Source organism: Ornithodoros turicata, chromosome 2 (genome assembly GCF_037126465.1).
Source record: "Ornithodoros turicata isolate Travis chromosome 2, ASM3712646v1, whole genome shotgun sequence".
Taxonomy (NCBI): domain Eukaryota; kingdom Metazoa; phylum Arthropoda; class Arachnida; order Ixodida; family Argasidae; genus Ornithodoros; species Ornithodoros turicata.
Window position 1 is genome coordinate 69,573,567 of NC_088202.1, and position 71,590 is coordinate 69,645,156.

Here is a 71,590-nt window from a genome sequence, read left to right on the forward strand (position 1 = left end):
GGGTCCAGACCATCGTTTTTTTTTTGGGGGGGGGGGGGGTTCCTTTGTTGGAGAGTGTAGTGGGGGAGGGGAGAGAGGAAAATCCAATGTATAAACTGACGTTTGCGGGGAGCAATCGCCCAACTGCAACCCCTTGGATCCGCCACTGCTTCGGTGCAATTACTGTAATCCATGGAAAGCCCAGTGTGTGCCATCACTGGGTGGTGCTGGTGCTGGTGAAAGGGCTTGCCATTGTTTGTTTGTTTGGTATGGGGTATGGAAGGTCAGCCTTCCTCGCTGTCGGCCTCGCATGGGTGGGCAACGTCACTGACGCCCTGGGGGAATGTGCGTCCTAGGCCGACTTCTAAGGGAACTGTGCCGACGTATGTCTGAAAGCGTCTGAGGAAAACCCAGGAAAAAACCCCAGACATCACAGCCGCACAGCTTGCACGAAACTCAACGAGGGAAATACTCAACGAGTTTTTCACAGGCACAGTGATTTATCCAGACCCCCCCCCCCCCCCCCCCCAAATGTTCAGTGACACCCCCCGAACTTTTTCACCTGTGTACCCCCTACAAGGGGTGCCCTTGCGATCACAGCGTGAGATACATGTCCGTAACGATATGTTAACTATAATAATGACAATCCCCCCCCCCCCCCCCCATTTTTTCCAACACCCCTCCGGCCACCAGGCAGGCAGACAGATCGCCCGGCAACAGCACGCGATCAACTAACCGAATGTGGTTATCGTTTTTTGTTTTTTTTTACGTCAGAGCTAGCTTGCTCCGTTTGCTCTGGTTCGCTCAGCCCAGCTGTCCCAGCACCGCCGTTTTTTGTGTGCAGATAAGAAATTTTACAATAACCTCACACCCCGTGAATTTCGCGTTTGTCCAATAATCCAGCCCAGCCAGCCACGAACTAGGAACAGAAACTCGTAAGGATGGCAGCAGCCGCATCGAAGACGCTATCAGGAATATGAAGTTGCTTTTGGTGTACTTTCTGGTCACTGCAGTTTTAATCATTTCTTACGCATCGTTGAGAGCCAGTGCAACTTGTGACGATCTAAATACTAACGATGGGCCAAAAAGTGTATGCTACACAAGCACAAGTTCTTCGAGGACAGCACGAACTACAAGGACTAGGTGTGTATCAGAATGATCCCGAATGCCTTTTTGCATACAGCTGACGTAAGTGAAATAGGAGGCAAGAAAAAAAGAAAAGAAAACACAAACAAACAAAGGAATAAAAAAGGCTTACACTCACACGTGTTACAAGACGCTATATTTGTCTACAGATAATTACATTTTCGCCTATTGGCCTAGCAGTGAGAAGTCTCCTGACTTGCTAACCCATCGCTCAGGCTTGCCTAACATGGAGTTTATCCACCAGCTAACCTGCATCTACGCCTAGTTGATATTACTTCGCGAAACATGTTGCAACTCTACTTTCTCATACTCTGTTCATTACAGGAAGTTTCTGTTGTATGACGTGAACCCAGGTGAAGGATTTAACTTACGAAGGGATGTTTACATGAGGATGGCACGTTTGGTGTCAGGCTTGAACAATGCACAAGACACAGCTACTTGGACATTAGTGCTTCCACCCTGGGGGCCCCTGTATCATTGGCGTAGCAGAGACGTTGGTTTCCAAGGGAAAATTAAGTGGCAAGAATTTTTCGACGTCGACAGTCTCGCATCCTACGTGCCTGTCATGGAATTTGTGGAATATCGAGAAGGTTAGTACTTATTTCCTGCTGACATGTGTTGATGCATAATATTCATCTGTTACAGAATCTGGGCCATGGATTGACAGAGTATATTACTTACAACATCATAATGATACTTTCATTTCATCTGACTGGAATGAAAAATATGAAGAACAGCAATGTATGGAAGACACACCGTACATAGAAGAGGGCCCAAAGGAATTTAGTGGTTGGTTCTGGGGGTACTCGGATGTGTCTGCGAGACATTTCAGCTGCCTCTCAGTGCAAGGATATACTTCAACATTGAAGCCACTTATCCTAGGCCTGACGAATACAAGGTAAAAATCACCACTTATAATTGCTATGTCACTAGCCTTCACTGCCAAATCCCAGCTTTTCCCATCAGCTATAGGAGTCCACGTGGATGAATAATGAGACATAACAGGAAAGCCTACAGAACAGAGCACTACATTCGTAATTCTGAAAGGAAATGAAAAAAAGCTAGAAAAAAAAAATTACGTCAGAAATCGCTGCGCAGATTGTCGTTGAAATGCAATAGCATTTCTTAGTGCATTGTGGGCATGTTCCTTCACCACTGTTTTCATCTCCGCAATTAACTCATAAATGGTATCGCATTTCAATTACAGTTTCTGACGTAATTTTGTCATGCTGACATTAAACACTGTTTTGTACTTCATATTTTTGGTAAGTTGACTAAAAGTATGTTGAGACCCTGTAACGCCTGTGGAACTTCGGCGACGTACATGAAGTCCCCGTGGCTACTTCCTAAGCAGCTTGTGAGAGTGGACATGTGTAGAACTCTGTAGGAAATAACGTGTGGTCTCACATGGAACCACATCTGTTCATCAATCAACCAATCAATGAATGTTCTAACTTCATACGTACTATCGCGTTATGTGGTTACATGCCCCGCCTCACCTAAACTCTGTAAGGTTCGCTCAGAAATGCTATCACAGTTAAAATTTTAACAGCCCTTATCACGTTTAATACTTCGAAGGGCAAAGTGCACAGAGGACCCACCCACATACCCACAGAGTATGCCCTTGGTGATGAAACTCCCCATTCATCATCGTAAAAATAAAGTTGTTTTGCGTTGAACCGGTTCGGGGCTTTGAACCGGTTTGCGCGTCTTGCATCTTTGGCGCGGCGGAACCGAAACGAAATCCAAGTGATGCAAACCCAAACCGCACCCGTATTTTTTGCGGTTCGACACCCTGGTCAGCAGACACGTTTGCGGAGTGGGCACATCATATACTTATTTATCACCATTTATGTCATGATGTCATACTTCTCAAGACTAGAAATAAATTTTATGATACTTCCACATCACATAGAGAAACAATATTTTGGAAAAATACAGTGTGAGAAACGAAGATTACAGTGACATAAATTCGGTAGGGCTCTGAAGGAGCGAGATTTCGTCCATAGTGGCACTTTAAGGCAGCGTGATCAAGACGAACAAGGCACATTCACCACATATCAAAAAGGATGTAGTTATGTAATCAACGAACCAACTTTTTGGTTAGCTGAACTGCAAAAAGCTTACATAAAATAAAAATTGTTGCCCAAGTCTTGCTTTTTGGGATTTTTAAAATGTTTTCTTTTGAGTGACATCATCTTCTGTGCCTTAAAGGGATGGTCGCATCCGTTCTGGTTGATTTCAAAACTATAGTGTCATTTTATTTCTCGTGTACCATTGATCGCGGTATCAAAAGTCCCGCTCGAAAAAGTGGCGTAGTTTGACTGTTATTCGACGGAATACATGACAAGAGCAGACACCGGATGTTGAGAGCATGCCAGAATTCCTTCTCTGTAAAAATGAGAAAACGTCACTCCCTAAGAACCAACAAGGGCGTAACCTTGAGAAAAGGAATGCCGCAGCCGTGTGGGCGTCTGGACAGCGCCTTTCCTCCTTTGAGTGCCACCCTCTTACTCCTACGCTTAGGGAGTGACGTCAACACCGCCGGAGCCTCTGCAGCTGTGGAAGCAGCCCTAATCCTTTAAAAATTTTTTATTTATTATCGAAGCTTTTTTTGGACGAAAAAACTAGCCAAGTAGATTGTCAGCCAATGCCGAACATAGTGGTATCAGTTTCATAGATGGGTTTTCGGATACGACTGTCCCTTTAAATAACTCAACTTTCTCCAAGGAAGGTAATCTCAAATTCAAATTTTTCAAATAATAGCCGCGTACTAAGACTTCTTAAGTAGTAATTGTTAGAAGATTTTAGTTTTAAAGCAGTACAGAGGGCCATCCAAAAAAATTTCAGGTTAAGACGTCTGATGAATGTGTGTGTGCAATGTTTCCTAGAAAAAAACTCGCATAAACATAGCTCCGCGCGTTCACCCTTTACTCGCCACTCCTGGTATAACGAGGAGGAGGAGGTATGATGCCACATCACCGATGACATTACAGGGAGAACTTGTTCTGGTTCACCAGTAAGTGGGGGTCAGCGCCTTGTCCCTTTGCTGCCGTAAACCAGTTTTGCCGGTTCTCCTGGGGAATTGGGGATAGAAGGAGCAGCCGAATCATGACCGAGCCGATAGCAATGCTTTTTCAGAACCCCGAAGAGCCGAGTAGCAGACATTTCTGTGGACCAATCAGCGAGCGTGATCCTTGTAGAGTCAGCGCGAGGTCCCAGGCAGATCACAGGCTGGTACTGCTCTCCACCGCCGTTGCGCACGGTCGCTTTTTGCGGGGTACTTTAAAATCGATTTCTGCGATAATTATGACTCTGCCGTGTGAATTACTTTGCATGGTGCATCTTACTGGCCTCCTTAACAGTTTTATAGGAAGAAAACAGGGTGTTAAAAATGACTTCTGTGCTACTTTAAGGTTTCTTGAATAATTGTGATGTTTCATGTTTTTTTTTTTTTTCCTACCACGTTCTCTTGCTAAACCCCTCAGCACCATTTTGAAATGGGAGCCTTGAATTTGGTTTTGAAATCATGACTCTTTCTTGTGACTAAAAGCAAAGAGGAATTGTGTGACACCTAAGCCTCACGCCTCCACATGTGATAATGTGCAAAGCAACATTCTGTTGTAAGCTCCATAAAGCATGTCGTACATTTTCACAGGTCTGTTATGATAGATCGTGCTGAGGTTGTTCTTCACGATGTTTTTGGAGATGCTGTCTATTGGAGGGTAAGAATGAGAATGCTTTCTCACATTAAGGGTCGTGACAGCTAAGAACATGCTTTTTATTAAAATGGCTATGCTGGGATAGTTCTGTCTTCAGTGCTGCGTGCATAGCATACTGTATGCAGTGACAGCGGAGACAAATTGAAGGCCTGCCTTGCCAACTATGATGGTAGTAATAGCATGTTACAGCAGTACAAGAACAGATAAAGTAGATAAGCTAGACAATAGATAATTTTTTTTGCACGTGTGGACAATAAAAAAATAACAGAATAAAAACCACAGTATGTCCTGGAAATTATATCACTGTATAGACCCAGCTGTCCAGATCTAGAGCGTTAGTTTTTGCCAATCCCTCTATGTACAGGATGACATGAAAGAAATACACTATTTTGCGATTTGTAGGTGACAGCAGTACTGCTCACAAAACAATTTGTTGATGAATATTCAAAATCTGAACGATTGAGTCTGAGTTTGAGTATGTTGGGAAACATTTCATGGTAGCACCACTCTCAAACAGTATACTTATTGCTTGTAAATCAAATAGTATTTAGATTGCTATCTGTGTGTCCCAGTATGCAGGATAATGCACTTAAGTTATTAATAGTACATGCTGGGGCACTATACGAGGTGCTTTCTTGTTTTTTGTTTTTTTATTTGGCCGATTTTTTATTAAAAGGCTGTTAGAGTAACGTGAATTTACTTTTTGCAGTTCAGTTCTATGGCCAGGCTGATATCCTCCTGAAGAAAGTATGCAATTACAACATGACTAATTACCTAAAAATAATTAATTAACTCTTTAATTAGGAAATTTCGGGCAAAGGCGAGATAGCAGAATGGGAGACAATCCTTGTTGGAAATTCCTCGTTCAATCAAAATTTGGGGATGAATGCTTTAATGCACGTGAGTGTTTCGGGATTTTGTAATCATGGTATGGCTTTCAGCTAGGATAGCGTCTCATTCTGCAATCTCGCTTTTGGATGAAATGCCCTAATTAAAGAGTTATTTAATGAATTTGAGGTAATTAGTCATCTTGTAGTTGCATACTTTCTTCGAGAGGGTGTCAGCCTGGCCATAGAACTCAACCTTAAAAAACGAAATTCACGTTGCTCGAATAGCCTTTCTATAAAGAATATGCCCTTATTGAAAAAACAAAGCTCCAGAGGTCCGGACCCCCCCCTCAATTCCAGACTTAAACATAAGGTTCAATGGACCAATCCCAGCATGCACCTGGCACTTGTCCATGGTGGACTCCCCCCCTCGGAAAAATCCTAGATCCGCCCCTGTTCACATGACATCTCCCTCGACAGTATACCATGATGGCTCAAGGCTATTTTAACCTGTGCCTCTGTGATACTTCCAAGAAACTCGGAAGAAGCAATAGAGTACCCCAAATTTTTATGCGTGTATTGCTTTGGAGTTGAAGGGTGTGTGGGGGGTCAAATAACGCTTCGACGACCGGCAAAAGGGGTGCATAGAGCAGAAAAGGTTGAGAACCACTGGCCTAATCAATCAATCTATCTATCTATGTATGTATCAATAGTATTTAACAATTTATTCTGTGTGTGTTGCACATATATTTGTATACCCAAGTACTTACAAGATGTAGTTATTCCCATCCCTGCTACATGCATCACTATATTATATTGTGCCACTGTTTCCAACCAGTTATCAGAAAATATGATAATGTAGTTTGTTTGTTTTGTTACTACAGGTCAGGCAAAGCATGCGTTTCTCCAAGACACTTCGGGACTTGGCAGATAAATTTCGCAGAGAAGTCTTAGACTCAGATGATGTGAAGGACAATACAAGTTTGGACTTTGACTGGTCCACTATGAAGAATGCTGCAAGGTCTGCGAGAGGGGGGCCGTACTTAGCAGTCCACCTTAGACGGCAAGATTACATCAGAAGCCGGCCATCAGACGTTCCAGACATACATCATGCAGCAAAGCAACTGCTGGGGCTTTTGCAGCGCACTAAGCTTGAGAAATTGTTTGTGGCTACCGACGGAACTGAGCAAGGTATCCGTCTGCTAATCTATGAAAACTGAAAGATAAATGACCCAGCTACTTTCTCGTTGGCACGTGCATGTACCTGCAATCATTGTGAAGTGCTTGAGTGCTACAAGAAAAAAAAAAAAAAAAGGCACAGAGAAGGAACTTAAACGTAACTTCCAAACTGGACTCCCACTAAACAGACTCAATGTCATGACTTGACTCCCAAGCACTATGATCTGTCCCATTTTCTGCAAGTGCTTTCCCAAGGGCTGCAGATATTTTCGAGTAAAAAGAGTAGCAATAATTATACAACAATGACAATCCCATGAGGTAAAACAGGGAGCATACCAATGAAGGCTACAGAGAGTGTCTCATGTGAACGTTATCTGTCATTAGAGCCTAAAGTTTTCGGGAAATATTCCCTCCCCCCCCCCTCAATTCCGGAGGTAAAAATCGAGGAAATCAACATGTGCCGTAAATTCATGCGAATTTGGGTGGAAAAACTGCCAGCATGCTAAATTCGGTGAGAAACCGGGCTCTATTACTCAAACGAACTGTACTGGTTTGGTACAAACGATGTTGAAATTGCATTTGCTGCCAAATAAGCTAGTGTGCTCTCTACCTAGTGTGCAACCTTCAATTCGGGGTGCAAATTCGTGGAAGAAACAGGTTAAACCCTAAAACTTCGGTCTCTATCTATCATGGGTAGTTCTACCCGAATGCCACAACAAGAGGGACTGCAAGCCCTTACCTCTTTCAGCCCATTTCAGTGTACTCAGCCACTAGTTCAGTTTATCCTACCCCAATCGGGCTTTTAGAATACCTGATATTTGAGACAGCCTGAATCCTCAGACCAAGAGGAACGGCACACCCTCCCCTTTGGTGCACTTTCCCCAGACCTCTCCCTCCTCTCCAATGAGAGTCACCAAACCTGCATACTATGCTGTTTATGCTAGTGCAGGTGCCAGAAACTGTTGAGAATTTTTTTCTTTTTAGAATTTTTATATTTATTTTATTCCCCCCATTCCACCAAGCACTGGGGTAGAGTATCGCCTGTTGCGATGAAACTCCCCACTCTCCAAGGCCGAAAATAAAGTTGTTGTTGTTGCTGTTGAGAATATACGTAGTTCTAAACTCCTTGTACCACCAAGTGCTGGTTTCGGAGGCAGATATGGTCGCATGACTCGTGTCAGCAATACGTAACATTTTGCAACACGCTGTGGTTAAGCAAGTTGACTTGTACCATCCTCCAGCTGGCAATACAAGTCAACACCATGTGTGTTTGTGTGCAATGCTGATCTTGGCAATGCTCGGCATGACAACTGTAGATAGTACTTGTATAAAATTGCTATGTGCTTGCTTTATTTGTAGCCCCAATGAGATTTTGACACACTCAGCTTTACATGCACACATGTCTCATATTCTAAAATTTATTAACTGTGCATAGAATTTGAGGACCTACAGTCTCTCATCCCTTGTGCTGTAAAGTACCGTGCTCCAGAAGGCCAGAGATTGAAGGATGGGAGCCTCGCAATCATAGACCAGTGGATAGCTGCCCATGCCAGGTACATGCAAGCATTTCTGCTATTATTTGCTGCTGTCTGAATTCTTTGGTGCCATTTCAGATATTTTGTTGGCAGCTACGAGTCTACATTCTCTTTTCGTATACAAGAGGAGAGAGAGATCTTAGGCTTTCATCCAGATACAACTTTTAATAGACTGTGTGGAAACAAGGATGACATGTGCTCTCAGCCAACAAGGTGGATGATAACTTACAAGTAAGGATCTCAGCATAACGATTAAGCTCCAAAATCGAGCTAATTGCTGGGGCACGTAATGAAAGACTGAGTGCCAAACTATGTTGAAGGATCACAGCTATCCTGCAAGCTGTTACAAAATAAAACAAGTTGCCTGCAATTGACCTTTATTCACATTTTCACACTGCCTCCTGAGCAAGATATACACTGTTGACTGGACTTTGTGAGCTCTCTAAAATGGAATGTCACTCATCTTCCTAACGTTTCACATCCACATTCCGCAGAGAGCACCAGGAATATTTTATATAAATGTGTTCCTTTAAAAATTGTACACTATAAATCCCACAAACATGCAAGAACAAATCAACGAGTCTCCAAAGCAAAACAAGTTTATGAAACACTCATTCCCCCTCCTGTGCAACCAAATCTGTTTCTTGCCCAGCATTATGACATGTTTTGTGAAATGAAGTTATGGACATGACTTGAAGTACCTTCGTGGTATTCACTGCAGTTGGGTGCAATCTCTCCTGTTCTGCGAGCTGTGGTAGTTCAACACAAATTTACAATTTGAATATCCTACGCACTCTTCGCTGCTGTTCTTCCTTTGACAACCTGTGGTCTATCCTTGATAAACCCTTTCTTCTTGCGTGACGTCTGCAAAAGGTGGGAAAACAGATGTCATGAATACTTGTGCTCTTCAGATTATTGTCTGTTCTACCTCGTTGTACAGTTAATGCACTTTTTAACCAGAAAACTTAGCTCCATAAAGGAGGTGCGTTAATTACGGAGTGAAAATTCAAACTCAAAGGGGACCCAAGATTTGTTCCAATAACGCGGAGTTTGGACTAAGGGGAGCTGCTCTGAAAATAATCTGTTATGTGCGGTTGCATTTGTTTCTTCAGCCGCGACTCAATCAACATCACTTGCGATGTTGAGCCCAGCCCGATCACGAACCGGGAATATCGCCAACCCAATTCGAGTGATGTCATCCACCCCTTTGTGTTGGCCTTCTTGTCAACAGGAAAGGTCTTGATCCCCTTAAAACAGCGAGGCTTACTTGCTTTGCCGACCAAGAGTAAGCGGCATCATTCCACATAATTACTGTGATTCACTCCTTGATCCCTTCCTCTGGCACAAGTAGTATATCACTTTTTATAAGCAATGGTCATATAAATGATAAGTAAACTGAACACTTAATAAGTCAACTTGTTCCTGAAGTGCCAGCAACACGCCGGACGATGTGCGGTCGGGCAATCCCGTTCGAATAAGCTGTTGTGCACGTTCATGTGTTCCAGTTACATTGAAATACGCTCTCTACGAGTCTCTAAATACATGGTATATTTATACAAACACTACAGGTTTGTTAGGACACTCAGAAATATTTCAAGCAGTCGCGAACTGGCCTACTAAAGCCATGCTTTCAATTTTGGTCTGCCCACTCCTTTTATCCAAACTCTTTCATTCAAATTTGCTCGCAGATACATAGAGCCTGAAGTTTTTGGGAAATATTTTTTTCTAAATCCAGAGGGTAACAATCGGGTAAATAAACATGTGCTCTAAATTAATGTGAATTCGGGTGGAAAAACTTCCAGTATGCTAAATTCGGGGAGAAATCGGCCTCAGTTACTCAAACTAACTCTACTGGATTGGTACAAACTGCGATGTAACTGCATTTGCTGCCAAACAAGCTAAGTGTACATTCCTACGGACTTCTCAGTCAGGGCAATTTGCCGGGTAAATATCGGGTTTCACCCTAAAGAGCCAACCTTCAATTCGGCGTGCAAATTCGGGGAAGAATCGGGTTAAACCCTAAAACTTCAGGCTCTACAGATACATGGCTTCAGTCTCCTTAGAGTCTAAAATACTGCATTCAACCTCATGGCAGGTATTGCTGAAGTCATACTTCTGTGGGTGTTATTTTCTGTGACCACTTGTTTGAATCCAGTGCTATCGTAGTGGTAAGAAGAAACTGAAATTTTAGACAGATGACTGTGCACACGCCAGTCTATACACTCCATGATGATAAAACCTGAGCAATGGGCAAACTTGCATACAGGACAACACGCAGCCCTGTATGTAAGTTTGCCCCTTCGTTTGTCCACCAGCTTGCCTGCGTTTATGCCATTCTCTCAACCCATACACATCCATTAAATCATGGCTACAGCTGTACCTCTCGAGGTGAAATGCTAGTCAATGCACAAAGGACCTTCCCTTAATAGCAATATGGAAGTAAGTTACATGACAGCGAGAAATATTTTTCAGTGTTCCCTAATATCCAGTGCGACAGCATGCTGAGAGGTAGTAGTAGTAGTAGCAGCAGTAGTACAAAGCTGCCACATCTCATGCTTCGAGGGATGCAACATGCGAGGCATAATGTTGTGCGTATCTCTTGCATCACAATTGCTGATGTTGGGTATGCTGTCACATTACAAAATCGAGAGACTTCAACAGGTTTAAGAGTGGCAGCAGTCACTAGATGTAATATGTAATAACTGGTCACATGACCTGGGCATCCATACATCACTTTTCCAAAGCGTGCGACACACAAGGACCTTAGACAATAGCAGTGCCCTGAGCAGATGTAACTGCCTTCTCAGCGGAAGTGCCTATCTCAACTAGCCTGCGAGACAGAGCATATATGTACGAAAGTAGGGGCAGACACGGAAGTAATATGAATGTATAAATCCACAGTAGAATGTTATTTCATAAAAGCATGAAACGGAAACCTTCTGTCAGCAGTCTAAAACAAGGGTTCTCAAACTGGATTCCATAATGTCTCAAAGGGGCTCCACGACCGGTCACCTGATGTTACATGGTGATCACATGATACGGCTTCACATGTATTGTTTCGAGTGAGGCCTTCGGGAATACAGTAATTGCATAAATGTATGCAGAACTGTGCATTTGGTTCATTCTTTCATGAAGAATTTTTAGCATGTTGTCCGCTGTAGGCATATCCCAGGTTAGGTTAGGTTAGGTTAGGTTGGGTTGGGTTGGGTTGGGTTTGGGGGGGGGGGGGGATTTCTCTTTATGCAAAAAAAATGTGTAGGGGTTCCTTGACCTCACAAGGTTTGAGAGAACAGCTGCTCTAAAATATTTACGCATAACTTCTTTTCTGCTCTCAAGAGTTTTGTTCCAAATGCAGCAGATGGCTTTGCAAACTCTGTTCGGTTTTGTATCTTCATTTTCCCTAAAGGAACTTTTAGCTGCCATCTTGCACAACCATTTTGTTTATGGCCTTAAATATGCCTGTCTGACAGGGTTATTACTTCATTTGCTCGTAGGCACCTATTGGATGCCTTTTTTTACCTCTTCATTGTCTCCCAATATTTTTGTATTTGTATTGCGTTTAAAATTTGATATTTGGCATTTTTAATGTTTCTTCCCCTTTCATTAAGCAGATATAATGGGTCTGTATTGTAAATTGTTGAGTACATACTTAATGGTTCACCCTTTTCCATGTGTAGAATGAGTGTCAGGTGAACCTTCCTCAACCAACATGCATCGACAGCAAGACAGCGTGGCATTTTATGTCTTATGCTTATGTGGCCATTCATAGCTAAATTTCTGATTTAGCAACTGTTGCAGCATGTGATCTAAGTAACATTAACACTGCATTGTTGTAATAAATTTAACAAGAAATGACATATATATCAAATTAAATACCCACTAAAACATCAAACACTTGGAAACAATAGAGCTGATGTTGTCCATGATGAGTAGAGCCTGGTCTTGGGCAACACACAACACATAGACGAGGGCTCATGTTAAACGCATATTCGGAGGAGGGTGGGCAAGAAAATAGAACCTTTGCCACAGAAGCAGTGGAATCCAAATAAATAACGTTCAAAGGATAAGCCTTGGGGAGAAGGGGGCTGCTCTTTGCCTGCGCTAGGTGTGGTGAAAGTGCTGACTACATACAACATGAAAGTGCACTTCACACAATACAGGTACGGCTGTACTCCATGAAGAAGTTGTCTGGTATTTCAGTGTAGCAAATTAAAGCAAAATTATAATCCGCAGTGCGGTGGTGCACGTGTGTGCACAGATTATAACTAGGGAGTGACTTTTTCGGGTTAAACCCGATTCCGCCCGATTATTCCCCCCCGAACTGACCTCCGACCAATTTGGGTTAAACCCGATTTCTCCCCGAATTCCAGTCACTATGAAATCCTCAAGTCACGTCTCCACTGAAGACGACCACGTGTAACGTATGCAAGAATGGGTCACTTGTCTATGCCTTCGGGGATTACCGCGGGAAGGTCACGATCGTGACCAACAAAAAAACAAAAAAGAGAGATTAGGAAAGAAGAAACAAAAACACCCAAATGCACAATTATCGCCCGATTTCTCCCTGAATTACAGATTTAAAAATAGTGCCAGATTTTTACCCCCCGAATCTGAGAAAGGCATTTAACCCAAAAAAGTCACTCTCTAATTATAACATCACTACCCAATCTATTCTATCCTTGACAGAATTTCGTATCACACGTTTCACGCACCCTTCTGGTACCCTTGCAACAATTGCTAAATGCAATCTGCCAGGCACATCTGTTAATGTTTTTGATGACTACTTAACAGTGTTTGACAGCATCATATTTCAAAAGTGTGTTTTTCCTTGGATGAGTTATTGGGTCACAAGTTATTTGTGTGAATACAGAAGCAGTGAAATTCTGTAGTACTTGATGGATGGGCTCGTTGAAGAGGCTGACAGCATACATAGCATGCGGCCTTGTTGCCAACATGAGATTGTGAGATACAAGTGGTGCTCACACAAAACGACTGCACTCGCATCACCTGTACATGTTACAGCCAATATCATGCAGCGTTGCATTCGTGGTATTCTCCGACTTAGTGAGGCCTCATAATCTGAGCATGCTGGCACACCTGAATTCTCACCTATGCCGCTTGTGTTCCCCTAGCTGGCTGCTGGGGTCCCCCGTTTACCTTTTTTGATACAAAGACACTCTTGGACTTGATCTGCCGCTGAACGTAGGGAATGCGAGGCCTGTTAGCGTCCTTCTTGACCCTAAAGATGCGTACAAGCCAGTGCTCTGTCGTGTAGGCTTCTTCCAAGTGTTCAAGGGTGAAGTGCTTGTTGCCAATTTCCATGTTCCGAGTGCGGTCAAACCCAGGTGGCGAACGGTAGTCCAGCTTTATGGAGAGATATGGAGTCTATACAGTGTGCATAAAGGGAGCCCCACACTTTTGAAACACCATCATAAAACATCACCAGCAAAGTGAGACATAGAAGCTTCTGAGTGTTATTAGAGCCTTGTAACCAATATGGGCACAGGAGAACGCTAAGCACCGCACATTCAGCATAGCCGCTTGATGTATCGTGCTCATAAAAAATGAGAGCAACACTTTCTTTTTGTTTTCCACCTGATATTTCCTTATTTTACAGCTCCCAAAATAAAGGTAGCCTTTTAGAAAACATAAAACCCAGAAACACAAGCGTCTAAGTGTTTTCAGGAAAACTACGAATTCTGGAAAATTTTGTTCCACTCAAAATCACGGTGTACCTCTGATGCGTGGTAAAATTGCAGGTGCATGTGATTTTTTGTAACTGTAAATGCAGCAGGATAACTGACACAGTCGGTGGGACACAAACAAACAATGCTACCGAACTTGTAGACACGCATAGGACCCTGTGTTTTAAGGGTTTTATGTTTTTTCAAAATCATGGTGGTGGAGGTGGGGTAAAAATCTGGTTTTATTTCAGGAGCTGTAAACCCAGTACATTTTTGGGTGGAAAATAAAATAAGTGCTTTTCGCATTTTAGATTGACATAAGGCATGGAAAAACTGTGCTGAATGTCCAATGCTTAATTCTCTCCAATGCCCGTATTAGTGGCTCAATTGCCACTTTGCAAAATTCGTTTTTGGGTTTTTTCGGGTTTTACCCCAAAACACAGGGCCCTACATACACAACATGTGACAAGGAATATGGGCAGGGTATGACACTTAGATTCCACATTTATTTGGAGGTGTGGAAGGCAAAGAAAATGTTGAGACAATGCAAGAGGAATACGTCGCTTGGGTGAAGCAGCTGTGCTGACAGCGATGATACATAAGCAGCTGTTCTCAATTTCAAGCTCGCTTACTGACCTGGAGCTCGCCAAAGCGATAGTAGCTCATCTTGTACATCAGGCAGTTCAGCAGTATGTTGGAGCCATACTCATCTACTCGGAACTCCCCCTTGTCATTGAAGTAGTCGCTTTCCTATTGAAGGAGCAAGTATCTCATCCTAGTGCAGTGGTACAGGAGTGTAACAATGAAGTAACATAAAGCTAGAACATACTCTGATGTCCTTTGGGTGCTCCCCCTCAGCAATCCGCACCATCCACAGGAATTTATTGATGTCATCACCGGAATAGCCGATGACGCCACCGAAGATGACTAGAACATAGTCCACATCCAAGGCTTTCATAATTTCATAGGCAGCACTTTCATTCGATGACATCGCTTTTCCAACCTGAATTATATGGAAGATACAAGTGGAAGATACGTACTTTGGCAGACTTGTGAACATGTGACATTTAGCAGGAAGAGGCACCTACCAATGCTATGTGACTGTTATTCCATGTGTTATTGTCCACCAGTGTTGTTCGATTTGCCATTCCAGCTATTTGGTAGCCATAATCCCACCATGACATAACCCTAGCGTCATCTGCAGTGTTCTGTGAGAGCCAGTAGTAAGCTTCTCGGAAGTCATCCAGGATTACTCTCGATCTGGAGACAAGGTAAACAGTTCAAAGACCCAGGGTTGCGTTTCAGAGTGGCTCTACAGGCTATTGGTATGAAGGCGCACAAACCCGTCATTGCTGTAAGATGCCAGCACAATGCTAGGACTAGAATATGCGTTGCTCGTGACCCATGTGCAGTGCACAGAAAACATCATGAGGATCATCATGAGCACGACTATTACAACACTGCGCACATTGGTACCCAGGCCTGCAGCTTCCTTCGTTTGATCAGACTTGATTTTTCGGATCTTTCCAGCCTGAAACACGAGAAATTAGACAGGATTACAGAGACAGTACATTGATCTGGTAAATGCTTGAAAATCTATGGCAAACATTAGGACTATCCTTGCGTTTGCTGACCAAGCGCGAGAGAGGCTCCGCCTCCTCGATGCGGGCCAATAGGAGGACGCGGAGGGCAGGCACTTCCCAAGCCTCTGCTCTCGCCTAAGAGATGGCGATGTTTCGCGTGTCGCAAGGCTTTCTGCCATGGCGCACCAATCTAACCCACGGCTTCGCCGTCCATTACCCAGCGTACGCGCCGCACGGACGGCAAAGCCGTTGGTTAGATTGGTGCGCCATGGCAGAAGCCTTGCGGCAGGCGAAATAACGGTAGCTACACTCCTGCCTAAGCCTCGTTCAGCCGTCTCTCGCTGCGCCATCTCTCAGGCTTAGGCAGAGGCTATTGAAGTGCCTGCCCTCCGCGTCCTCCAATTGGCCGGCATCCAGGAGGCGGAGCCTCCCTCCCTCTTGGTCAGCAAACGCAAGGATAGTCGGCAAACATTAGTTACTATTCCATTTTGCCACGTTGACAGCCACACTTTATGTCTATTGACGTTTCACAGAAGTTTACAGGGCAAACATTAGTTACTATTCCATTTTGCCACGTTGACAGTCGCACTTTATGCCTATTGATGTTTCACAGAAGTTTACAGGGCAAACATTAGTTACTATTCCATTTTGCCACGTTGACAGCCACACTTTATGCCTATTGACGTTTCACAGAAGTTTACAGGGCAAACAATAGTTACTATTCCATTTTGCCACGCTTACAGCCGCACTTTATGCCTATTGACGTTTCACAGAAGTTTTACATAAGTTCCGCTGCGTGTTATGTTGAGCGTTCACACGGTGCCGGAATGTCAGGAGTGGCGTACTGCACACTGGGCAGACAACACCTGCGCCTTTTCCTGTCGTCTACTACGGAATACCTTGTGGCTGCACCGTAAGATGTTTCTCACGGCTAGCAGTGCACAAAAAGACGTGACAGGTAAATAAATGGGTTGCACTTTCACTGTGCTTAAAGGACACTTCCCCCACCTGCATTAGTTTTTACCTTGTCATAAAGCTGCTTTTTCTCTCTGCGTTCTCCGTTATCACTGTCCTCACTATCCTCGTCGCTGGAGGCCTGCTGCTTTGGCATCTCCTCTTCACGCAGATAGAGTTGCATGGTGTTAGAGAAGGCTATGGCGCTCAGCACGCAGACCACAGGTGTTAGTGTCAGCATCAACCTCACCATGACTCCCGCAAAATAAACTGACGTTACAGCATACAGCACAACTGGAAAAGTGTGGTCGTGCATATGTTAAAATTTGCTACCACTGAGGATTTAGGTACTTGGGAAGTGGTCAGATGCCGAGACTCACTGAAAACACGTTCATCGTTGACATTCTTGATGCAATACCAGAGCCCCACCGGAAACGTGGCTACCAAGACGTGCAGATCAAAAAAGAAGGAGAACCAGGTCGTAGGCTGGTGTTCAGACACAGACGCAATGATTGGAATGTGGATCTTTGCATATCCAGTGTCCCACAGCGAATAAAATCTGCCACTCCAGGGGGCAATGTAGCCTGCGGGCACAAACAATTGAGTTTCCAAAGACCTGTCGTGTAAGCAAGTTTGTGTACGTATATTCGGTATTAAGTAAACGTGCAAATGCTCCTTCATTTATATTAAGAAATTTCCATACCTGAACATGTCTACATATTGTCAGACAATCTAAGAGGGTCTAAATTACATTGTCTGGCAACCTCACAATGCAATGACAATGAAGAATGGTTAAGGTTTGCAATGAGAAATATCAGTTTATTCAGCTGCTTCTGCAGCTATTCAACATTGCCTTTTCGCAAAAACTTAGAACTGCACGTAGACAACGTGTTTCAGTATCTACTGGTTGGTGACCAGTCCACGGATTTAAAACTTTTGGCGATGTAGACACAGTAGCAGAATAATGTTTATGTCAGCACTCACAAAAGATTTCCCAACACGATATGGTCGACAGGCCTAAAATGCTTCCCAATATTCTTACCAGCATAAGTGAGTACGACGACTGTGAGGAACACGACGCCAGCTACAGCTGCCACAGCACCAAAGAACAGTGTCTTCATTTCAGACTTCGAAAAGAAGGTCTGCAGATACCTTAGCAGGGCATACGCATTAAGCAGAACGAACACACCTGGAAAACATTTCTCGCTGTTAATGTAAGCATGGAAACAACCATATTTGGGATATTATTGAAGATGAGCACCTGCCGAAGCCATGTGTTCGCTAGTGCGCACGGGCTGGAAGCCGACAAATGGGATCTGCATGGACAGCAGCAGTCCCAAAATAAAGAAAGTGTTGTAGGCTGGAAGAAATTAGGAATGTGTTGTAGAAGCAGATATTTTTCTCAGCATTACACTGCCCAGTAGGAACAACCAACTCTGCATCGAAAAATTATGTGCCATGTAATTATGTGCATGTTATAGCAGTACCTACCAACGTAAATCCTATTTGAGAACCTGTTCATCAGTAGCAGAACAAAAACATGAAGTGGAATAAGGTTTATGATGAATACATAACCCCCCCAGGCAGACACCTGGAACCAATGAGATCAGTACATTGAAAACATAGAAAGAGCGTAGAAAATGGCAGGTAATGATATCGAAGAGAATAATTACCATGTAAAAGTAAGAAAGTGCTGTTAGGACAGCCCACGAAATGGCACCGGTTTTGACTGACTTCACCCACAGATAGTAAGTGAACATTAGAGCAAAGATGGCAATGCCTTCATTGTCATAGCTTCCTGCCACAGACCTGCTAATGTAGCCAGGCACTGCACGAAACAGTAGAAAGCAGAATTTCAGCTTTAACTATGAAACCATTAGAGAGTTTGTGCATGGAACTCTGAGCTTAACCTGTACACTTTTCAGTTTAATGAGAGCACGAAACCTACCAATTGCAATGAAGCATGCAGCCAACAAACCAGCTGCATCATTCCATAGCTCCTTAGTTAGAAAATATGTTGCCAGAGCTGTCAAACCACTGCAGCAGACGAAAACAAATGTTAAAGACTACACGTCGCATGAAGTCAACATCTCCCACGGACCAATTTCGTTAAATGACAGTGTATCTGGAGTTACCTGAAAACTGGAGCTAGAAACACACAGATGTCTCTAATGTGTACTGTTATATGTAGAAGGCTTAGCAAGTAATGAATAGAACCAGATGTGATCATCAGCCCGGGGTAAACCTGTAAGACACGTTACAGGAGAGGTTTTAATTAACATTCCCTTCAATGCAGCGTCAGTTTACGCACCGTGCCGCCGACAATCCTTCCAAGTGGATACCAGGCCCTCTCATCGAACCAATTGAGGAAGTTATAAAAACCATGTTTGACCATGTAATGTGTTGAGCGATAGTTGAACCTGAAAAGAGGATGGCAAATAAAAACAATATACAATGTAGGAAAAATACCACTTGTACATGAGAGTAGTGTTAATACACGATTAATGCAGAATAACATGCAGAAAACAAAATCAAAAATTGAGGGGGAGCTCTCGCAGTTGGAGAGGTCCACAAGGCTCTAGTATTAGAAACTAGTTTGGTAATCTTTTAATTTAACATATTCTATTTTTATCAACCAATTCATAATTAAAGTAGATCAATTACATCAGTACAATTAATTTAGCCCTACACCAAACCATAACGCTAACGCATTCATGAAATTTCGTAAGCATCACCCACATAAATGACCGTAAAAAGACGTAAATTCTGCGTAAGAAAAAAGAAAGGAGATATACAACAATAATGATCTACATACACAAGCAAAAAAAATGTGCATGCACAACAGAGTGTACAATGAGTGAATACGATAAAAGATGAAGCTTTTAAACGAAGGATCAATAATTGATGTCACCGACGAGGGTGAATGATTCCTTAACCCGATGGCTCATGAGAATTAGTGTGACCTGGGATCACATTCATGGGGATTATCAGAATGGTGGCTGGTGTAATATGCAGAGCAGACGCACTGAACAGGTGGCGGAAGAGAATGGAAAAGCTTGTGGAATCAATAAAATGTTCAAAGAATTGGTCGAATTTTAAAGGCTAAACTTTGTCTGAAGCCTTCTTGAAGTTAAGTGTGCACAGTTTGGTGACGTCCTTTTGTCTTCGAGCTACCTTTCCTCTCCTCCAGTCCCTAGGATCATTGCCAGTTGATAATGATTGACTGAATTGTACAACCACGGTACAGACTATCAAATTATACCACACACATTACGTGACCCATAACCACGACCTACTAGATTATGCCGACCATGTCATAATCGGCAACCCTTATGAGGAGCCTGTCCGTGCAATCCGCTGCACATCAGCCCACGAGATATACATCATTGGACAATAGAACTTTGAGTATTGAACATGCAGAAGTGGACATCCAACTACTGTAGCAGACGATAGCAACAGCTCCTATGAAAACGCGTGGAATGATGATGATAATCAACTTTAGAAAGGAGCATCTCCCGTGGGACATCTGCCTCTTGTACAAAAATACTAAGGTAAGCTGAAGTACAAAGTATTGTAGCAATTGAGGAAGCAATAACTGGGCCGATGAGTAGCACCGCTGCTAGCTTCCAAATGCAGCACTGGGAAGGGGTGCAAATGATATGGTCGCGGTGGTATGGTATAATCTAGTAGTAGGTCGTGACCATAACAGCAGTCCTGCTTGAAGGCATGATCACCGAAACACCCATGCGAGTTAGCCATAGTGTTCATCTGGCCTTTCGATTTGCCCATTAGATGCAGCAAATACTAATCACTCCAAAATTTGCAGTCTGATATATCCATGGGTGTAGCCACCCACATGTTCCTCAATTTTGTATAACACAACAATGCTCGGCTTTGAGACGTGGCAAGAATGTGTGAACAGGTGTAAAGCCACTGCAAACAATTAAGATTATAAGGATTACCCAAACATAACATAAAAATATTGGGGGAAATATTTTCGCGTATTACTGCAGATAAAATTGTCACACGCAGTACCCTTCTAACGAACACACAACACATACCAAACAGAAACATGCACTTTCATTTTCGGATGCTAAAAATAATGTGCTGATCGACTTTTTTTTTCTTTCTCTCCAACGACACCCTTGTGCAACATTTCCGCCTCTACACCACCTCGATACGAGCAGGGCCTCTGATATCACAACGATTCCGGACTATGTAGGTTTGCATTATGTACTTGCAGCTCCTGAAAGGACCTACTGCATACGTCACGCGATGTGTATTTATGAATGTAAGTGAACGCAACACACGACACACTAGCACTTCTCATATTCCACGAAGAATTGCACAAGGTTGGAGAGGGACTACTGTGCTGTCCTGAGGCATAAGATAGCATTTACATATGATACATCACGAGTGCACGGAACGTTTCGATGAGAAAAGCACTGCATAGAACACGTAGCAGGAGCGCAGTCCGGTGTGATTCACTTACCAAGGATCGAATTCATGAATGATACTTTCAAACCGAATAACTGCAAATAACCGCGAACTAAACCCAACAAGCCACGCAAGTGAAAGGATAGTAAATCTTAATAAAGACTGCCAGCCAATACTCTGTCGAAATAAACCTTCGGATTTCTTGCCGGTCCCCGCCATGTCGGTAAACACCGACACGTTGTTAGGGGGATATCAGCCAACCAGAGCCTGCCACAGGAAGCTATTACGACCGTAGCGCCGCGTTATTTAGCTACAGGCATAATTACACAAGACAAATCTGTCGAAAAAGCAATATGAGCAATTTTCTCAAATCTTCAAGGGGAGACTACATTGCATTATTTCTTTCCTTCTCGAATAGTTTCTTTAGCTTCTTTTGAGAAGAGATTCTGTGGAGCACTGAAACCTAATCCTGTCCGCGCTTTCCCGTGTACTACATATTTTTCTCTATGCGGTCACAAGTCTTCGAAAGCATCAAAGACAAAAAGAAAAAAGAAAGACAGACAGAAAATAAAAACAAACCGAAACTTGCGGAGAATCGATTGCACGATGCAAACTCAGTGCGTGCTCTATAATTAATTTATAAAATAAATCAGTAAACTACACATTGTAGAGAAATACTTGATACCATTGCAGATAGCAGTAGATAGTGCTATTGATAGTAGATAGTAGTATCTAAATTACAAAGTTTCTTTTTCAAAGTTCTCGATTCTTTTCCAAGTACGCATGTCGAACTCAAAGTTGAAAGTAAATATATGTGCCGCGGGACAGCATATCAGTGTTGCATGTTCATTTTGTTTTCCCCTTGCATCACGGCGTGAAATGTTTTTATAAATTTATAAATACAAAGCGGTGCACATGCCACACTCATTTTGCAATTTTCTGACATTACACCGAAAGAGAGAGGAGACGAAAGAAGGTCACGTGACAGAGAAGGAAGGTGGGGAGGAGGCAGGAGAGTGCAATGTAGAATGTAGTCCGGAGGAAACGAGGTAAGCGTAGATGAATTTCCGGAAAAATGTGTCTTACTTCCGGAGCCCTGCAATGCCTTTCATATTTTATTGAACAACTTGCACATTTGGCTAAATAATCCTGTAAGACCAATACTAATAGGCTAAAGTAAGTACAGACATTTGTTATACTCCTTTTACGTAGGCATATGAGGCCTACGAAATCGCAAAAGCGAATGTTTTCGCAACGGACGCAGGCCTTCGGACGTGCTTCCGTTTTGGGCTCTTCCGTTTTCCTGTTTACAATGGCGTCCCTCCCGCGTTGATCAAAATTTGAGGACACAATTTGATTCTCGTTGCTCCATTGCCATGTTTTTTCAATTTATGTCTGTAGTTGTCACTGTGTCCCTGCGGTCTTGGCCTAACCTGGTTCTCCATCTTGGACATTCTGTCGCTGATGATTTCATACGCCGATCATGAACTTCGAGATATCACCTCTAAAGAAGCTTGATGTGTTACTATGCAGACAGTGGCATTTAATTACATAATTATCATGTCGCGTTTATTTCTTAGCCCTAACATGGACATTTATCACAGACCCCGTAGCTTGATCATATTCGTCCGGAAATAAAAACGCAGGGAACCAAGCACCGCTGCTGCCCACACTTTACTTTCGCTTCTTTCATTTTGTCCTCATCTGCATTAGGTGAATTTTGGTGCGTTTACAAACAGGGCGCTAGTAATCACACGATGCTAGAGCATTCTTGATCCATATTGAAGTGGTTTTGTTCTCTTGCCAGAAATCTCTGGATGTTTCGCCGTACGCATCTGGAAAAATGGAGGTAAGGACCTGCTAACGTACAGTTTGTTATCACGGCGAGCTAATACACAGCATAAAAATGATACCACAAAGGAACACATTTATCATGGTCGTGTATCTACGAGGAGGTAACTTCACAAATTGTTGCTGTGGTGGTTGCAGATATCATTGCCACTGCAGCTTGTGCCCCAGCCTGCCTTGTCCCTCGTGGATCTTGGCAAACAGTTATTGGAAGCTGCCAAAAATGGGGAAACTGAAGAGGTGCGTCAACTTATGACAAGTGGAGCACCCTTCACAACAGATTGGGTAAGTTACAAGTGCTTAAAGCCCAAGTCCTTAAAGCCCTTTCCTCAAAGAAGAGGGATCTGTGCTGTGGTTAGGGACTGCGAGAAATAGTCCTCTACTTGACAAAATGCAGGCGGGCACCTATTAAAGATTTTGCTGCATATATTTTGGCGGGCCCTCAGTGTAGATAAGAAACTCTTGTTGCCCATCGACCATTTCATCCACAGCTTGCACAGAACACTGAGAAACGGAAGAGGTAGGTGCAAGGTGATTGCGTCGTATCTATTCATATTTATATGCTTAAAGGGCTTCCATAGATCACATACGGTTCAGTGTCAGGCCTGTAGTGTACAAGCTGAACTACACTTGCGATGTGGGGTAGTTGGTAGCGGTACATCATAAAAGCAGCACAAGAGACGAAAAAACAAGAGAGCGTCACTTAAAGCTGTTGTCCTGTGAAGTTCTCTTATTTTTTTCGTCTCTTGTGCTGCTTTTATGATGTACAAGCTGCACAATCACGGGGTCCACACTCTCCTGCGTGTTCACCAAAAGTGGTTAGGAAGGTGAGGTTTCACAGCATGGCAACATACCACCAAGTGTAGTAACATTGTGTATTCTCTACACAGTTCTGCCAAAATCTTGAGCCATTTCAGGGGGATTTATTGAAGGTTCCTCATTGTTTTGCCCCCTATTGTTGCTCTGTGGTTGCTGCCACCAATGGATTCTCGTGCTTCCAGCTGGGAACATCGCCACTTCACATGGCAGCACAGTTTGGACATGTCCAGACTGCTGAGGTGCTTCTACGCGCGGGCATTAGTCGTGACGCACGGACTAAGGTTGACCGAACACCGCTGCATGTTGCAGCTCAGGAAGGCCATATGGACCTTGTAGAGCTTCTTCTCAAACACTCAGCTGATGTTGATGCTAAAGACATGGTAAGCGAGGCTGATGTAGATTGTAGCTGTTGGCAATTAACCCTGGTGTGGAGCATGACCTGGCACGTTTATCGAGTAATAATTGCTCTAATTTTCTCTGTCACTATAGCTCAGAATGACTCCACTGCATTGGGCAGTGGAAAGGGGTCACGTAAACGTCATAAATTGCTTGCTGCGATGGGGTGCGGACGTCGGTGCATGCAGCAAATTTGACAAGTCACCGCTGGATGTTGCCTTGGACAATGATAGAGCAGACCTGGCACAAGTTCTTCACGTAAGTGGAAATGGCAACTGCGTGTGGGGAATTGCACGACAGGTTAGGGTCTGTACAACCGATGGCACTTTGAAGAACAGAAGTGAAAACAAAATTGATATTAACGTTGCCTTGAGTTTGAGGGGAAAAACACAGGACGAGATGAACAGATAGACTCACGAACCAGCAATGAAGCTTTAATACACAAAGGGCAGGGGGAACAGGATAATAACAGGGTAAGGACAGTAATTGATTACACCTGACTTTACGGCTTTGGGATGGGATGTTGCCATCCCAAAGCCATAAAGTCAGGTGTAATCAATTCTGTCTTGGGTTCTGCTGTTAAAAAATAATGTATCCATAAAGTCCCTACCGCTGTGTCCCAACAAATCAGCCGCCTCAAAGAAGCTGGCTTCCTGTCGGATGCAATATATACACACCTGCAAAATCTCCTGAACCCCCCCAAACCCCTAAACCCTGAGCGCCCACTGAACCGCGGTGTGGTCCTACCGTTTTACCACAGTATTTCACATGCCTTAGGAAAATTTGCAACCTCGCAAGAAATCAGAGTAGCCTACTCTGTTCACAACAAGCTGTCCACCCTAACACCTTTCATGAAATCTGGTCAACACCAGCGATGCACCACCATCCCACACTAAAAAGTTCGTAGACTGCAAAAAGTCGTGCGTGTACCGTATACCCCTTCGGTGTGGGGGTTCCTACATTGGCCAGAGTGGCCGTTGCCTGAACGATAGACTTCGGGAACATGCTAATAATGTCAAAAACAAATCAAGTACTTCTGAACTTTTTAAACATCTGGAGGGCTGTTCTGGTTGTTCGGCAGACCTTCCCGGAACCAACTGTTTAATCTCCTACAATGACAGACTGTCCCGCACTCTACTAGAATCCTCTCTAATAGCAACTACAAAAGGATGTGTGAGCCAACCTAGCATTGTCATCCCAGAAGGCTTGGTCACTCTCCTTAGCCCTGTTAGCCCTGGATAACTTTTTTAATCTTGACTAATTCCATGGGACAGACTCAAACATATTTTATTCCGTACCTTATTCACTTCTGAGTTTTGCTTATATGTTCATATTTTTATATATTGTACTGTTACTGTTACCAATATTTTTACTTTTTATCGTCCTTTTTGCAATCTGTACTGCTTTGGAATATCTTTCCATTCTTTGCAAGCACACACGTTCCCTTATGCAGTTATCGATGCTACCACCGACCTTTAAGAGGTTCGTATTACGCGCCTCATATTCACCTACGCTGAGACGCCGTGGAGTGTATTCTCTCTTTTTATCCTGTTCCCCCTGCCCTTTGTGTATTAAAGCTTCATTGCTGGTTCGTGAGTCTATCTGTTCATCTCGTCCTGCGTTCGTCCAGTGTTTTTCCCCTCAAACTCAAGGCAATGTTAATATCAATTCAACACCAGCTAGCTTGCCTCCTCCTGCTATGTTCATTGAAAACAAAAGTTCTCTACTGCAATGCATTATAGACTCAACCATGTCATTGCCCTCACCTTCGCCAATACAACAGTCATAAATGCTAGAGATATTTGGAGAGCGGAAGCATGCTGTCCCGTTGAAGACCAAATTGACTAATGTGCAGGACCACATGAATAACCCGACTCCGCGTGTGAAACCAGTTGTGGAGCAGACCTTCTCACTGGCAGTGTCATCGATACCTGCAAAGACTTCAACGTCGATTGCCGTTGCACCGAGGACTGTCAAAACAACTCCCATGACTGTTACAATCACTACAAGTGGTGCTGGAGCAGCAGGGTCACCAACCAAGGCAGGGGCTACACGCAATATCTACATCCAGCCCAAAGGACCTAAGATATTGAGGACTGTTGGGGCACAGCCTGTCAAGCCTGCAGCCAATGCTGCTACAATGGAAGAAAGTAAGTTCCTCAATTGGAAGCTGCGATCCACACTGTCGACGTTATAAATGGGGGGGACAGGCACTTGCACGTCACATATTTTTTTTTGTCCCGTTGGTCTGCTGTTTTCACACTGCATGCATCGAAGTCCCTCAGTGTGAATAGGGGAGGCTGTCCATGTCTGAGAGGTTTGATTATGGCCCAGTTCGTGGCCCTGATGGAATGGTCTTTCATGATGTCTGCCATATTTCAATCTTTTATGGTCCTTCATGATTGTGCTACTGTGGCACTGATCTTGATGGTTTTCCTGTGAGGGTGTGTGAAATTCAAAGGACTGGCATAAATCAGCCCTGTACATGTTACTGAAAGAAAGGAACTAAATACTGTTACTTGTTACCATGAAAAGGAGGAACTAAAGATGTTACCAAAGTAGCAAAAACAACGCTTTCCTGTTACCCGACAGTATCGAGTTACTTTTACGTTACCAAGGTATTACAGAGCCAGGATAAACCGATCAAAATTAAAATTGACATGTGCTTTGCTTGGTCCGACAATTTACATGGAATTTGCTTTGAGCAGCATCTGGTACCCGAAATGAGCATTGGTTATTTTGGTGAGTTTCTTTGCGAGAGCCTCTGTTGCAAGACTGAACAATTGCTGTGGAAAGGTATGGCTGCGTCAAATGCAACCACCTTTGTTTGATGCATGGACTGGATGTGCCTGATTAGTAACAAGGCTACTTTTCCATTTTTTTCTGTAAATTCAAAGTCAACAGCTGAGTTTATTTATTTATTTTTACACTGCTAGACTGCACTGATTCATTGCTAGAAGGCTACATGACGCCAGCTACACGTCTACGTGAGCTAATAAATGCTAAACTGACATCTACAGTAGAATCTCGATTATACGAATCTCATGGGGGAGCGGAAAAAATTCGTATCATCCGAAATTCGTATCAAACAAATTAAACAAAAATATAAATTGAGGCAAGAAAATAGACAGTGACTGTTCATTTTCCGTTACTGTCAGTGAAAGACGTCAGTCGTAACGCTCTTGTGTCACCGTTTCCGGTCACTGCTGCCCAAATTCGCGAGATGATTCAAAAGACCCAGCATGTGCTTTCAAACCACCCGCGAGTCGCGCGACACTGTTCTAAAGCGAGCTTCTCCTAAAGCACGCAGGCGTTAGGTGAAGCTGACTTGCGGAATGGTGACGCGTAATGTTGCCAGAAGTTGTCCTGATATGTTCCCTCCAAGTGTTCTGGGTCGCTGTTTTCCGCCAGAGCGATGTCACACAGCTTCGCGGTTTATTGCAGCGAGGGGGGGTAAAAAGGTCAAAACAGAGATAAGGTTCCGGGAATTGCAATCCCCTTGATCTTAACTCCTCCACCACCACCAAAGGGAAATTCATTGCTTGCATTGCGCAACATGATGTAAGGGAGTTCGTGGTGAGGATCGCCCTCCGTTTTCAAGAGAAGGAGCAGTGTGACTCGCGCGCTCTCGCGTCACGGGGGAATGACCTCTGTCGCACCCTCGGCTCGTTCGTATCATCCGTAAAGGCAAGATAACGTGTTCGTATCATCCGAACTCGAATACATGGGAAGAATAGGCATTCCGGCCGGGACCGGAAAAGAATTCGTATCATCCCGAAATTCGTATCATCCGTGATCGTATCATCGAGATTCTACTGTATAAGCAGTTTTAAACCATAAAATCATCCAAACTTCTCTGGCTACCACCTCAACCTGGCATTGGCTCCAGAAGGTCTTCGATTGATTAGTGAAAAGCAGTGCTTTTAACGTATAATCCTCGATACGCTACAGCCAACAAAAATATCGAAGACGCTTCCCTTAACGTTGCTTCTTCAAATTCAAGTGCAACATCTGAGGTGTACTATGTAAGGCCTTTTTTGGGGGGGGAAGGCAAAAAAGGCATGAAAGTACTAAACTTCCATCACCATTTATCACCTTCACCTTGGACATTTCGTCCAATGTGGGCCACGCTGACGTGGTTGTCACTTGTGCCATCTTACTAATCACCAAGAATAAGAATATGTGTACCTTACCAATCCAATGAATGGTTCGTACTGGAGCCGACAGGTGTGCAGGTGGGAGGGCAAATACACAGACTAAGGGTTTTCCCAGGGATACCCTTCGCAGTTAGTGAGCTGCATATAATGAACCTCGAATCTCGTCATCCTGGTCAGACGAACACATTTTACAAGAACACGGTGAATCAGCAGAGAATGACAGTGTCGTCTCAGTATCAGAGTTTAGTGACTCTAGTTTATCCATGAGTAGCAAGATGTGAGATAGAAAAAAAAAAATAACACTGGTTCTTTAACCAAGGATGTTTCACATGGTCAATGACTAAGGCCCTTGGTTTTCTGCTGTAGCAAATTCAAAATTCTGTGGCACGGACTTGTAAATTCCGCGACTTTCCCTGGCGAGCAGTCAACGGCTGCTTGAAATGGGAAACCCTTTATTTTCTTGGATAATGTGGGAACAAAAAATATTCTATAAAATTACAGATTCAAAGCACTGTTGTGACTCAGCATTACATACATGATATCTTGTGTTCTCCTTTGATGCGGTCTGTCGCCTGCAATCATTTTATACCTGCTGAAAGATCTTCCAGATCAGAAGCATCTACAGAGTTTATCGGAACGTTATAGGAAGGAGTTTACAACACATGCCCTGGGGAAGTTACATCATTAGGACACACTTTTTTGTTCCTGGGCTGTAGGCATTATTTAAGAGACGACTGACTCCCAGACGTCAAATCAAAATCCCCGACTGTCACTGCTAAACTGCACACCGGAGGGACGCCGCCCCTTCCTCAGGCGAAGTATGCACAGTAAACTTGGACTAACGTCATCTTAAGCTAAACTAAAATCTGTCTGTGTTAGTCCTGCAGCACGAGCAATTTTGTAAAGCAGGCTTCACCTCGTGCAGGGAAGTGTCAGGTGAAGCCCAGTTTCGGGAGGTGTCGTTCGTATCAGGCGAATAGGCGAATATCCGGAAACCCGAATACTATCGGTATTTGAATCGCGAATCGAATACTTTGAGTGATTGATATTCAATTCGAATTCAAGAACTCGAATATCCGCATACCCCTAAAAATAAGGGATCTGTGAAATTCTGTGCCGAACAAAGGATTCCGCGATTAGTTCCGAATTCTGCGACGTTTCGCGAAATCGCGGAAAACCGAGGGCCTTATCAACGACACGACAAGATAGCATTGCTGTATTCGTCATGACTGTCAACCAGAGGCTCCCAGGAGCTGAACATCCAGGTCAGGTCACCACATGTTAGAAGCCTACAGAATTTCCACATACTAATTGACAATGTCATCCATGTTGAAGCAGAGTGCAAACGAAGAAAAGTAATGAGTAACATGGGTAACGGTACCGATTTTTGTAACTGAATACTTTTATAAGTTAATAAGTTTTTTGGCAAAGTACCTATGCTGTTACTTCATTACAAAAAAAAGTAACTGGTTACTGGGTAATCAGTTATACATACAACTCTGGCATAAGTCAATGACTTACTGATGACCGTGATCACGCAGAGGTCTGGCATGAAAACGAAGCTGCTAGGGCTTTTTAGGGAGGGAGCATCCGTGCATAAGTGGGACTGGTTGCTGCCAAAACTTATCCATGCATCTTGCCACCTCTGCTGGCAGTCAGACAGCCTGACATATAGGACCTGACTTTTTTGGGTAATGCCCGAAAACGCCCGACATTTATGCCCCAATCTAAATTAGTTATTCTCGGGTTTAACCTGATTTCTCCCTGAAAGTCATTAATGCAGTCGTTTGTTCTTGACGTCGCTGTTGATGCTATCGACTGACAACCTCATTGACAAATGAGTGGCGATCCAATCCAATCCAGTGTAGCGTTGTCACCTATTTATAGCAATTTCTAGCATCAATAATCCAGCCGCATACAGCGATACATGTTTCCTCGTTTTGTCTTCAGCGAACACTCTCTCTCTGTGTGTGTGCTCCTCCACCCCTCTCCTACTTTCTCTTTCTTCCTTTGCCTTTACTCCCACCTCCTCTCCCTCAGCCAGTATTGTTCACTGCAAAAGGTGGCAACCCTATCCGCATGGTATGTATGTAAACGGATAAGCAGTTATGAGAGTTTGTAGGTAGGCACAGATTTGATGCAGTGGTCATTGCGATGAGTTACTGGCAAGCGATATGCTGGCTAAGCCTTTTCATCAGAAGGCGACTGCGGAGGGCGTGCGTGCAGCGTGGGGGTAAAGCTAAGGTTGCGAAGTGAGCAATGTCTGCGATCAGTGTTAACTCATTACCCAGTGTGAGCATACACAAGAAAATAAATCTGTACGTCACACATAGCCACAGTTGCTTCGCGGCGCTAACACGGAATAAAGAAGAAAAAAAAAAAGAATATAAAAGTTTTATGTGTAAAGCTACTCCTAATTATTATTATTCAAATGAAGGTTTGTGACGTCAAGGGCAGCATTTTTTAAGGACAAATCGGTGCTCGAAGGTGCAGCATTCAGTCCTAGCTATGGAGGGTACTGAAATGTGCACCTGATAGGCCCACTACAAAAACCTAGAGATGGGCTGAATTACACCTAAATTTACCATTTCATCACTAAGTATCTCCAAAATTATCTTGAACATGCATCGTTTCAAAGCATGATTTATGTAACCGCTATGGCGGAAAATAAATATAGCCCAACTACACCCGAATTTTGAAAGGAAAGTATAACCTGATATTTATCCCCGATTTCACTGGAAAATTTAACCTGAAATAATCAGGCCCTAATCATATACTATGCTAGTGAGCATTACTCTTGTAGCTGCAGATGTTGGAGCAAGAAGTAAGGAACAAGCATGCTGGTGTATGGACAAAGTGGGTAACATGACCCTGATCTGAGCCTCGTTCTATCGCGTTCTTGTATCCACTGTCCTCCCCAAGCTCAAGGTCATGTTGCCCACTTCGTTGCAGATGATGATTGTGCTGTCATGGCAGAAAAGTATGCACATTGGAATTTGCAACTAATGAGTTTCATGAAATGGAAGTGACTCACTTGGTGTAATTTATTGTAGCACGCTCACTATTCTAGCACATATGTAGCACATCTTGCGACCTTTTCAACAACTGAATATTGATTCCACACTCATTGCAACATCTTATCATCATTACCCACTCAAACTCTCGAGTGTAAGTTTGAACATTGACATCGAGTTCACCAAGGAAGTGTTTCGGTTCGAGTACTGTAGAAACACTGGAAATCCCCTGTGTCCTGCCAAAGCTTCAGAGTTCTAGCACTCTGCCCCAGTTGACCTCCATGGTACAGCTTTAGAGAACGACCACCACTAAATGTTCCTTCCAATTGAATCCGTTAGTTACTAACATTGGAAAGTTGACCACTTGTACAGTAGGTTAGTCGTGAGCATTTATATTTAGTTCAATAGTTCAATAGTTTATTGAAAACATCAAAGACGAATACATGAGCAAATAAAGGACCGAGAGGGCAGGCCCTGTAAATCGGTCCTTGTAATTAATCAGTGATGTATGAAATAAGCGTGTGGGGAAACATTATTACACGTAAAAATTACATTCAGCATTACATAAAACAGAACTACATGCTACAACATATTACACATATTACATTGCTGCTATATAAAAAAAGAAGAAGAAGAAAAAAGAAAACAAGTCAGTGTCAGCTAAGCATTAACACAAGAAAATGTGAACAGTGGACTGAATTAGACTCATTGTCAAGTCCCGTGACGGACGTGCTATGTGTCGCGAAAATACATTTTACAATGGCGTTCAAATAATCTGAAACGCCCTTGTAACTAACTACCTAAGGAGCGTATGGAAATCGGAAGACTTCCAAAGGCGAGCACCGAAAGATGAAAGAGGAAAAAACCCGTAGTTAGTACGATATGTTGGACATTGAAGTGATAGGAGCTGATTTCTGAGAGGGTAGGGGGTGGCGAGATGCCGGAGCTGCATCTGATATCTAACAGAAGATCCGTAGAATACGGCATGCATCAGTTGAGAGACTTTATATTTCAGAAGGTTAGATACGGTTGGAACACCTAACTCAGAAAAGGCAAAAGACACAGTTTCTCTGGGACCAATGAAAAGAACAGTGCGTAAGGCCCTTTTCTGTGCCATGTACAAGGGATCAAGGTTGGAAGGATAAGTGAGACCGTAAACCTCTGTGCCATAACTAATGTGCGAATGAATGAGGGCATAATACACAGTTAGCAATGTGTTGGAGGTCGCGAGGTGCCGAAGCTTGTATAGTGCGAACAAACCTCCCCCAATTTTACGACGAACAAAATCAATGTGATGATGCCAACTCAAGTTTTCATGTAGAACGAGGCCCAAGAAACGAACTGAGGGAACACGACTGAGAACGTGACTGCCGAGCGAAATTTGATTATCATCTAGGTCAACGCGCTTTTGAGGGGAATGAAAGACAACGTAGCATGACTTATCAAGATTAGCAGCTAATCTGTTTCATAACAACCAGTGATGAAGTTTACCAAGAACAAGGTTCGCTTTATGGGAGAGTGAAGTAAGCATTTCACCTTCCACAAATATGTTCGTATCGTCAGCGTAGAGAAAGCTGGTAGAGTTTAAATAATCTGGCAGATCGTTAATGTAAACAAAGAGAAAGGGGCCAAGAATGGAACCCTGTGGCACGTCTGTGGACAAAGAACCCAAACGAGGTTTCGTGCCATCCTGTTGGACAAACCGTTTCCTGTCGTGTAGAAAGTCCCGAAGCATCCTCTAACACCATATCTATGTAATTTTTGGAAGAGTATTTCATGGTTAATTAGATCAAAGGCCTTCGTTAAGTCAATAAAAATGCCCCTGGTTAAAAGCTTTGCCACGATGTTAATTCTAATTTTTTCTGTCGCATGTGCGAGGGGTAGTATTGTTGACCTATTTTTGCGAAACCCATATTGAGAGCAGCTAAATAGATTATTTGCTTTGAAAAAACATTCAAGACGCGCCAGGATTATTTTTTCTAACACTTTGCTAATCGGCGACAGCAGTGAAGTGGGCCTGTAGTTAGATGTTGCTGTGCTGTCTCCTTTTTTAAATATAGGCAGAACTTTTGAAATTTTCAGTTCTCCTGGAAAAACACCATGTTCAAGACACCCATTGAACAATTCCGTAAGAGGCTCAGCAAGAAGATGACAAAGTCGCTTAAGGACCTCGGGGGAAATTTCATCGTACCCGGTTGACTTCAGCGGTTTTAGCCCTTGTATAACCGAAGTAACTTCTGATATACTCGTTGGTGCCATAAAAAATGAGGCGGGGTTGAATGAAGAAAGCGGAACACTAAGATTAGATACGTTACCCGGGCGCGCACGTGTAGAAGCGTCGCAAAAGTAATCGTTAAATACATTAATGATATCACTTCGCGTAATCACCGGAGCCCCATTGTGCCTAAGTAGGCGCGCACCTGGAGTATCAACATTGTTCTTCCTAGATAAAGCAGTGTTTATCGTACGCCAGAGACGCTTTAGGTCACCTGCCAAGTGAGTGAGTCTTTATTATGCTTTTAAGAACGTTATTGTACCTTGAGTACCTTGCTCGAAGGTTACTGTTTGATGGGGACAATTTACGGTACAGATTGTTGTTGTGCTTTATGCTTCGGGAAATTCCTTTAGTCATCCAGGGTTGTCTTATCGTTGCACGTCGACTTTGCACAATGGGCATAGTGCAGCTTTCAATTATACCCGTGAGTGTGGAGAAAAAGAAACTAAACTTTTCCTGTATATTCCTGAAAGAGTCAAAGTTCCAAGAAACGTTGGACAGGCACCTCTCAAGAGCGCTGAAGTTCAGGTGGGGCCGAGAGTCTAACGAAGGTGAAGGAGGTGTAGCATTATTACAGGCAACGTAGATCATCTCATGGTCGGATATATCACAGGATACAACACCATGTGTGAGGCTTTGTTCCGTCAAATTAGTTACGACATGGTCAAGTAGAGTACCGTGGTTAGTCGTACCAAAACGTGTTGCTGTAGAGATTAACTGTCTAAAGCAAAAAGATGGTAACGTTTCAGTGTAAGACAGAGAGACAGAGACAGTTCATCATGGTCATATGAAGTCTTTTGGGGATAATGATGTTGATGGGGATAACGAGTGCTAAACGTGTAAGAATGCTTTGTGTCCATTTGGCTAACTAGAGGTCACTAAATGAATCCAAATTGGTATATAATCTACCAGTGACTACTACTGATATTGTTTGATAGAGCAGGAAATGCAAATAGACTAAAATGATATGTGTAGTCTTTAATGTGACTATTTGGGTGCTGTATTCTTGGTTTAGTTCTCAATGAAAAGAAAGCAATCAAAAGTATTATAATTTAGTTTTAAGGTCCAGTAGTCATGTACTTTTCCTTGCAGGTACTAGCCAAGGTAGCCCATCTGTCCTTGCCACACTGGCAGCACTTGCTGAAGCAACTGCCCCAAATACAAGTATGTATGCAGTGTGACACCTAACAGAGTAACTTTCTTCACGAAGTTGTGTAACTCAATCAAGAATGTGTGGGGCATGCATCCATCAAGAATGGTGTGACTGCAGATGTTTAGTAGCTAACAGAGAAATGTAGGTTATGGAACTGTAAAGACATGTGGTTTTTGTACTACATTCCTTTACAGATGTGTGTTGGAAGTTGTTGTTTCTCAGGTGCAGCCAAATGGCAGTTCTGAGGTTTGACTTCCACATGTTAAAACTTGTTGACATCTTCCTCATTTTAAGGTTAAGCAAGTATGCTTCCAGGTTTTCTAGAGATGAATTTTTACTAATAAATAATGGAGTCACAACCTTATCTGTAGGGCCTGACTTTTTCGGGTTTTATTTTTGGCCAAATTCGGGGGGTAAATATCAGATGATATTTTTCATTTGAAAATTCGGGTGTATTCGGGTTAAATCCCGTTACGGCATATTCTGTCGTCAGGAATTCGGGTGATTTTTTTTGTTTAATAAAAATTTGTCTTAACATGGAACTAATGTTTTCCAATGTTATCAAACTTTATTTTAATGCACGCTTATGAGTGTGCCACGCGACCCGGACGTTTTCGGGTAGATTCGGGTTAAACCCGAATTTTACAGATTTCGTTCGGGGGGTAAATATCGGGCGGATACGGGTTTAACCCTAAAAAGTCAGGCCCTACTTATCTGTTGTTTGAGGGCTCATATTCAAAGGAAACTCGCTGAAAGTTATTCTCATGAGATATCATAACAGTCAATCCTAATGTTGTAGATTTAATAGCGAGTTTATCCTGCAGAGAACTAAGCTCCATCATACCAGGCACAATATTTTGTTATGGCATTGCTAGAGGGCTCTATTGCAAAAACACTGTGCATGAGAAAATACAGGTCTAGTCGCACAGTGTTCCTCTTATCCTGTGTATTTGCTGTTGCCTTCCTGATGGATCTATATCAACCAACCGAAGTGTTGCAAGTATTATATTTTTTTGTTCAAAATGTTACTGTTAAAAATGCTCTTTAGTATTTTGTCACTTTCCTGTTTGGGCCATTGCGGTATGGCTTTTAAATGTTAATTTGGTATTCCAGCCCTCACATCAACAGAAGCTGTACAGTGGCTAGAGACTCACGGGATCACCATGCTACCAACTGACAACTCTACAATAGTGGCATCTGCCTTGGAAGGGGGACAGACAATCTCATTAACCGGTAAGGACTTTCTGCAGTGGAGTGATACTGAACAGGTACCATGGGCAGTGATACAACCATGTTTATCTTTTTCTGCGTCATTTTGTGGCAAGTATTAACATTGGATGGCACCGTACGGACTTGCAAACAGGTGACTGGGTTACCTAGGCACATGTCTGTAGTTCCGTATGGTCTGATTCACTGCTAGCATGTCAATTTGAGGAAGGAATGCACCGGAGCGTGTTCCGTAAACTTTTCTCCAGCACTGTACAAGGTGCAATCAAATGGGGAGCACCTCTGGAGCAGATTACAGAGCTGAATGTCTTGGTTTTGAGAAAGAGGGAGGAAAAAAATGTATAATGCAGTTGATAATACAGTGCAATCCAGTTAATTTGAACTCCAAGGAGACCGAAGATTTGGTCGAATAAAGCGGAGTTCAAACTAAAGGGAGTCGCTCTGTGCTGGCAGCACATACCAGCTGCATCAGAGATGCATCATGGCTCGCTAGGGCTGCTGTACGCATGTTCGCGGTCACGCGATGTTGAAAATGTAAGAAGCTCATTCATATCCCGAAATATCCATCCACAGGCAAGCATCAAAACATCTCGGGGCAGAAAATAATCTGTCATACGTGCTTGCGTTCGTTTCTTCAGCAGTGACTTGATCAACATCGTTCGTGATGTTGATCCCAACCCAATCGCGAATATCGCTAACCAAATTTGAGAATATATCGGCTGTCACACATGCCTTTTTGTTAGCTGTGTTGTCAACAGAAAGGGTCTTTATTCCCTTAAAACAGCGAGGCTCACTTGCTTTGCAAGGGCTGACCATGAGTAAGCGACATGCATCGTTCTGCGTGTGAGCGCATATCACTACGGTGTTCCTCTTACCTCTCACACAGGTATTCCTCTAATGGCCTCATAATGATAACGCGAACCTCACACGCTAGCAGTGTGTGGCTGGGCACTTCCGGGCTGGTGCGTGGCTAAGAGTTGGACATGGCCCGGCAATGTCGTTCTAATTACCGGGCGGTGCCCCCCCCTCATTGAAATACACATGACATTGATGGGATCCAAGCGTCAGTTCAAATTACTATCTGGAAGTTTGAACTAACAGGATTGCACTGTACACGAGAGCACTGCCACCTATTTTTATGTAACATTAGCCACTGTGTGGTTCTCTGATTCAACTCCTGTACTTCGTCAAGAGTATGGTTTGTTTAAAATTGCAGATTTAGTGACATTGACGGACACCACTATAGCTAACAGTATCCATTCTGCTAGTTCTTTAAAAAAAAAATTTATGTAACTTTTGACGTAACTTTGTAGTCTGCAGACGCATTGTCAATACCTTCCGAACTGACACGTTATCAGCTGATTTAAACTCCTTGCATAATCACATCTGCACTTACTTGGTTAACATGACCATCCCACCAGCGGCATGGCTAAGGCCCTCGGTTTTCTGCTGCAGCAAATTCGAGATTCCGCGGCACCAACTTGTAAATTCCGCGATTTTCCATGGCAAGGAGTGAACAGTTGCTTGAAATAGGAAACACTTTATTTTCTTGGATAATGTGGGAACAAAAATATTTTATAAACTTACATATTCAAAGCACTGTTGTGGCTCAGCATTACATGATACCTTGTGTTCCCCTCTAACAGTGAATGCCGTCTGTTGCCTACAATTATTTTATGCCTGCTGAAAGGTCTTTCAGAGTTTATGGGAATTGTCAAAAACTTGATCGCAATAGACGCTAAATTTGGAGCGAGCACCCTCATTCCGTTCTAAAACCCAATCACCGTATTTACTAGCACAATTTGCGCACTTTTTCTCCCCCTCCAAAAATAGTCTGAAAAGTTGGGGGTGCACAAATTGCGCAGGAACATTCGTTGCCATGTTCAAGTGACGCAAAATTCCAAAATTTTAGTATGACAGTCATATAGGCTCTCGGTAGAGCCGATATCACTGCATTGCGCAAGCATGAAAGAAGTACCCAAATACAGTGGACTCCTCTTAAACGGAACTCCAAGGGAATGGAAATATTGTTCCATTTATCAGAAGTTTCATTTAAGCAAAGTACACAGATTTCATGAAATGCAACTTTATTTCAAGATGATCAACTTACACTACTGTAGGTAGCAAGGCAAAAAAGAATTAACAGCTGTTCTCTTCACATTTTTTTATTTGTTTACAAAATATACCTGCATACCTGAGGCTTGGAAAAAATTTCATGCGCATCTCAATCGTCTACAATGAGGTTTATCTTTCTGTTATGCCGGGCAAACTGTGCATCCTCTTCCCGCGTCCAGGTTTCCGGTATTACCTGTCAGTATCATGTGGCATCATCCATATCACCCTTCAATGCACGGCCTGCTGTGACGACAGCGTTGACTTTGGCATATCAAAGTTCACGGTTTCTATTTTTGATTTGCTCTCGCGATCATGTCCCCGAATTATCCGCAACACTGACGCAAGCGAAACCCCTTCATGCGGCTGTTTCTTGATACACTTCATGAAGACACACGTGGGCGCGAGCTAAGCCTAACATTGTATGAGTGACTGATGGATTGGATTGCACTGGCTATGGCTTGCGCCCGGGTTGCCAGACGTAAATGGTCATCTTCCAGGTTCGGTGGCATCTCGGTACCGCAACTTTGTTCCGTTTACCCGAAGTACATAAAATGGGTTGTTTCAATTATCCGAAGATTTTTATCATTGCATATATAGAAAACCAACCAAAGGTGACCCTGCTGTTCCGTTTAACCGAGTTTCGTTTAGTGGGAGTCCACTGTACCGCGCAACCGCTGACGGTCGGGAGGCAAAATCACGGCCCACTATCGCTCGTATACAGGTGAAATACATCAAGACACTGCTGGAAGACGCCGCTAGTCGCACTTGACAACCGAAAGCACGCTACGTTCGCCAACTTTGTCATGTTGTGGAGTAAGTTTTCTCATAGCATGGTTCACGTGGCACCGTCTTGTAAGTTCCGCGATTGTCTGCGGCAAGCAGTCAACGGCTGCTTGAAACGGGAAACACTTTATTTTCTTGGATAATGTGGGAACAAAAATATCTTATAAAACTACAGATTCAAAGCACTGTTGTGGCTCAGCATTACACACATGATATTTTGTGTTCTCCTCTGACAAAGAATGCTGTCTGTCACCTACAATCTTTATACCTGCTGAAAGATCTTTCAGCATCTACAGAGTTTATAGGAACTTTATAGGAAGATTATAAAGGAGCTTACGATACATGCCCTGTGGAAGTTACATCTTTAGGAGATCCTTTTTGTTTCTGGGCTGTAGGCATTATTCAAGAGTGGGATCTGTCATAAATTATTCGAGAGTCTTTAAAAGCAAACTCCCAGACATCAAATCAAAATCCCTCACTGCCACCGTTAAAGTGCACACGATATTTCGCATACACGATATAATGCACCGCGATATTTCGCGGAATCATGGAAAACCCGGGGCCTTAACTATGACCTCTTTGTTGTTGAATCGTTGTTCAACCTAAACCTGGTGTTGCACAAAATGGAAAGATATGGCCATTATTTGGCGTTCTCTGTATGACGTGTGGTATTTAGGATACCTCTAGTAGTTCTGTATTTTCTAAATAGAGGTGTCCTAGTCTATGTGCAAGGAATATTCACTGCTGTGTGTTCTGAAACAGATGCAGGAAAACTGGCTCTAAACTGGGTAAAAGTTAAAGACCAACAAGGAGCAACAGGTGAAGTTGTGAGCTCTGATGCATCTCTGGGAAATGCAGTCGCCAACGCTGCTGGACAGGTGTGTGGATGATGTGTAGCATAGCTGAACATTTTAAGCTTCTGCGTTTCATGCTTGATTTTCATTTCAGAACGTGATTGCAATTGTAGCGGATGAGTCTCAGATACCATCACTTGTCACTGGCGGAAGTCAGCCTCCATTTGTTGTTGTTTCAAGCAGCACATTAAAAAGTGCAGGTAAGGCTCAAATGTGACAATAATTTAGGTTTCATTTGTGCTGTAAGATGCCACGTAGAAAAAGAGGATAATGAGATAATTTTCCACAATCACGAAGTTATCATTCAGCTTCTCCAAGGTCACTCTGTATCATCCCAGCTCATCGCATATCCAGCTGACTAGATCACCCCTTTAAGATCACATGCGTACCTGCCAGAACTGAGTCTTTGGCAAGATCATTCTTTTTAACATCCATCATTACTTGGAGTACCTTACCTCGGCCCATAGCAGCCCTGAGCATTTCTGGAACGCTATAACCTGATAGTACATCATTGCCTAATTTAGGTATTCAATTCATGCTCTGTGTGTATCTAACACGGTGAAATTTATGAAGCACTTACCACACAGCTAATGTCAATCTTTATTAGCTTACATGGGTGGTACATTATATCTAGTGCCTGAAGTTTTAGGGTTTAACCCGATTCTTCCCCGAAGTTGCACCCAGAATTGAGGGTTGGCTCCTTAGGGCAAAACCTGATTTTTTACCGGCAAATCGCCCTCACTGAGACGTCTGTAGGAACAAACACAAACTTGTTTAACAGCAAATGCAGTTTACATCACCGTTTATACCAAACCAGTACAGTTAGTCTGAGTAGCTGAGCCAGATTTCTCCCCGAATTTAGCATACTGGAAGTTTTTCCGCCCGAATTCACATGAATTTAGAGCACATGTTTATTTACCCAATTTTTACCCCTCGTATTTAGAAAAAACATTTCCAGAACACTTCAGTCTCTAATTATATCCATAGGTCTTTTGTGCAAAAAGAGAAAGGTCATCATCATTGTCTGGTTGTATGCAAGCATGTTGTACTGCATGCCCCTCCCCATGTAATGCCTTTCTTATTATAGTGTTTTTGTGGTGTAAGTTAATAAATAAATAACAGTACACTGGAACCTTATTAATAAATTCCCACTTAAGTGCTAGTTACACATAAAACGTAATGCATCAATCACTGACTCCAGCGCCATTAAAGCCAACATATTTGATGCGCGCTTAAGCAGTAGTGGTTTATTGCATACCTTTTAGTACATACCTTTTGTCCTCAAAGTGGCGGACGATTTAGACAGCGCTCTGGCGCTATACGGAACTTTACCTGCCCTCCCTGACTTCTTTAACTTGGGCATCTTCCTCATTAGGGGACACCTCCGCGAGTGTCCGACATAGGGAGGTTTCACTAAGAACAGCACGTTTCAGCCCCAATCTATGCTTGTTCCTATCGACTGCGATAGCTATCCACATCACTCTGTGTTGTCACAAATACAGCGCTGACACAGAACCTGTAGGCAGCTCCTGGCGGCACTGCAGTATAATTTCTTCGGCACAGTAACACTTACAGTGTACCGACTACACTTTGTGATGTTCTTAGGCTGAATACTGGTAGAGTTTGATCACTTTCATACCTCTTGTAAGCTTTTGAACATTCTTTGTTTCTTTATGTGGTCCCTCATAATTGGGACACTGGAAGGCCTGACTGTATCTTTTCCAAATTTTTCAGAAGGAAAGAACTCTCATGTAATCATAAAAACACCAGGGGAGAGTGCAGCAAAGCGGCCAAGGAAGGCGTCTGTGTCTGAAAAGGTGAACGGAAAAGTCTCGAGTACTTCTGAGGTGAAGAAATCCCTTCATTTGTCGATTCCTGTCGTATGGAAGGCATCCTGCTTTATCGATACACTGTTGATTTCAGCCAAAGACGGGTGGTGATCGGGAGAAAGACATGCTTCAGCGGGAACTAGAGGCACTTCGGAAACAAGCTGAACTCTACAAAGCCCAGCTTCAACAGAAAGAGCATGAAGCTGAACAGTACAAGAAAGAGCTTGAGCAAATGAAAACAGTCATTACAGACACTTCCATCCAGGATGGCTAGGTGATCCCATCACACTAATGTACATATTGTAGCATTTTTGTAATAAAACACTGCGTGTGGAGTTTGCTTCTCTTCCTGCTGCAATATTTAAGGCTCATTCACACATGCGTTTCAAAAAGCGGCGCCGCCTCGGCGTTCGCGGCGTCGCCGAGAGGGGCCTGTCACACATAGCCGAGCCGCCATCCTGAAAACGCGCTTCGTTGTTGTTGCTACATCAAGATCGTACAGGCACTTCCAGCACTCTTCCTCAAAATTTACATTGTGAAGCATGTTCTCCGTTTTAAAATTATCATGAAGCATTTCTGCTGGAATCATCAATCGTTGGAATGACAAACGCGACACAATAGCAGAGAAAGAACGGCAGAAGAAGCGAGACACACGTTTACCTACCGACGACCAACACACGGTTACACACAAGTCGTATTTATTTTCGTCGATTCCGTGGTTTGCGCAAATTCCCAGCTCATCGTTGACAGCTCAGACACCAAACAGCTATTGGTGACAAGGAATTTACTCACGCGGAAGCACCAAACACATACACACGCACAAATGACAAAAGATCCCAGCGCGGTATCGGGAGGCCCGCCATTGCCCTCCGGCGCCAAAAGGAAGCCACCTCCACCACCATCCTGGCACAAAGGTTAGATTTACCCCAAATAGTGTTACTGCCCATGTGCTGTGTAGAAGAGTCCCAACCAGGGCGAAACAGCCGTTGGTTGGTTGGTCAGGCTTCTATTTTCTGCAGGGGTGTGCGAATATTCGAGTTCTCGAATTCGAATGTCAATCACTCAAAGTATTCGATTCGCGAATCGAATACCCAATATTCGGTTTTCTGAATATTCGACTATTCGCAGAATATGAACGACACCGATTGCCCACCACCGATCCCGAGCTGCAGCACCTCCTGTTCAACCACTCTTCTCTAAAACTGGTTTCCTGTGGTACAGGACCCTGTCTATTGGGACACATCAACAGGCTCTGAGCGGCCTTTTGTTCCCAGCGGATTACGCCGATCAATCTTTTTGGCACTCCATCAACTCGCCCACCCCGGAATCAAGGTCACGCAGTGCCTCATTGCAGCGTGTTATGTTTGGCCGTCCATGAACACCGACATTCGCAAATGGACAAGATCTTGCCTCCCCTGTCAGCGTGCCAAAGTACACAGACATACCATCTCCCCGCTGTCAACTTTCCCCCTACCAAGCTCACGCTTCTGTCAAGTTCACATCGACATCGTCGGCCCTTTGCCTCCTTCATGCAACCACCAGTTCACCCTAAACTGTATTGATAGGTACACCAGATGGCCCGATTCTACGGCAGAAACCGTCGCGCGCCCATTCGTCTCTACGTGGGTCGCCCGTTTTGGTGTTCCCTGTCAGCTCATCACGGACCGCGGCAGACAGTTCGAATCCCGGCTCTTCAATGCGCTGACGCAGCTGCTCGGTACGAACCGCTGCCGAACCACGGCATATCATCCGTGTTCCAACGGGTTCGTTGAGCGTTTCCATCGTCATCTTAAAGCCGCAATAATGGCGCACGAGAAGCCATCGATGGCACGATCTAACACTCATGGGGCTCCGGACGGCTTGGAAGGAGGACTTGGGATCTACGACGGCAGAGCTCGTTTACGGCACCAACCCCCGCATACTTGCAAGTTCTTTGAGCTTGTTTCCACCCCTTCCATGGCCCCTTCCGACTACGACGATGCCTCCCTACTCTGGCCCTTTCCCCGTCTTGGAACGCCACCCGAAGTTTTTCGTCATAGACTACAACGGACACCGGGAAACAGTTTCGATCGATCGATTGAAGCTCGCCTTCACTGAAGCAGATCATCCGCCTGACCAACCTGGGTCCAGGAAGAAATGTCCCCAGAAGAAATGCCCCCGGAAAAATTGTCCCCAGAAGAAATGTTCCCTGGAAGAAACGTCCCCGGAAGAAATGTCCCCTGAGGAAAATTCACTTTTGGTACGCGTGGACTGGTTGACTTCGGACGTTGACTTTTTAGTATATAGGACGGTGTGAATGTTTGGATTTTTGAGCACCGAAGCGAGTAATCGTATATCCTATTCCATTTCCTAATCAAATATGGAATTCAATGTTCGAATTCCAAATCGCATTGATGCTTCTACTAAACTGAATATATTTGAAGAGACTCGGCATATGGAGAAAAAGAGTAAGCGCTATACTTACGCATACATATACGTACCGTACATGTTTGTATTCCAATATATGTTGTATATGTATCCAATTACGGTTATTCAACGAGTCACTTAATTTATTCGTATTCAATTCCATTTTAAAATGACTATTCACACATTGCATTTCTTTGCTTAGGTAGTCGCTGTGCGTCAGTTTTGGTGAATTTACTTCATTATGTCTTGCAACAATGCGGCCTGTACAGTCATAGGGCTCCCGAGATGTGATACCGCTAGACATATTGAAATATATATTTGTCTGTCAATTTTGTTGCTTTCCCCCCGCATTTTATTTTCCTCTTTACACATCACAGTGCACGTCGATCTGCACACTTCTAAAAAAGAACTTGACATGCTCCTGGTCAATCCGAATAACGTCTTCTCTCCTGATTTGTTGAAACTGGACGGCGTACTACTTTCTGTGACACTTCACATTTGTGCTAATTAGCAGAGAAAATGTTTTTCCGTGTTAGCGCTGCGAAGCAACTATTGCTGTATGCGGTGTACAGGCGTGGACAGAGGACAGCAGGAGGGAGGGTGACAGGGGGTTAGTATGCGTCTTGGGTCGACTTCAGGGCTAAGTGAGCCGACATTCATCAGGAAAGTCGGACGGAAAACCCAGGGAAAACCTCAGAGAGCACACCTGGTGACAGGATTCGAACCCGTGTCACGTTGTATCAACGAACGTGAACGGTGTATTCCCTACGAGAAATCGTAAGTGAAAGTAAGTCGACCTTTCAAAGTAAAAACCCTTAGTAAGTGGTTAGGAATTTTAGTATTTATTTTGAGCCGGAGGACTTCAAGACCTGCAATATCGCAACCGGGGATTTCGCAAAAATTCCACGCGTAGCAAGAGTGGATGTTTCTCGAGGGGACATTTTTTCCGGGGGACATATTTTCCAGGGGACATTTCTTCCGGGAACATTTTTTCCGGGGACATTTCTTCCGGGGACATTTTTTCCGGTTCCCGACCAACCTTCCCCAAGTCACGCCAGTGTCTGCGAACACGACGTCCCCGTTAAGCCCCCCAAGCGGGTCTGCTGGAGCGACCCTCTTGTCTCCGACCGGGGGGGGGGGGGGGTAGCTGTAGCCGCAGTGAAAACGACGACGAGTGAATAAATCGCCAGTATCAGTAGGCCAGTTGTCCATCTACTGCAACCAGAACGGACACCAGCCTCTCTGTCTCTCTCTCTCTCTTCACATCTCTCCCCTTTCTCATTGCTTTAGTGCACCAAGTAGTGTACACCTTCCTCGAAACGTCCCCCTCCCACAACCCCTAACCCTCTCAAATAAAAGAGGCTTAGGGGGGTTTCTCCGTTGGAGAGGTTCGGGAGGCTTTTGTGCATTTTGGGTTTCTGGTTTTGGCTCATTTGCATAGCAGAATTCGGGAATTTATATTTCAAGGTATATGTTGCCCCTCAGAGTGTTTAAAAAGGACGATGGATTTGAATAATGACTTGCTCCAATTCTGCTATCTCGCATTTCCCAGAAAACATATAATTAATAAGTTCATTAACGAATTTTAGCTAATTAATCGTCCAGTAGTTGCATACGCTGTCCTACAGGATGTCCGCCTAGCCGTATAACCCACCTGCGAAAACGCAATTTATGGAGCTCTAATAGATTTTTTAATAAAAAATCTGTTGAATTGAAAAACAACAACAAAAACAGCCTGTATAACTGCGCGCGTTTTTTACCGGAAAATACGTACTTTTAATTTAGCATTTTATTTTGTTTTATTAATTAATTTTAATTAATTTTACCCTACACCAAACCGTGACGCCAAAAGGTTCCAAGAAATTTCTTTTGTGTCAACCGCATGAACGACCGGGAAGACGCGGAAGACCGCATGAACGACGTAAATTAAAAAAAGAGAGAGAGAGAAAAAGAAAATTATTGGAATATGCATCCCAGAGCAAGAGGTATTGCACACGTCTCCTGCATGACCATCGTCTTTCCATTCTCTCTTTCACCCCTCCTATATCTCCTTTCCCTTAGTGCTCCGTGTCCCCACTCGTGAACAGGGTGATCGCAGTTTTGTCGAAGTATTCGGTGGCAGCCTTCCGATGTACATGGACTAAGTTTCCGAATTTTGCGCCTAATGATGGTATTAATTAACAGCAATATGTATAAGTCTTTCTGGGGCTTGCTCTTGGGGAGTAGCAGATTCTCGAAGGTAGAGCTCTAGAAGTATCATGTACTCAGCATGTTCGTAGCCAATATTCGTTAAACTGGTAGCAGTGATTCAACAATCCTTACGGCCACCACACCTGGCGACGGCACCACAACTTCATTGAGTACCGAGCGTGCGTTCTGAGAATTACTTTTTCGGCACTCGTGTACTAATATACACGGCGTGTAGCTATTGCAGCTATGACATCATCTTACGCAACGCATTCGATTGAAATTTTAAATCTAAACAGATTCCTCATAGATATCTTATCACTACGATTCAAAGAACATTCAGGAAACCATATGTACCTTATGTACGTATGTATGAAACCATATGTACGTTATGCTTCCTGTTGCTGAACATGGTTAGTGGTTGGTCCAAGCACCCGATATTAAGCTTGGAAAAGCATTACGCATTATGCTAGTAAATGTTATTTCACAAAAAGAAAGAGCTCAACAAAGGAAATGAGAAACAACAGCTGTTTCAGTTCGAGGTAACGCAATTTAGAACGGCAATTCTCAAAAACACCACAAGGAGATGGCTTCGCCGCAGTAGAAGTGATTTAGCGGGGAAGGATGCTTTACAGGCGTGGTTGAAATAATGATGGTGGTGATGGTGAAAGGGGCTTGCCGTTGTCGGCCTCACGTATGTGGGCAACGTCACGACTGACGCCCTGGGGAAATGTGCGTCCTGGGCCGACTTCTAGGGGAACTGTGCCGACATATGTCTGAAAGCGTCTGAGGAAAACCCAGGAAAAACCCCAGACAGCACAGCCGGCACCGGGATTCGAACCCGGGTACCTCCCAGAGCGGCGCTTTGTAAACGTTGCCTTCCTGAGTACTCACGATAATATATTAGCTTAGAAATATCTTCCTTCCCAGCAGATGTATGAAATCTGTAAAACAGGACTAAGGCGACGGCATCACATAAATGTGGACACTGTACTTTTTTTAGCGTTCAACCTATCTTTACAAACTCTTTACAAAAGCCCATGTTGGAAGTGTGTTGCATTATTGGTAGGCACATTCACGGCTGCCGTGTTGTCACTATTGCTGGAACGGCCAAGCACTTTTATTACATATTTGGGCCTTCCACGGAAAGTGTTTATCTGCTTCTTATATTCGAAGCTTGTGTCACAAGCCTTCATGAAAGAGTACGATTATTGAAGGTCGGCTGGTCACTTTCGTCTTCCTTGTCGACTTAAAGGAGCTATCACATCCGTTCCGGTCGATTCCAAAATTGTAGTGCCGTTTTACTCCGCGTTCATCACTGATAATAACGACGAAAATCCGACGCGAATCGGTGGCGTTGTTCCTGTGCAGTTTGATGTAACACATGGCAAGAGCAGACTACGCATATTGAGAGTATTCCGGGATTCCCTCTCTGGAAACGTCACCCGCACAAGGCCAATCAGTGAGCGCCCTCGTACGAGACGAATCAGGGAGCGGCTGGACGGACCTTGGTAGCCTTGGCGACCGACCGACCGACAGGCGTGCGGGTGAACCGGAATACTAGTGGACGGCGTCTGCTCTGTGATAGGCTTGCGGAATGTTATTTCTGGTTAGGTTCTGGTTCGTACAGCCAGGAACGTAACACCGTGTTCTACGCAACATTGTCACGTCAGAATTTACACTGGTAAGCGAAAGTCGGCGTATTTACCGAGGACGTTTCACTTAGTATATTGCGATGCGAACGCCTAGCAGACGACCTCGGAGACAATCGCCTGCGCTGCGCTTCCATTCGTGTGCCAGACTTACGTCATCATGGCAGAGGGAGTGCGAATATTTAAAACTCGTTTATTTAATACATTTAGTAAGCTGTCTTCGGAAGAGAAACTTGGCCAAGTTGACTGTGAAGCGGTGGCGAACATTACCGTGTCGGTCTCATACATACGTTCCCGGATGCGATAGTCCCTTTAAAAGTACCGTTACGCGTTTCTGAGAATTCAGCCAAAGCTATATGGCTTGCTGCTATGTTGAGAAAATTAAAACGCAAGAAGAACATCACTATGCAGGGTGTTTTTTTTTGTCCGTTGCACATTAAAAAAAGTCTGAGAGTAGCACTGATGCCATTTTTGTGGGCGGGTTACGCGGCCAGGCGGCCGTGCTGCGGAAAAGCGCATGTAACTACTGGAGACTAATTACCTAGAAATCATTGATTCACTTTTTAATTAGATGTTTTCGCGAAAATATGAGACAGCAGAATTGGAGGCTACCATTATTTGGATCCACCCTCTGTCTCAAAAATCTGAAATGGGCACGTACTTTGAGATATAAATTACTCTGGTATGCAAATGAGACGAAACCAGAACTACGCGCTTCTCGGGCGCAGAAACGACACCGCTTCGGCTTATGATGATGATGATGATGATGATTGAAAGAAAAATATGGCTTCAGCTTATCTGGACCGGAAAGCGGTCTGCCTGGCCGACAGATCACCGTCTACTCCAGTCAGCTCGATCGCTACAAAACAGGTGGCGCCCTCCGAGGCGAACGCCATTTCCCTCTTTTTGCCCGACCCGCAACTCGCGCATTTTTCTTCAAAATCTCATCCGCACCCAACCCGCCACCAGCGAGGCGAGGGAACACAGGCGGGAGAGGGGCTGCCTAGTCTCACATGCTGCAGCGCGACATCTGATTTTGATGTCAAGATGGGTGATTCCTTTGACCAGAGAAAGTCAAGGGCTACTCATTAGATTTTTTTTCTCGGTTTGAGGAAGTCTAACCCGCGCCCGACGCGCTCCCTGCACGAGATCACAAATCGGGCCCCATGACCGCACGGGGAAGTGTGGGTCATCTGCGGGAAGCCGCCGGTCGTGTAAAGCTCTACATGGATGCGCCCTCATTTAGGCACTGAAGACTGAAATTGCTAAAATATCTGAACTGCAAAAAGCTTACATAAAATAAAAATTGTTGCCCAAGTCTTGCTTTTTGGGATTTTTTAAAATGTTTTCTTTTGAGTGACATCATCTTCTGTGCCTTAAAGGGATGGTCGCATCCGTTCTGGTTGATTTCAAAACTATAGTGTCATCTTATTTCTCGTGTACCACTGATCGCGGTATCAAAAGTCCCACTCGAAAAAGTGGCGTAGTTTGACTGTTATTCGACGGAATACATGACAAGAGCAGACACCGGATGTTCAGAGCATGCCAGAATTCCTTCTCTGTAAAAATGAGAAAACGTCACTCCCTAAGAACCAACAAGGGCGTAACCTTGAGAAAAGGAATGCCGCAGCCGTGTGGGCGTCTGCACAGCGCCTTTCTTCCTTTGAGTGCCACCCTCTTACTCCTACGCTTAGAGAGTGACGTCAACACCGCCGGAGCCTCTGCAGCTGTGGAAGCAGCCCTGATCCTTTAAAAATTTTTTTATTTATTATCGAAGCACTTTTTGGACGAAAAAACTAGCCAAGTAGATTGTCAGCCAATGCCGAACACAGTGGTATCAGTTTCATAGATGGGTTTTCGGATACGACTGTCCCTTTGAATAACTCAACTTTCTCCAGAGAAGGTAATCTCAAATTCAAATTTTTCAAATAATAGCCGCGTACTAAGACTTCTTAAATAGTAATTGTTAGAAGATTTTGAAATTGTTAGAATTGTTGAAATTGCTAAAATATCGTTCTGCTCTAGCGGCCCTGAGCATAGGGCTAAACACATGGAGCGTTTTTCCGACGTTTTCAGGACGCGCGCGCGCTCGGCGTGCGTGTGACCTCGTAAAAACCAGTTTTTCAACGCGCGTGGAGGGCGTACGCCGGAATCTGTCGACTACAGATATTCGCGCGCGTCTGGGCGCGTTTTCCGAGAACTAGACAGAACCATGGCCGTCATGCGGCAGACAAGGTGGCGTATGAGCAGCTCGCATAAATTTTTGGGACATTATCCATCACACTAAGTTTATGTGAACATTTTAATGGTATCTGGAATGAAGGAACGCAAGAACCACAGGAAAGAAGAGCAGCTGCACGTTCTAACAGCTATTTGTGGTTGACGAATATAGCAACAGTGGCGCGCGTCACTCGCTCCGTACGCGTCCCATGCGTTTCGGGTGGTCGCCTCACTGGCGTTTCTTCGCCGCGTGTGCAAGGCCATGGCGTACGCGCGACGTTTTGACGCTGAGAAAACGTCCAATGCGTTTCGCCCTTATACGCGCTCGACGTGTTCGACTGGTGATGATTCCCGATAGAATGACGTGGCTGCTGCTTATCTGTCGCACAACCAAGTGCACGGCAGTGTTATCAGAAATGAGTGTATCAGATCTCCCCCACGTGCTTCGTTCATTTTGTCGTTCGTCATTTGCTGGGTTATCAAGCCCGCCACTGTCTGTGCTCGATTGTGACTGTAACAGCGAAGCCGCTGCCCCATCGCCCGTATGAGACCTCCCGCAGCTCAACGGTAGCGTTCGATATTGGTCTTCAACTCTCCATCACCATCACACAAGGCATAACATCCTTCATGCTCCGCCTCAACACAGCAGGTACACACTCTGTCCGCGAAGCTATGCAGGTAGTTCTACCTTACGTTGTAATCATTACAACAGCGCACTTATACGAGTACATGCAAGTTTCAGCTCGTCATAGTTGGCAGACAAACGTTTCTCCCGGGCGCTGAGAAATTTCGAAACACGGGTTCTCATTTACACGAGAACGCGAGGGCTGCCAGTTTCCATCTCCTCCAGGTTATACGGGGAAGAAAATTTCTTCAGTGGTAAGTGGCAGATATTATAAGGGTCAGCTCCCGTGTGTCGCACTCAGGTTGGCTCCGAGGCTTCACTCAGGCCGCATTCCCACATCGAAGGCTCTCAGTAGTTTCTAAACAGTATTAATAAGACTCGTCCGAAGTACGGACAAGTGTAAACGTACGGGAACGAAAAGATTATATGTGAAGAATAGGATATAATGTCGCGTAAATGTTGCTTTCATAAAAGTGGTAGTAAAGTTTGTCTCGAAACAGTCAAGGCGATCTGTAAGTGAAGAACAACTAAAAAGCCCCATGTGTAAAAATGTGTAACGGTATAAAACGTCCCATGCGAAGCAGAAAGTCTCTTTGCCTAAGCTCCGTAGTCTTGATATAACTCATACGGAGTGCTGCCTTTGTAATACCCGGCGACTATAGCATGCAAGGCGCCTAATCTTAAGCCGATTGTCTCTCTGAACGGCCATTAACAGGATTGGAACGAGGTTGGCCTGCCAGCAATGAACGTTTATTGCATCTGGTCGTGTTTCCTCTTTCTTTTATAACTGGATGAATCAGTGATCTGAAAGGAAAGCAGCCCAGGGCGGTTCCGGAATCCGCATATCCCGCTTCATAATCGAGTTGTCAGTCGTCGCTTCGCGTCTGAGCTTTGTGCCCGCAGGCGAGATCCACAATAAGTGCGACACGCGACATTTTTAGCACTGGGATCCCCAAGGAGCGAAAGCGTTATACTCTGTACATGATTCTCAGAATGGATAGTACAAGTGCTTGGAAAGAGGAAGCACGAGTACACACGTTTGGGGAAGTCCTAGCTGGGTGAGACGTGATCGGGACCCATGGCAGTTACCTGTGGAATTACTGGTGTGTGAAATGGCGGACGGTCTGTCTTCGCTCTGTACTACACAAATTAGGGTACGGTATGGTTGAGGAGGTTTGTGGAGTACTCGCCCGGAAGTCTCAAAGGAGCCCCTGGTACAAGCTCCGCTGCAATGTTATCCCAGGAGGCTGCATGAATGCGCAGGACTAATGGCAGTGTATTCACCCATCGGCGAGGTTGATGAGGGGGCAACTTCCTGCTGCCGGTGGAAAGTTTTCGCTAATCCGTCCGGACAACAACAATAATTAATTATGGAAAAGTAATGGTGACAAGGTTGGTGGCACTTTGTGCTAGAATAGAACATTCCATGCGCGTAGATGACGTCACGGGAGATCTTAGGCGCAAATAGGTATAGTGCTGTTTTGATCGACGGCAACTATTTCAGGCACGCGGAACTTTAAAGGGCCGCTCGAGCTGCTGATTTTATAAATTCCTGCGTGGCAGTGGTAGAGGGCTACGAGATATATCGGTTGGCACGCGTAAGGAGATGCGTTATCACCGTGGTAGCAAGGGTCCCTCGATGTCAGCATGTTCTATGTGCATGCATATGCTCAGTTCCCGTGCTTCGATAGCACTCCGGGAGCAGGTACTGACACAACAGCAACGGTGACAAAGAGATGACGATGTGTCGTTGCACTTGAAAGGCCGCGGTTACAGTAGGCGACCGAAAATGAGACACGGTGTGGCCGGAATGCCGAGCCCGGTTATGAAGAACTCCAACGACGTGCCTGCAGCAAGCTGAGGGAACGTCGGACTTATTTATTTATTTGTACATACTGTCACCTTGGTATTATTACGTTATGTTATTGCCGGAGTGAATTGAAGAACTGAACAGGGGAAAAGAGAAACATAGGAGAAAGGAAAGAAACTATATTTCAAAACAATCAACACCACATGAATACTGTAGAATATTCTATCTATGTGCACGTCTTAAGGAAGAATCACCACCAAGGGAAAGATGGGATGTTTAACTGATAATTAACTATAGCGTGATATAGGAAGGCAGTTGCCTCAGGACAGAAGCCGCCGATATTTCGGCGGCTTTCTTCACGGCGCCGAATATCGGTGGCTTCTGTCCTGAGGCAACTCCCTTCCTACTATATAGCGTGATATGTTTTTCGACGGAGCGCCCGGCGCCTGACATAAAGTGGGGCAAGTTCACGATGGGAAAAGACCGTACGTAAAGAAAAGAATGGATCGTAATACCCCTGTCACACGGCAGAACGAATGGCATTCCCAGCGAATGACAGTCGCACCGAATGTCATCCGTTTGCCCCGAGCTACATGAAGAAACAGAATGTCATTCGCAAATGATGTCAGTTTCGATAATTAAGATACCAGGGCCGAACATATGAAGTATTATGCACGTACATTAGTTATATTTTTGTTTATTTTGCTCGAAACTAGCGAAACATGGGATTATTTCACAAAATCGTTGCTTTTTCAAAGACACTTAATTGGCTAAGTATCACAAGCAAAGACAACTAAGAACATGAGAGGTAGAGCCCTGGACCGGTAATCCAGAAGATGTGGGTTCGAGTCCTACAGCTGGCTAACCTTTTCAGTGACTTTCATCTTTCATTGTACAACTAAGAAGCCTATATGCACCACACTTGGCAACGTGGCGACTGGGAACGAAGGTAGTTCTCCGAAAAAACAGTATTTGGCCTCCTTTCCTTCGTGTCAAAAGTTATCAAATTCGTGATAAAATATTGGAGTACAACTTTTCATTTGGCTTTCATTTCTTGAAACGGTTTATCGTTGTTGTTTTTGCTACCTCTCTACTGCGAGGGTACGCTGTTGGTGCGAGAGGGAAAAGCGAATGAGTTCCCGAACTCATTCGCTGGGCCAATATCATTCGCATGTATTGCCATTTGATTTCACCGTGAGACACGAAACGAATGTGATTCAGTGCGACTGTCATTCGCTGGGAATTACATTCAATTTGCCGTGTGACAGGGGTGTAACTAGACAGAAGAAATCGAACACACTTATTTGGGACGGCCTCTTGCTTAGCGATGTCTGTCACATGATGTATGTTCCAGATTTCTGACGCATACTCTAAGATAGATCGTACTAAAGTTTTATACTCAAGTAACTTGGTCTCAACGGTGAAAGATTTTCAGGAACACTTTAAATATCCAATCTTTCTTGTGGCTTTTGAAGCAATGATATCATATGATCAGACCAGTTCAATATTACTCATATTTAAATGAACTGTTTTCTCATTCATTTTATAATCAAATAGCAGTTGTCTGCGACGATTAGTAAGCGACAAGCCAGGTCCACGGCCATCCTGGGCAAAAGGCGGCTCCAGGAAAACAAGTGGATATGTAACAGACGATGTCACCGCCCATGCCGAAGAGCGATTTTCTAAGGCCTGTTCCGACACATAGCGATTTGCAAAATAGCGCTAGAAAATAGAGCGATATTTACCTCCTCGCAGTGCTCCAAAGCGCTAAAAATTAGACCGTCCTCGGTAGCTCAGTCTGTAACGTGCTGGCTTTCTAAGTTCAAGATCGCGGGTTCAATCCCGGCCGAGGGCGGTAGCAATGTGGGAGCGGTAAACATTGCTTACTGCACCGTGTGTCGGAGATTTCCGGCGCACGTCAGAAGAACCCCAGGTGGCCCAAATTATCCGCCGTCCTACCATGCGGCACGTGCAACATGTCGCCATACGGACAAACCTTACGTGGTGGTGGTGGTGGTTGGTAAACCTTACGTGTAACCATCACGCCATTGCTAAAAATTAGCGCTTGCCGGAATTGAGCTCGTGTCAACTTTTTCACTGCTGCTGCTGGTGGTGGTGGTGGTCGTGGTGGTAGTGCTGAAAGGGCTCGCCGTTGTCGGCATCACAGACGTGGGCAACGTCACGACAGGCGCCCTGGGCCGACTTCTAAGAGAACTGTGCCGATATATGTCAGAAAGCGTCTGAGGAAAACCCAGGAAAAACCCCAGGCAACACAGCCGGCACCGGAATTCGAACCCGCGCGTACCTCCCAGTCTCGACGTGACATGGCCAGCACGCTAACCACTGAGCAACTTTTCACTGAACTTTTTCAGTGCTAATATTAGCACCACATTCGTGTTGGCCAATGAGGAGGCCCTTCAACAACAACTCGTGGAGCTGTTGTGCTTCCGCATTTCACGGCACGGCGACCGCTTTGGAATCGGCGAGTCTGTCATCCAAAATGTCTGGTAACTTTTCATTCGTTCAGTTGATGGAACTTGTTCGTCCGCATGCTGTCGAACTCCGGAGGCTCTGTGATGGGAGAGGCCGGAAACGACCACCGAACTTCCGCTAAATTAAGCGCTAGCGCCGCTTTGCAAGTGTGAACCCTCCGATAACAGTGTGCGCTGTTTTTACTCTCTGTTAGCGCGCTGCTGTATATGTCGGAACAGGCCGAAAGTGATGACGATTGCATGACTTGCGGGTTTGGGCACATTGAACAAGCTCTGGATTATGTAAATAGCCGTCCGGGGGAATGTGCTGCGATTTCCCATTCGCGTTATGTTTTCCTAGACGGTAAGATGATAACGAAATGAGCTTAGAAAAACGCGACGAGTATGATCAGACCGCGGATTTGTATGTTTTTCCTGGGTATAAGCGACTTCTAACAGATGATACCTGCATGTTATGGGGCCGTACACATGCCATAGTGTCAGTTTTAAAGTGCATAAAATTGCATATTTTGCAGGTTTGTACATGGTTGGATTTACGTATGTTACATGTTTTTACATAAATGCATACCTCGACCGCCAAGACGTGGGGGAAGTAAACTGTTAGCACGACAGTGCACCTAAGGCTCAAAATATTGCAACGTGCAGTATACGGAAAACGGACAGCGACGACAGAGGGTGTTAGTGCAGGTGCTGGGGCTACCTTCAATACATTGAGACGTTATTCCGTGGAGGTGACAGTAGAAAATTTGATGTTCTACCCGAAATCGAGTGGGCGACGTGGGAGCCTGCGCTGCAGCGAGGTCAGAGGACTGACCGAGACCTCAGTAAGGCGTGCTCAGTATGCTGGGTACGTCAGGACACAAATGTAAATGAGAGACACATAGGGTAAGCATTCTAAGTGGCCGTTATTCATTAATTCTACTGTATAGGTGGTACGATTGCCTTCTGTGCGGGCTGCGACAATTGTGCTACGCTCCCGTGACCACGAGCAATGTTAAGATTTGCTTCCCCACTTACAAGCTGATATTAAAAAACAAACATCGAAGCTTCAGAGACGGGAACTTGGAGCACTATAACGCAGTGTATTGAATCCGGAACCTCAAGTACGAACTGATAGTGTGTTACTTTCCATTTTCTAGCCATTTCTGATTCGCGTGGAGGAGCTATAGTAGCCTGAGGAGATGTCGCAGTCGCGCGAAAATAAAAGTGTTTCGAGGCTGACGCCAGGGTTGCGGAGTTGCCACTCCGGGGTTGGAATGATTCCGGAATCATTCCAGATTTATCAGAGCCCGGAATGGAATTGGAATGGAATGTCGGAAACCGTCCTGGGAATGGAATGGGAATGGAATTAGGCATTTTTTCGCAGGCGGAATGGAATTTGAACGTAATGGTCTGGGTGCCACACGGTCAAGGGGGATGGTTTGGTTTGGTTTTAAGAAAAAACAAAATGGAGATTTTGGCTTCACTAGGCCCGCAACCCCACACCACTTGCACCAGTTACTTTAGTGGAAAACTCCTGTAATGATGATGCCAATAAAGAGGAGGAGAGGAGGAGGGCGAAATAACCTTGTCTTTGGTGCTTTTTCCGTGCTGGATGATGTCAATCTCCTCTATAGCACTGCTGGGCTATGGCTGGGCACGGCAGGCTATGCATAATTTCTACAACGTTGCACTCTCATCGGTCGTGTGCCCAGTGTTGTGTGAATTATCTCAAACTGTGGGCTCTATGGGGAGCTGTTGGAGCCATACTCATGCCGCGGAGCCAGTTTCCAAACTCTGGCATTTGATAGAGTGAGCTATACAGCAGAATCGATTCTGCTGTAGCTCATTCTAGTTCCTCGAAGTTAACCTGAAGGCCCCGTTCATTCCTTTCGAGAAATGTCCTAAAAGCACAGCTCGGTACTTGTTAGGCGTGAAATCCAACAAATGGAAAAAGTAGAAAAGGAAAAAGAAGCCCGTTGATACAAAGATTTTTAGCCGCTGAAAGCCGCGCACGTCAAACTTGACATAGCCTTGTGTCGTTCTGGGGTAACTTTGGTTTGAAACTTGACAAGAGGCCGTTCTCAGTAACTGACAGTATATTACTTTATCGCTGATGAACTGCAATGTACCGCGGATCATAAAGGGAGCACCGTATTTTCCAATGTATAACGTGCACCCCCGGAAATAAGCGGAATTTGGACAATGTCCGATGATAACGCTCATCGAAAAACAACACGCTATCCACGTGGGTGGGTGCCGGCGCTAATCGTGCACAGAAGTTGTGAACTGTACATCGCCGTTCGTGTCCACAGCAATGAAAGCCCGGGCGTCGATTGCAAGTACTTGTAATCGACGCCCGGGCTTTCATTGAAAATTTCATATTTTTTCAATTGAAATTTTTTCATTGAAAATTGAAAAATTGAAATTTTTTCATTGAAAATTTCATATTTAATTGAAAATTTCATATGAAAAGTACTTTTCATACATACAGTGGCTAGACCAAGGCCCGAGGTCAGATGTTGCACGTTCGGCTGTTCCAGGAAAAACTCCGATGTACAAATGCGTTAGATTGTACTGCCACCTTCTTAACGGAGTGGGAAATGGACATATCAGCCGAGAAAACCGTGTTTCTTCCCTTCAGTCGAAATAAAATGAAGATTTTTCAACTGAAGCTTGACGACCAACCAATACGGAGAGTATCTCATCACCGGTTCTTGGGAGTAATAATCGACTCGCAGCTCTCGTGGGCTGCTCACATTAAACATCTCAAGGAAAGAAGCGACGCACTTATCAACATTCTACGGTGCATCAGCGGCTCCCTCTGGGGAATGTCGACAGCGTCTCTGCTCGCCATACATAAAGCACTCATTCGGCAGATGATGGCCTACCATTTGCTAGTACTGCATGGAATAACCGACACGTCAGAGAGGACGCTGCAAAGCATGTTATCAAGAAGCTTAAAAGTCTACCTCGGTGTACCTTGTCCAACTTCAAATGTCCTAACTACAGCAGAGGCCAGAGGATTTCCATTAGATGTACTAAGGACGTAGGAAACAGTGCGGTACTACGTTCATCTATGCATGCGTCATCACAAACACCCCCTTGCAAGGTAGGTGACACGTCGAAATTCGCAATTCATCAAAGAGATCGCTCCATATCGCAGTGCTTTACCAAAAGCACAGTTGACATTGACGGAGGTCTCTCCTCCGTGGACACTTGGACTTCCTCGTATTGCTTTGACTGTTCCTGGTGTATATCACCAAAAGGCTGCACTACCATCTCCAGTGCTGAAACAGTACTGTCTGTCTATGATAGAGAGCCATCGCGCAAGGATCGCAGTTTTCACGGATGAGTCGACGTCAACGTCTGGGTCTGCATCAGCATTTGTTGTAACTACCACAGCATAGCAGAGAAGCAGTGGCAAGGCTGCCCCACAGAACATCGTCCACAACAGCGGAATTGGTAGCCATGCAGCTGGCAATGCAGTATATGTGGCCGCACGGCCAACTGCAATGGATCATATATTGCGATTCAAAGGCCGGTCTCCAAGCCAAAACATCATTCTTGGGAAGTGGCTGTATGGCGCCAATAGTACGGGACATTCTCATCGCATACAAGAAAGCAGTAGATGTTGGCCACGACATACTGATTCAGTGGGTTCCTGGACATATTGGCATACGGAGTAATGAAGCTGCAGATGAGATCCGTTGGCGATATGTCGTCAACGGAATACCCGGTGACATATTCCAGGTCAGATATGAAACAGCTGTTAAAATTGCTTACAGAAGACACATGGAGGAGGCGCAATACAAGCCAACAGACGTTCATCCTTGCTTCACCAGCTGAACCCGGAGCTGAAATTCCGTGTTCCGTTCAGCATAACGCGACCTATACAAACACTCGTGCATCGGTTTCGCCTTATAAACGTTCCGTATGGTCAACGGTATCTCCATAAACCCGGCAGGGCTAGTTCAGCAAACTTCCCAGTGTGTGCGTCTGTAGGAAACACGGAACACATCCTCATGCATGCACAAGAAATGCATCCCAAAGAGCTACATTGAAGTCTGCTCTAGACCGCTTGGACAATGTAACCTTCGATACAGTCAAGGTGCTGGGTGTATGAAATCCCAAGAAGAGAGATGCAGCGTTATCAGCACTTGTCAACTTCGTAGTGAACAGCGATATCGAATCTGTATTTTAGGACCGTGTTCTAGGCATGTGTCATCCGAGTTCCTCGTTATAGTTTCTCGCAATTCCTTTCAAGGGGATGCAGCTACGCATGCGCACATACAGTTCGGTGACCGGGAAGGGTGATAATTTTCTGTTTTCATTTTTCTGTTTCCTTTGTGTGAGGTTAATCCATTTAGGGGTTCTTTATGGGAGTAGCAGAATTCGTGAGGGGACGAATTCAGTTTCTTCCTTTTTTTTACCTCTAACTCAGCTCCGAGCTCGGAGCTCTAACTCAGCTCCGATTCATTCATTCTCTAACTCAGCTAACGCACACTGCCTCTGCAGGGAACACGGTTTACAATGTATAACGCGGTGTAGTATCTTGTATTTTTCGTAATTCAACTGACAACGCGAAAGGGCATATTGTTACAACGTTTTCTAGTTCACCGTGACGGATGTGGGCTCACGTTAACCCGTTGATTTTTACGTGGGCCAAATTTCAGTCATCCGGATTCTTAGAACGCTCTCCACTGTCTGCTGTACCTGAGTATGAGAATGAAAGTTTGGAAAAAGAGAGAAAGACGAAACGAAACAATTGTTCTTTTTACAGTTCCCTTACTTCTTTTTGCGTTTTCCGCAGTGTCCTTGGCCAAGACAGACGAACGTTATTCCTGGGACATGTCGAGGATATCATTTGCATGCCAAAGCAGAAGGACACGTTTGCATCAGCACTCACGGCTTGCTCAGATCAGAGATCAAAGGAAATTCGCAATGAACGAGTTCATATGCTAGATTATGAAGTACAAAGAGTGATAAATTATCACGGCATGCAACTTGCATGAACTGGAAGGGCCAAAAAGAAAGTGTTTCAATAGGACAAGAAGTTAAGATTACAAGGTGCTAGCCCTGGCGTATGTATTCGCACACAAAAGGTACGGGTGCAGCGTGCAATCCTGGGGCGAAAGAGAACAACAACAACAACAACAACTTTATTTCAGGATGATGGGTGGGGAGTTTCATCGCCGGGGGCGATGCTCTACTCCATTGCTGGAGGTGAAGCAGGGAATGAAGGAATGGGTCCCGTTACAATGAGGATGGAAGTCCTGTGGCGTCCAAAAAGGCCCATTATATTAGAGAGATTTAAATCGCGCGTGCCAGAAATAAAAAAAGAAACAGCTTTTCTCGGCTGTAAGTGTGCGACGTCATCTTGTCCGGCTGATAGTGAGAAGCGCGGCTCCTTTTTACTTTCTTTTCCCGGTTGTATTTGGCGCCGCCCGTCCGCATGTAACACAGAGCAGTCGGCCACTGCTGGCTTGCTCCCGCGCTGTATATTGCAGACAATTATCGGCAGCCGATAAAAGTGTTCCGATGAGCTGCCGTCACATGATACCAGAAGGAGAGGAGAGGGTGAGTTCGCCTCTGCTGCCCGCATTCTTGCGATAATAAGTAATTTTCTCAGGAAATGCGCACTTATATATGTAAATGCGTGACAGTCGATATGCGCAGAAGCACCCGCGAAGACGTGTCTGCAAATCAGACGACTGAAGGCATTGAGAGAGCGCTTCGTTCGTCTAGCAAGCTTGTGAAGGTGGTCCCTGGTCATCTTGGCTCAAACCCACGGGTGGAGCAGCTGTGAGCATGCCGTCGGCGAGCTGAGCGCAAAGCGCGTCGGACTGGGCTGTTGGAGGATGTGGTGGAGGCTCGCCGTATGAACAAGTAGGTAACTAAGGAACTGGCGTCTGTTGACCGAAAACGTTGGAGGCGGTTCTGCGAAACGCTGTCGCCTTTTGATAGTCCTGCGAAAGTGTGGCGGATCGCTAGAAGTTTAAAGGAGCATGGAAATGATCGGAATAAAATATGACGGGAGAAGTAGAAATTACGATTCTGAGCCCTGTGATACATATTCGCACAAAAAGTTTGAGCGTAGCACGCAATCCTGGCGCGCGAGGGAGCTTTGAATCTCGCGGCAGAAATGTCTCCTCACTCAGCTGCCAGCCGCTGACATTATGTGGCCGCGCCGTCTTTTTCTTTCTTTTTTTTGCGATTTCTCCGGCATCGCGGCGCCGGCGAGCCGACCGAGCCGACCGAGCAGGAAGCGTTGTTGTTCATCGGACGTCGTGGAAAGGACAGGTGATGAACTGAACACTCTTTAGGCGACACGTCTGCTCTTCTTGACGAAACGTTTTATGGAGTTCCGTCGCCGCCTCCACAAGCACAACAACATGGATACCAAAATAAAGTCAGTAGAGTTCATCTGCTCGCGGTCTGTGGGAGACCCCAAAACACATGGCTAAATAAGCGTTTTCTTTTTTAAATGGTCATACGCAGCATACAACAATGGCACATGGAATAAATCTCTAACTGACAGGAATGTATTTAGTCGTATCATATAAATGCTGCACACACAGGCACAATACTGTTCACTAATTAACGACACCTCAGCACAATCGCAACAGAAACCACAACCGCGTACGATCCACCTCAACCCGGGCCGTCACGGCAACACAGAGGCCTAGCCACACCATTTCACTGCCCGCAGTCTTGTTTTATGCAAAACGTACGAGACAAATCATGTAAGCCTTGCGCCAGAAAACTCCAAACTCCAAATCATGTAAGAACACAAGTGAATCAAGTGAATGTCAAACGCAAATAAATAGCAACAGCGCCTCAGTCGATAAGTCGCCACGATTCCTGAGCTAGCAGACGATTCTGGCGGGGAGCGGACGCTCCCGGCAGCCAATAAAGTGCTCGGCCGCCTGACGTCACCACACGCCAGACTCGGCTTTGGGGAGACTGTCGCCGCGGAGCGCATTCTTGCAAACTAATTTTCTCAGGAAATTCACGCTTTTCGAAGGAAATATTTTGCGTGACAGTTTATGAAGGTAGTATGTTCATATCAAGCGGTGAAAAATATATGTTCCAAATGATTTCCATGCTCCTTTAAGAGAGCCGACACCTGACCGCAACCCGCTAGGTGCTCTAGCGTTGTTCTCTTCTAAGCCAGAGGGTGAAGTGGCTCTGGCTTTTTGTCAGACTATTGGCACTCATTCCGTGGCAGCGTGTTAACCGGCTTTCATGTGCCACATGACCTATTTGTCAGAACAGATTGAAGCTAGTCCAGCCATCACTGATCCGGACATGGATAGTGACTTTTCGCTCTCGGAGTTAAAGAACGCACTCCTCCTGTCACGTGTTCGATCTTCCCCAGGCCCAGACAATATCACGTACCGGGCTATCCGTAACCTGGATGAGCGATGTCAGGAGTGCTTGCTCGAGGTATTTAACACGTCCTGGATAACCGGGAAAGTATTTGACAGTTGGAAGCAAGCGTGAGTTGTCCCACTACTGAAGCCGGGAAAATCGCCCTCTCAGCTCTCTTCTTCAGGCCAGTGACCTTGACTAGCTGCCTTGGCAAGTTGTTGGAGCGCATGATCCTGTGGCGGCATTGCCAGCGCCATCACATCAAGGCGCGAATAATAAATAGCCTTGCCTCGCTCAGCCCGAGCCCTCGCTCTGACCTGGCAATTCCACCGCCATGTTGTTGTCTGGTCTCGTTAGTCTTCAGTAGCACTACAGTGGTGACCCGAACAATACCTTGGACAATACCTGACGGACCTGGACATGGCAGTCGTCAATTCCTCCGGCTTCTCGGAACTGCCCGCTCCGCCTGTTTCGCAGGTCAGCTTCGAAAGCTCCGCCCACGCCTTGTCTCAGCAGGTTCGACACCTTACCCAGCTGGTCGCAAACCTTTTATGCCGACCAAGATCATCAACTTCCTGACGCGCTGACCATCGCGCAGACTCCCCATCGGTTCCTGCGCGTTCCTGCTCCCGAACCTCCAGCAGACTTTGTCACTACCACCACCGTTTCGGCGCCGATGCACGACGCTGCCTCCTACCTTGCTCGTGGTCGCGACAGCCGAAAACCCTTTCCACGACAAGCGCGCCCGAGTCCACCAGCAGCCGCCTTTTCCACATCGTTGACCGTACCACCGGGATGCGCTTCCTCGTTGATACGGGCGCGGAAGTAAGCGTCATACCCGCCGACAAATTTTCACGCCGACCCCGACAGCAGTGCTTCAGCCTAAGAGCCGCCAACGCCTCTACCATACCCGTTTACGGCCAACGGTCTCTAACCCTCAACATCGGGCTCCGAAGAGATTTTAAGTGGCTTTTTCTTGTCGCCGACGTCACCCAAGCAATCCTCGGAGCAGACTTTCTCAACAGTTTCAAGCTGCTCGTCGACGTCAACGGCAGGCGCCTCATTGATCGCTCAACGTCCCTGTCAGTCTGCGGCCTTAACCTCCCTGCACCACCATCCCGCGTACTATCTTGCACTGCGCCGGACGTCCCCTTCGCCTCTATACTGAAGGATTTCCCTGCGTTGACTCAACCACCCGACTGGACGAAACCCGTACAACACGACGTTGTTCACCACGTTTCCACCCGTGGCCCACCAGTTCACTTCCGCCCGCGGCGCCTCGCACCCGAAAAGTTCCGCGTGGCAAAGGCAGAATTTGACCACATGCTTGAACTTGGTATCATCAGGCCATCATCCAGTACGTGGGCTTCGCCGCTGCACATGGTGCCAAAGAGGACCGGGGACTGGTGCCCGTGCGGCGATTATCGCGCATTGAACAAAGCAACCATCGTGTGTCCTCGGCCTTCCAGCATCCCGACCTCGCCTCCTGCACACACGTCTTTGTGCGCTGTGACGCTGTACGGAAGCCCCTGCAACCGCCCTACACAGGCCCTCACCTCGTGCTGCGCCGTTCACCCAACTTTTACACCATTCAGCTGAACGGCCGCGAGGACACTGTTGCCTTAGAACGGCTTAAACCGGCATACGTCGACGCTGTACCACCCTTGCCGCCCTCCTTCTCCGTGGAGCTACTCTACGACTCACCCTCCACGGCAAGCTGTCCGCTCACTACTCCAGCTACTCTTCCCCCACCGTCGCCTCCTCGGCTGTCTACCCGACTCAGACCGCCCCGACAAGTCACTTGGGCTCCCAAGCTCGTTTCTATTCGCCAGCTTCCAGCGCTTGGCTAGGGGGGAGGCCCTGTGGCGGCATTGCCAGCGCCATCACATCAAGGCGCGAATAATAAATAGCCTTGCCTCGCTCAGCCCGAGCCCTCGCTCTGACCTGGCAATTCCACCGCCATGTTGTTGTCTGGTCTCGTTAGTCTTCAGTAGCACTACAATCCTCCACAGAATCGAGTGGTGGCTCGAGAGGCACTCCTTCTTCCCGCAGGAAATGTCTGGATTCCGTCAGCACAGGTCTTCAATGGACTCGGTTCTTGACTTCATTACGTCGGTGGAAGAAGAAAAGGCGCGTAAGAAGACAGTGGTGGCTGCGTTTCTTGATGTTAAACGCGCTTACCACACCGTGAGTCACGCCTCCGTTCTGCATGCCCTCACCCAAACCGGCCTGCCCTCCAGAGCTCTCTCATGGATTAAGGACTTCCTCCATGGCAGGCCTTCCTCCATTCGTTCGCACCCGTCAAGGGGATACGGAGCATGTATCGATGACTAATGGAGTTCCACAGGGGAGCGTATTGAGCCCAATTCTGTTTAACGTGGCCATGGCTGGTCTTCGGGGCTGCATTGGAAAGAAACTGTCAATTTCGATCTACGCGGATGACATCTGCATTTGGACCAGCGGCAAATCCCGTCCGGCCATCCAGCGGCGCCTGCAACACGCTTTGAACACTATTGAGCGCTACCTTGCAACGGCCGGCATGGACATCTCGACTGAAAAGTCCGTGGTACTCCCGTTTACGAGAAGGAACATGTCCCTTCCCTCTTTCAGTTGCTGGTGTACAGCTGAGGAGTGCATCTTTTCATCGCTTCCTAGGTGTCACGATAGACGCCAGGCTGTCTTGGGTGAAGCACATAGCGAGCTTGGAAGCTAAGGTCCACCGGTTGATTGCGGTGATCAGGCATCTTGCAGGCATGAAGTGGGGCAGTGCCATGGCGTCGCTTTTGGCCGTCCACCGAGCTTTGGTTCGTGGGTCACTTGCATACAGCTTGCCTGTGTTGAATGGCCTTCCACCTTCCTCAGTCCATAAGCTTCAGTGCCTCCTGGCGCGCAGGCTCCGAGTGTGCTTGGGAGTCCCTCGTCCCTCGGGCGGCAGAGACCCATATGGTCATTGCTGAGGCTAAGGAAGCCCCGCTCGAAGTGCTCTGCTACGAGGAGACGTGTCGGCTGTACCTCCGCCTTCTAGCTCACCATCGGCGGCATCCGCTAGCTAGGAAGCTCCGGAGACGCAAGCGCAGCAGCGTACACCAATGTGTCTCTCAACTGAAGACTAGCATACCTGACTTTGTGATCGTACCCACAGCTCCCAGCACTCCTCCTTGGACTTTTCCGACTCCCTGCATCTCCCTGTCGGTGCCTGGGCTAACAGGGAAGAAAGGCAACGTCGCTGCATGCGTGACGAAGCAGCTCACTCTCGATATGATGAGCTCGTGTTATGAGACTTCCACCGCAGTTTCCACGGACGGCTCAACCACGAGGGGAAGTTCGTCATCTGCCTTTGTCATTCCCTCCGAGTCAATTTCAGATGGCCATCATCTCTCACATATAGCATCGTCAACATGCGCTGAGCTTTATGCTATTCTTTTCGCCTTGCGGAAAATTACTGACAGCCCCGTTCGCTCCTGGGTCGTCTTTACAGATTCCAGATCTGCGCTGCAATGTGTGGCAACTATGGGACTTCGTGGCTTCCTCAGTCCTGTGGTCATTGAAATTCTACAAGTATACAAGAAAGCAAGCGCACAGGGCCGCTCTATCGTCTTCCAGTGAATCCCGGGTCATGTAGGCATCAGCGGAAACGAGGACGCAGATCGAACAGCCGCAGGCGCGCACCAGTACACCAGGCGTGTCCCCATCATCTTGTCTCGGGGGGGATCGCCGTTACCTCGTCTCAAGCCTCACTGGCCCCATGATGCACTCTCAATGGCAACGTCACATCACCACCCACTCTCTGCTTTACTCAGTTGATCCCACATTGTCCCTTACTCTTCCCCGCCGAATGCCGCGTTCCTTTACCACAGTCTTCCACCGCATGAGACTTAATGTGGCTTTTACACCGGCTTTCAAACACCTCCTCTGTGTCGGCGCGTCCAGCCTCTGTTCCACGTGTGGTGTGCGCGGTGACCTCCATCACGTCCTCCTGGTCAGCGGACAGTACGATCGCGAGCGCGCCCTCATGGAAACTGCTCTCCAACGCGTCGATCAACGCCAGTTCGACTTAGCCAAAATTCTCGGGCCATGGTCGGACCCCTCACATCTGATGCAAGGCATACGAGCTGTTGCTGAGTTCCTCTCCAGCACCCTGCAATGGACGAACTCTATAGGACACTTTTCCATCATCATCACTTTCTCATCCCTTCCACAAGCGCAATGGGGCAGTGTACCGCCATAACGGCGGGAGAATGACCCACCACATCATCATCCCATTTATGTGTGTGTGCGTGACACTATGTACGACTGTCAAGTTTTGCTGCTTATATCGAGCAGCAAAAGTATACGTATATGCAGGGTGAATAAAATTTTCCTAATTGAACTCCGAAATTTGTCAGGTCAACCTCACGTTTTTCTTGTTTTACAGCAACAGAAAGCGCGTGCCGGATTTACCCCATTCTATCGCAAAATACATTCACTACTATACAATGACATAGCCTGAAAAAAAGTGCGAAAACCATCGTTTCGAGGCGCGGAAATTGCCGGCCGCGCTCAGATCTCCGAAGGAAGCGAGGCGAGGAGGCCGTGTACCTCTCCCTTCACTTTTCCTTTTCGGGGCTTCTGCTGATAACGGCAGCATGGTTGCAACGCAGTTATCTTAAATAGCAGCGAGAAGGAAACAGCAAGGGGCGGGTGATCGCTTTTCTTCCGTCGCATCTTTCATTAACTGGACGGAGAAATGAGCTCGGCCGACAATTTGTGCATCTCGAAACGATGGTTTTCCCAATTTTTTCCCCACCTATTATCGAAGTAGTAGGGAATGTATTCTGCAATGCAAGGTAAATCCGACCCGCGCTTTCTGTTTCTGTAAAAAATAAACAAACAGAAACCATGAGGATGACTTGGCAAATTTCGAAGATCAATTGGGAAAATACAATTTCTCGCGAATTAAATTTGATAAAAGTGCTCAAAAGTAAAGGCCAAATCTCCCGAAAGATAACGCTGAGCTCATAATGTTCGGACGAGTAGATTTTTAAATACAATATTAGGTGAAACACCCTGTATAGTATATGTTCGAAGTGCCTTTCATGTTCCTTTAAAGTGCCCGGTGAAAACCCAGGGAAGCAGTCAAACAACCCAGCCTGTACTCGAGCCGTTGACTGCAGAAGCCCATGTATTCACCGCTTATTGTTTTTCGCCAGGAGCAACGTACTTATTAACCGGAACAGTGTGTTAGGTACTGCTCGTGACACGGTTGTCTGAAATCACCTGTCAGTAGTTCTGCAGCCCATATTTGCTTGGTTGCCCTCGAAAACGTTGTTCCAATATTGTATTTAAAGCTGGACCATATGCTGCACGTGTCCCCTAGTCGAAATAAATGATCTTTCAACACCTCCAGGTTTGAGATGAGATAAACCATGGTGTACTGATTTCAGACAACCGTGTCGCAAGTCGTACATACGGACCCGGTACCTGCTCCTATACAGGAATCGCTTGTGCCAGTACCTCACCGTGCCAGCAGAAAATTTTATCAGTAGCGTCCAGCCGCAGCTTTGTCTTTTACAAGCTCAGTCGGGTGTCCGCACGAGCGACTTTATCTGGCGAGATGTCGACAAAGGAGAGCGCACGAGAAGACGTGACGTTGCTCACGTGCACCCAAGAAACTATGACGCCGCTCCTGTGGCCCTCTCGCCTCCGCCGATATTCCACCTGAAAAAATCGCTCGTGCGGATACCCGGTAGTGCAGATGGGCCCGTTAGCTTCTCATTTGGCCGTTGAACATGCGGCTGATGAGGGCTGTCTTCAGCTCGTTTCGCAATCGATTATTGAAAGGCTTACGCGAAAACTCCTTTTTCACTAGCTAGCTTGATACGTTGGGATTGCACTCTCGTAACGACTTCGGAAAAGGTAAGCACCTCGCAAACGATGGGTGAGGATTTGAGCGGCAATGAACCCTTTTCGAAGCGATCCTCTCTGGGCTTATAAAAGTGGACGATTCATTTTTGATGTTCTCACGTACACTCTTAGAAAAAAGGGAGTCAAAAGGGTGTCAAACGATGCTCGGACACCCTCGCGAACAAAGAAAGCGTTGCAGCGACACCGTTTCTCGGCCGTATTTAATGCGGGGTGTCGCGTGCACTTCCTTCATGGAGGGGTGTTAGCCTTACTCGCCAATGTTTATGACGAGGTTCTCCCAGACTATGCAACAGTACAGTCTCGTACTTTTATTTATTTGTTAAGTTTACCTAGACACACCCGTAAATAATAAATGAAGGGATAAACAAGCCTGTGTCTGGCATGGCCAAAGTAGTAGTATCATGGAGCAGAGGACATTTACATTTCGCAAGTGCTGGCTGTACCAAGAAAAGCCGTTGGTGGCAGATATCCTTGGAAAGTACCCAACATTACGTACTGAGGAACAGGTACTGCAATTTCACAAGCAACCTGGTGCCTACATCTTGTTGCCTTGTGCTCATAAAGATGCTTGCTTCTACAATGCAGTCTTATTTTTCTTTTCTTTTTTTAAATAATTGTAGTTGACACTGGGATCGGTCGAAACGCAATGTCCGATAGAAAGGGATATCTGTTCTGTAACGCTAAGTACCTTCAAGTTCTGGAGATGCAGTGCGAGTTGATGATGTCCGTCACCCTTACGAAAATGTTTCGCTCCTTTGTACTCTAGGAGCAGGTTGTAAGTTTTGGGTCGCATAGTACTGCAATCTCAGTGAATGCTTCTGAGGAGCGTTCTGCTTCGGTAGTTCTATGGGATTATACCTGGACTCTTGAACAAGACTGAGAGGCACTGCGGTGTTTTGGCGCGATGGCAGTATTGTTTTTGTAACGCGGTGCAGCGCAGATCAGTATCTGCAAAAAAATGAAAAACAAACAAACAAAAGAAGTCCAATAAAGTAACACCACTTAATGACAGGGTGGGAAAGAGTGCTTATTCTTCTTTGTGCTTCGTAGGGTAGTCAAGGAAACACCTGCAGGAAGGGTGTCAGGTGAATACCCTCACGGAGCGGAGTCGAGGGGACACCCTTGGCAAGGGAGTCAGGAGAACAACCTTACAAGGGGAGTAGCCCAAACACCGCAAAGGGAGTCATATGTGAGACGAGCGTGAACACCCCCAAGGGAGTTCCCCATACTCCCTTTTTTCTGAGAGTGTAGGAAGCTGACCCGGTCTTAGCAGTGTGACCCGGAGCGCATACGAAATCGTGATAATTTCAAATTTATTAAAGCAGCCAAACAGGCTTTCCAGTTCTGATACCGGCTTCACCGTACGCCGTGTGGGAGCCTATTCCCACTCTCGGGACAAAGCCCATCCGTGCCGTCCCCGTGGAAGGCGAAACACAGCAACGTATACAAGACATGTCAAGAAACCCGTACTGCACCGTCGAGCGCATCTACAAGGGCCCCTTCACCAGGCCAAACGACAGTCCAACAGTGGGGACGTAGCCGCAGCCCTGGACACATGAGGAGGCATAGGCCCGACCTCATGAGGCCTTCCTCTCCACCGAATCCAGGAGACGACGACGACCTCTAGAAGCAAACATTCTACTACGACCTACATGAGGTGTGTGCCCAAGGGACACTGGTTTTACTTAACCAGTGTCCCCTGGGCACAGCCGGCCCTTTGCCTGGCTAACCTTTCCTTTCTTTTTTTCTTAGTAAACATATCCCCCCCCCCCTCTGAACGAGTAAACGAGTGTATTTCCGATCGCCGGTAGGGTGTCGCACCGAGGATACACTGCTCGCGTGTTCCGTAAACTTTTGTCGGCACCTGTACCCGTAGTTGTCCGTTTAGTAAATATCTCTATAAACCGCCACACATTTACTGCCATGTATAAAGTTCGTGCATACCTGTAGCTCGCTCCTTTTTTTAGTTTCGCATTTTTTTGCTTGCCAAATCTACTTTCATGGGTATTTTATCGATCGATACAACTTCGCTGTATCTGTCGTTGTCATCTTTTCGCTCGCAAGCCACGTGTGGTACGATAAATTCAGTGTCCCGGCTCCTCCCTAATACACACTCAACTCTGGTGAAGGCAGCCCTGTCATGCGATGCCTTAAGTATCTGACACATTTCAAATGAAAGAAGAGTCCTTTTCAGTGACAGCTCCTGTCCATTCAGCGCTAGTATCCGGGAGCATTTCGTCCAGCAAGTTAGGGTGCTTTCGACGCCGGATGTCATTAGCAGCAGCGACGACGACATGCCTAGAAGTCGTAGTGAATGTGAGTACGTTAGATGCGTTAGCGCTATAGTGCAACGGAACGTGCGAGCACGCCTGAGTGATGTGATCAACAGGTATGTACGTTATAACCTACTACTAACTTCTTTTTTAGTAGTTTAACTATAACTTCTGCATCAAATTGTAGTTTAACTATACTGATGTAACTACATCATGGATCTCAGTTGTCTCGCGACGTAAACACCCAATTATTATTATTACTACATCACGGCCGCACTATATATAGTTAAAACTATTTTGCAACTACTAGAATGTAGTTGTTTAACTACGTGTGTAACCACTACGATATTTTGTGCGCGTCGTTATATCTATGATCGCTTAGGCGTAGAAATAGCGCGTGGGTGCATGGGGAGCGAGAAGACAGTGGGCTCCCACACTAGGAACAAACAGCACAGCACGTGCCCCTCCGTACAATACTGATGTATATGATATGTCATGCAATGATACAGTGATGGCCTTCAATCTGACGACGGAGGGGGCGTGTAACAGAACACGAACTCAACGCGAACGGAGGAGCGGACAGTGACAGTGGACAATAATTATGGCCGACCGTTTCGGGACGATCCCCCACGCTCGCTCCTCACTGTAACGCCGTGTATTGTATATACGTGTATCGCGTTTCAGTTCTCTCCCTCTTTGTACAGTCTTTTCTCTTTGGAAATAAAGACAGTGCTAACCCAGACCCCAATTGGTGAAGACGCTTCTTGCTTCTGTGCTTTGCGCCAATGAACCTTTTCCATATTCGCGTCGCCCCTGGCGGCGGAATGTCGAACATCGTGTCTTTCCCCCCAATAATGGTGACGCTTTACGAACTGGCAGATACGTTGCATGGGAAAGTAGCCAAAGAAGATTGGAAGAAGAATGCGGAAAGAGTGAAAGGGCATTGTACTCGTTACCAGACCTCAAACGTCCGCGTAACCTTGAAAGCGATTATGTCCCCACAGTGAACATGACAGGTGCCCGCAGGTGGGTCCATGGCGATGTTTTCCACTCAAAGATGGCGGACTCAAGGGCTGGGCATGCGTATACGCGTTGTCGGAAATGGTCCATTAACGAGGCTGCGAGTTTTGCAACAGGGCGTATGTTTGAATG

The 71,590-nt window shown here is 45.4% G+C and overlaps 3 protein-coding genes across 6 annotated transcripts; 2 read left to right on the plus strand and 1 right to left on the minus strand.

Annotated features, from left to right (window-relative positions):
- Nucleotides 1–747: 747 nt before the first annotated feature.
- Nucleotides 748–8,777, plus strand: LOC135385541 (GDP-fucose protein O-fucosyltransferase 2-like). Its single transcript, XM_064614902.1, has 7 exons — nt 748–1,122; nt 1,450–1,715; nt 1,771–2,023; nt 4,784–4,850; nt 6,559–6,865; nt 8,289–8,406; nt 8,467–8,777. The coding sequence occupies exons 1-7, from the start codon at nt 956–958 to the stop codon at nt 8,621–8,623; spliced, it is 1,335 nt and encodes a 444-aa protein (XP_064470972.1). The 5' UTR covers nt 748–955; the 3' UTR covers nt 8,624–8,777.
- Nucleotides 8,778–8,971: 194 nt separating this feature from the next.
- Nucleotides 8,972–21,315, minus strand: LOC135385540 (dolichyl-diphosphooligosaccharide--protein glycosyltransferase subunit STT3B-like). Its single transcript, XM_064614901.1, has 16 exons — nt 21,102–21,315; nt 18,921–19,029; nt 18,745–18,854; nt 18,558–18,646; nt 18,283–18,437; nt 18,101–18,200; nt 17,871–17,969; nt 17,652–17,798; nt 16,990–17,193; nt 16,680–16,903; nt 15,416–15,603; nt 15,161–15,332; nt 14,902–15,075; nt 14,709–14,822; nt 13,546–13,752; nt 8,972–9,252 (listed from the first exon to the last, which is right to left on the minus strand). Exons 1-16 carry the CDS (start codon nt 21,263–21,265, stop codon nt 9,175–9,177), a joined length of 2,334 nt encoding a protein of 777 aa, XP_064470971.1. The 5' UTR covers nt 21,266–21,315; the 3' UTR covers nt 8,972–9,174.
- Nucleotides 21,316–22,038: 723 nt separating this feature from the next.
- On the plus strand, nt 22,039–41,851 carry LOC135385543 (GA-binding protein subunit beta-1-like). Of its 4 annotated transcripts, none has more exons than XM_064614911.1 (12): nt 22,039–22,095; nt 22,854–22,895; nt 23,036–23,179; nt 23,896–24,093; nt 24,203–24,367; nt 25,965–26,259; nt 34,648–34,719; nt 35,822–35,941; nt 39,596–39,711; nt 39,782–39,887; nt 41,422–41,534; nt 41,611–41,851. In XM_064614911.1, the coding sequence occupies exons 2-12, from the start codon at nt 22,890–22,892 to the stop codon at nt 41,788–41,790; spliced, it is 1,515 nt and encodes a 504-aa protein (XP_064470981.1). In that variant the 5' UTR covers nt 22,039–22,095; nt 22,854–22,889; the 3' UTR covers nt 41,791–41,851. The 4 variants fall into 4 exon arrangements, with proteins under 4 accessions (XP_064470981.1, XP_064470979.1, XP_064470980.1 ...); XM_064614909.1 differs by lacking the exon at nt 22,039–22,095 and adding an exon at nt 22,114–22,222; XM_064614910.1 differs by lacking the exon at nt 22,039–22,095 and adding an exon at nt 22,336–22,769.
- Nucleotides 41,852–71,590: the final 29,739 nt, after the last annotated feature.

Coding starts and splice junctions, on each gene's coding strand:
- LOC135385540 (XM_064614901.1), bottom strand. CDS start 21,265: ATGGCGGGGACCGGCAAGAAATCCGAAGGTTTATTTCGACAGAGTATT. Junction 17,799..17,870: donor CGAACACATGGCTTCGGCAG/GTGCTCATCTTC, acceptor AATGTTTTCCAG/GTGTGTTCGTTCTGCTTAAT. Junction 13,753..14,708: donor ATCGCTTTGGCGAGCTCCAG/GTCAGTAAGCGA, acceptor CTCTCCATAAAG/CTGGACTACCGTTCGCCACC.
- LOC135385541 (XM_064614902.1), top strand. CDS start 956: ATGAAGTTGCTTTTGGTGTACTTTCTGGTCACTGCAGTTTTAATCATT. Junction 1,123..1,449: donor GCACGAACTACAAGGACTAG/GTGTGTATCAGA, acceptor TGTTCATTACAG/GAAGTTTCTGTTGTATGACG. Junction 2,024..4,783: donor CTAGGCCTGACGAATACAAG/GTAAAAATCACC, acceptor ACATTTTCACAG/GTCTGTTATGATAGATCGTG.
- LOC135385543 (XM_064614911.1), top strand. Junction 26,260..34,647: donor TGCTGCTACAATGGAAGAAA/GTAAGTTCCTCA, acceptor TTTTCCTTGCAG/GTACTAGCCAAGGTAGCCCA. Junction 39,888..41,421: donor CAGCACATTAAAAAGTGCAG/GTAAGGCTCAAA, acceptor CAAATTTTTCAG/AAGGAAAGAACTCTCATGTA.